This window comes from Pongo pygmaeus, chromosome 4, assembly GCF_028885625.2.
Source record: "Pongo pygmaeus isolate AG05252 chromosome 4, NHGRI_mPonPyg2-v2.0_pri, whole genome shotgun sequence".
NCBI classification, from domain to species: Eukaryota; Metazoa; Chordata; class Mammalia; order Primates; family Hominidae; genus Pongo; species Pongo pygmaeus.
The window spans coordinates 183,381,521-183,442,468 of record NC_072377.2 but is presented as its reverse complement, the minus strand read 5'-3'; the positions used below and the strand labels follow the sequence as shown (position 1 = coordinate 183,442,468).

The 60,948-nt window shown below is 45.4% G+C and overlaps 1 protein-coding gene and 1 long non-coding RNA gene across 2 annotated transcripts; one reads left to right on the top strand and one right to left on the bottom strand.

Moving 5' to 3' along the window:
- The first annotated feature begins 2,392 nt into the window (after positions 1–2,392).
- Positions 2,393–14,830, top strand: MSANTD5 (Myb/SANT DNA binding domain containing 5). The gene is made up of 6 exons (XM_054487606.1): positions 2,393–2,840; positions 3,702–3,935; positions 11,686–11,859; positions 13,242–13,326; positions 13,826–14,137; positions 14,455–14,830. Exons 3-6 carry the CDS (start codon positions 11,854–11,856, stop codon positions 14,691–14,693), a joined length of 642 nt encoding a protein of 213 aa, XP_054343581.1. The 5' UTR covers positions 2,393–2,840; positions 3,702–3,935; positions 11,686–11,853; the 3' UTR covers positions 14,694–14,830.
- A 42,917-nt stretch (positions 14,831–57,747) lies between these two features.
- Positions 57,748–60,729, bottom strand: LOC129036460 (uncharacterized). The gene is made up of 3 exons (XR_008502564.1): positions 60,613–60,729; positions 59,855–60,012; positions 57,748–57,851 (listed from the first exon to the last, which is right to left on the bottom strand). It is a non-coding gene; the product is annotated as an uncharacterized LOC129036460 (long non-coding RNA).
- Positions 60,730–60,948: the final 219 nt, after the last annotated feature.

Genomic DNA, 60,948 nt, shown 5'->3' with positions numbered 1-60,948 from the left:
GCTAACCTCCAAGATGATGGTATTATGAAGTGGGGTGTGTGGAGAGGTGATTGGATCATAAGGGCGGAGCCCTCAGTACCCTTATCAGAGAGCCCCAAGGGAGCTTGTTCTGCCCTTCAGCCATGTGAAGGCACAGTGGTAAGATACCTTCTTTGAATCAAGATGGCCATAACCAGACACCAAACCTGCTAGCACTTTAAATGGGTTTCGCAGCCTCCAGAACTGAGAAATGTTTTATTAGTTACCTAGTATGATGAGGTATTTTGTTACAGCATCCCAAACAAGACATGTGAATTGTTTCATAAACTCCGTGTAGTGTGACAGATCCCCTACCAGGTTACCTAAGGGTTTATATCCACTGCTTGAGCCCTGAAGGCTGGGCAGTAAGCAAAGGCCATGGTGCCCAACCGAGGAGCAAGTGTCCCTGAGAACCCAAACATGCCAGAGTATCTGAGAACACACTAAGCAAACAGTCCAATCACACATGAGGCAAAGAGCCAGAAAACTGGCTTAAAAGCAGCTTAGAGGTGCGAGGTGGTACAGATCTCCAGAGCTGTCCTGCTGCTGTCCAGGAGAGCCCTGTATGGAAGTCATGATAAACTCATCTGCTCATCAAGCTGGACTTGCCTGAGTCATTCTTTGGTCTCTCGGCTCCTTCCCAGTTTGAGGGGGGACATTACAGTCCCAAGTTTTTCTCATAACAGTAAATATTTTTTAACTTTGGAGCAGGTACTATACAAGTTTACAAGTATACAAGTTTTAAAACTACAAGTTTTAAGACAGACACAGGCTTTTCTTCAAGAAGCCGTGAATTGGGAAGGGGATGGAGTTGGACTAGCAAATGAGCAAGCAGATTATATTGCAGTTTTTGTTGTTTCAGTAGGCAAATAACTTATGACAATATGTTCCACTGTGAAAATATTGTAAAGATTTGCACAGGATGAAGAAAGAGACTCATGAAGAGAGCCTGGAGACATCAAAGCTTTCCAGGGGCAATGATGCCTGAGCTATATTTGGGGAGATAATAGGAACTCTGAGGGAGACAGAAGCATTCCGATTAAGAGGAAACTGCATGCGCCAAACCACAAGTGGACAGTAGGACATTTGGAAAACTTAATTTAGAACTAGTGAGCAGGAAAATGACAAATGTTAAAGCTTGAGTAGAAGGCAGAAGCCAAATCACAAAAGGCCTTATTTGTCAAGCTAAGGAGTTTGGATTTTATGGTAAAATCAGTGGAGTCAAAGATGGTAAGCAAGGGAAATTCCATAGAAGATAAGCATAGGGGGTTGAAGAAAGCTGATGACTGATGCCACCCAGGAAATCTGGGCTGTTTAAATTCAAGTAATAGGTAAATAAGGGTTCCAACTCAAACAGGGACAGCATTGATGGAGAACAGGAGGCAGATAATTATGTATTAGAATAAATAAGGCATGGTTTTCATAGGCAAATAGGTGAGAGTGGCGAGTGAGGAGAAAGCTGACTCACAGGTAGGGTTGCCAGACGTCCTGTATTTAATGATTTTGTCCTGAATCCTGTATTAACTTTGTTAGGATGCCTTAAATGTATTCAGGGTTTCTCCCCTCATTAATGAAAAATCAGCACTTCGAGCTACAGTTCTGCTTCAGTAATTGGCACTTAAATCGCTTAAGTGGCAATACAAGCTGGAAATCATACCTCCACAAATAAAGATCTGAACCATCTCATGTTTTCTCCTATGTGTTTGACTGAGGGAAGACAAAAGAGGGAAGTGAGAATAAAAGTACTTGTTTTCCATATTAAAGAAAGGAAAAGACTGTTCTTTTGGCCAAATTCCTAAGTTGTAAAATAATCCCCAATAATTAGATCTTTGGATCAGTACACGTGGTCTGAAAAATCAATGATGGCCTCAATGCCAGTAGCCATGCTTCTGAAATCAACTTAATGACAGCCTCCAGCTACTGAATGCCACTTAGTTCTGCTTCTAGACCACGGTCGGTCAGCAAGTCCCTCCTTCCAGTGACTGTGCTTCTGGAAGTTAGCCAGTCGACAGCCGTCTAATTCCAGTGACCACACTAACACACTTGAAAGTCTAACAATCCATAAACATCCCTGCCTCTGAAAATTCCCAGTCCCGGACACCGAGCTGCTTAAAATTTTGGATAAGATCAGCTCTGGCTTTCTTCAGGGATCCTGTTACTGCAAACACAGTTCTCCCTTGCAGGCATGCATAAAGTTTGAGTTTTCTGTGTCACATATCAAGTTCAAGTTTATTGTTAGTTTGTAAGTTTCCAGCCTTTCAATAGTTCAGCCTCAATTTATTGGTAATTATGCTTCACTCTTGTGAGTGAGATGATCAAAATTAGTATTTTCAATTATTGTGATTATTTTTTATTTTATATTTTGTGTTAAGGATACTTAATATGAGATATACCCTATTGCCTATTTTCATTTATGTATATTTGAATCAAAATGCAAGTATAAGTTTCATGATTAATTTTTAAAACATTTGGTATCTATTAAATTAGAGAAAAGATGTTTTGAAGTTCTTTCTACAGTACACAATTGTTCATTCAGTATTGAACATATTGGAAAGTAAGATATAAGGCAGGATATACTAACAGCTAAGCCTTAGCGATACATGATTTCCTCAAATAGTGCTAAAGAAACGGATAAAGTAACAAATTTTCCGATGAAAGGAAATTCAGGTAAAAATCAAACAACCATAGCAGAAATTGTAATGACTTTCCACACTCAATCTTTTCAGCTCAAATGATCAATTGAACACACCAAAAGTATTTCCTGGTTCTAAAATTGCAAATGAATTTTCAAGTGCCACGATAAAATCTGCAGTAATAAAAATGTAAGCTTTCTGTTTACTATTAGAGACTATATAAAAGATCTAAAATGTCTCTTTTTGCAGTATAACCCCAGATGCAAATAATCACAATGAGAATTTTTTTTTTTTTTTTGCGTCTGCAATGTTTTTCTTTTGAAAACTTGTGCTTATAAAGCTATCTTATCCCTTCTAGATGAGACCTGGGAAATTGAAGCTTTTTGCAGAAACTAAATTGAGTTAATAAGTCAAATTGTATTCCTTTGGTTGATATAATACAAATACAAATTTATGTAGATGTGTAGAAGTGCAAACAATTTTTTTTTTTTTTTTTTTTTTTTGAGACGGAGTCTCGCACTGTCGCCTGGCCTGGAGTGTAATGGTAAGATCTCGGCTCACTGCAACCTCCGCCTCCCGGGTTCAAGCGATTTTCCTGCCTCAGCCACCCAAGTAGCTGGTATTATAGGCACCTGCCACCATGCCTGGCTAATTTTTTTTTTTTTTTTTTTTTGTATTTTTAGTAGAGATGGGGTTTCACCATGTTGGCCAGACTGGTCTCGAACTCCTGACCTCATGATCCACCCGACTTGGCCTCCCAAAGTGCTGGGATTACAGGAGTGAGCCACCACGCCCGGCCAGAAGTGCAAACAATTGTTATTCAAAATTAAAGCAAAGCCTGGAGTACGCTGTAGAAGGTGTCCTATCCATATTCTGCGTTTCTGCATGATGCTACACAGACACCTCTGACAACCATTCTGTTGACACTGAAGTCATCATGAAATTGTTCCCTTCCTTGGCATTTAAACTGTTTGAGCAGTTAAAGGACTTTTGTGATTCTGTTGTCATTCGATATTCTTCTGTTCTTCAATTCTCTCTTTAATTCTCTAGCACTCAGAAACTTGTTGGAACTCCCAGTTTCAACTACAACATGTAAACGGCTTGGAAGTCATCACCCCTATCCTTATAAGAAAAAGCTAGTCAAGCTGAAAATCAGTGACTTTTATCTTTCTGAGAACTGAAGTCACAACTGTGAAATCTGGAGAGACGGGTGTATCCAGAGGCACAGCTGAGATCTGTTTACTTGGAGCCCACTGGAGCCAAAACTGGTCGGAAAACTAACAGGTAATTTTGATGAATTGCTGGAGGTTGAATATGGACTAAACTGAGAATGTGGAACTTCTGAGTCCATAGTCATAACGGGTCCCGCATACTGCCACTGCCATTATCTCCAGGAATTCCAGCAGATTCCCAAGGTGATGATCTGAGAAATATCCCCTGAGGGCTGTGGCAGAAGAAGGGGAATCATTGTGAAATACACCCAGAGTCTTCTCCATAAAAGCCGACACTCTAGGGAAAAGAGCTTGCCAGAGTCTTATGCTAGCTGGAGGAAGGACATTCCCCCACTCTCTCTATCCTTCCTATCTCACCTAAGGGACAGGAAACTGTCAACATGGCTCAACACTTTGAGGATTCCAGTAGATTGGAATCCTCCTGTAAGCAGGAGAGGGAGGACAGGGCAAGGAGGCAAAGTTATACCACTGGAGAACACTTGAGTAGGTCCCAGCCCTTGGACACAGGAGTACTGACAGATTTAACTGGAAGATTATAGAATGCACCCCTCTGCCACCATCCCAACAGAGCCGCAGTGCAACAGCGCTGGGTTATAGCAGACAGAGCCACAGACTGTCCCTGAGGAGGACCATTTGGGGAAACTCAGTCACAAGTGAGATGAAAGCAAGGATACTAGAGGAATTTGAAGCCCCTGGCACCTATGGCTAGGCAATTTCTACCAAAATTAATATAAACAAAGCAGCTAATGAAAATGATTACACATCATGAACTTCTGGGATTTATCCCAGAAGTCCAATATTTGTTCAACATATGAAAGTCAACCACACCACATTTAATAGAATGGGTAGGGGGGAATGTGGTTATTTTCATGCGGAAAAAGCATTTCACAAAGTGCAGCTAACTCTACAGTTACACCAAGGTTGGGATTTCAGCACTTCCTCTTTCACTGGAAACTCAGTGAGGTCGAAAAGAATTCAGAAATCATGGATGTTCATTCGTGCAAAATAAGACAACCTCTTTTTTTTTTTTTTTTTTTTTTTTTGAGACGGAGTCTTGCTCTGTCACCCAGGCTGGAGTGCAGTGGCGTGATCTTGGCTCACTGCAAGCTCTGCCTCCCGGGTTCACGCCTTCCTCCTGCCTCAGCCTCCCTAGTAGCTGGGACTACAGGTGCCCACCACCACACCCAGCTAAGTTTTTGTATTTTTAGTAGAGATGGGGTTTCACTGTGTTAGCCAGGATGGTCTGGATCTCCTGACCTCGTGATCCTCCTGCCTCGGCCTCCCAAAGTGTTGGGGATTACAGGCGTGAGCCACCATGCCCAGCCAAGACAACCTCCTATTTTGCAGTTGGGGATACGGGGCCCAGAATCCTTCCAAATCCTTGTGCAAGTTGAAGGCAGTCACATCCTCACCCAGGTATCCAATCAAACCCTGGATTAGGCGCTGCCCTGAAGGGATTTGGTTGATGCCATCGAAGTCCCAAATCCTTAAGCTAATCGTCAGGGAGTACATCTTGGAGGGTGAGATATAAGTTCTCCTTTTTTGCAAGAGAAGACACGGGGACCCAGAGAGAGCAGAGGATGTGCCTGAGCTCACAGAGCAAGTGAAAGTGCTGAGACTCAGTCTCAGACTGTTTCATTGAAAAGCAAGGTCTTAGGCCGGGTGTGGTGGCTCACGCCTGTAATCCCATCACTTTGGGAGGCCAAGGCGGGCAGATCACGAGGTCAGGAAATCGAGACCATCCTGGCCAACATGGGAAAACCCCATCTCTACTAAAAATACAGAAAGTAGCCAGGATGGCTGGTGCATGCCTGTAATCCAGCTACTGGGGATGCTGAGGAAGGAGAATTACTTGAACTTGGGAGGCAGAGGCTGTAGTGAGCCAAGATTGTGCCACTGCACTCCAGCCTGGGTGACAGAGCAAGATTCCGTCTCAAAAAAAAAAGAAAAAGAAGAAGAAAACCAAGGTCTTGATACCCAGCACCCACTGCAAGTCATGGCCTGTTCCTTGACATTGGGGCTGGCTTCTGCTCCCGGGCCTTGTGCTCGCCTCCGGCACAGCGATGGCCACTGCCTGGAAATGTACCTGTGGCTTCTGTCTCCACTCTCCAGTCTCATCCCCTGTGCCTGCCCCTATTTCCACGGCCGGGTTAAGAGTGTGGAAGTTCTCTCTCTGCTCTCAACTTCTTTCCTGACACTTTGTTGTTATCCCTAAAATACTATATTCTTTTGTCATGAAAACAGTGACTCCTTATCTGCAAAAGCAGCTCTTCTGGTTCTCATCCGTAGCTCAGTGGACACTTCTGACGTTTCCGTAGACATCCACAATTTCTGACGTGCTTCCCAAATCTCTTCTGTTGACAACTATTCCTGCCCAGGAACCCTGATATCACTACATACCCATTTGTTTTAGTCCATTTGGGCTACTACAATGTAATTCCACAAACTGGCTATGTTATAAAAACAGAAATGTATTTCTCACATTGTGGAGGCTGGGAAGTCCAAGAGGAGGCTGTGGTAGGTTTGGTGTCTGGTGAGGGCCCACTTTCTGGCTCACAGAAGGTGCCTTCTAGCTCCTTCTCAGGTGGTGAAGGGGGAATCAAGCTCTCTTTGGACTCCTGTAAGGATCCTAATCCTATGCATGAGGACTCCACCCTCATGACTCAGCTAGTCTTAATCACTTCCCGGGGGCCTCATCCCCTCACACCATCACATTAGGCCATGGGGTTTCAATGCATGAATTTTGGGGGTACACAAGCATTCAGATGTGACACACTTAATTCTCAATTACTTTTGTCCTATGACTTCATTCCTTCCAGATCCCCTTGAATTCCAAAATTGTGGCTGTGTGAATTATTTGGGATTGGTATTGAAATAATTGGTGATTTTCTTTTAAAAATTTTTTGGGGTATATATGTGATAATTTACTACATTCATATATTTGGTAAAAATTAGATCAGTATAATTGGGATATCGATCACCTTAAATATTTGTCTTTTTTTTTTTTTTTGAGACGGAGTCTTGCTCTGTCCCCCAGGCTGGAGTGCAGTGGCGTGATCTCGGCTCACTGCAACGTCTGCCTCCCGGGTTCAAGCAATTCTCCTGCCTCAGCCTCCCGAGTAGCTGGGACTATGGGCGCACACCACCATGCCCAGCTAATTTTTGTATTGTTAGTACAGACTGGGTTTCACCATGTTGGCCAGGATGGTCTCGATCTCCTGACCTCGTGATCCACCTGCCTCAGCCTCCCAAAGTGCTGGAATTACAGGCGTGAGCCACTGCGCCCGGCCAAATATTTGTCTTTTGTTTATGGTCGAGACTGTCAAATTACTCTCTCCTAGCTATTTTGAAATATACAATAGATTATTGTAAACTATAGTCACCCTACTGATCTATCAAACACTAGGTCTTATTTCTTTGTCGAACTGTATATTTGTACCCATTAATCAACCTCTCTTCTCTCATAATGTTGAAAATAGAAGCCGCTCCAAACCATGGTGAAATCCACTCCCTTTATAGGCATATACTGGACCATAGGCTTGAAAGCCGCAGGCTTTGCCCTAGAGAGGGGCCCTAGAAAGAATCCTGGGCTAGAATGGAGGACCAAGTCTCCTCTGGATTTTCTCTCCTGTGTTCCAGCTCACACTTATGAAGGGAGTGACTTATGCAAGCCAAGGGCATCACGCTGTGGAGCAGGCCAAGCCCAAGCACCCTGACACGGGACCCTGCTCGTGGGCGCCCTCCGCACACCTGCGCACAGGGCTTGCCATGGGAGCGTGCCCATGCCTCGCTCCTGCTGCTCCTCAGCAATGGGTGGACAAAGCAGCAGCCCTGAGGACCTGGCCTGGCCTCTCCTGTTCTGAGTGGACGTGGCCTCTCCCTCAAGGCTGAGATCCAGAGAGGAACATGATGTCCTCATGGAATCTGTTCTCTCGGGTGCTCTCTCTTGTGTCTTTGGCGTGGGAAAGGCTGGGCTCTGTCTGCACAGTGGAATCGCCCTGTGTGTTTGTCTGGCCTGTCTCTCACCTACTACTTCAGATCCTCTTCACACCATTTAGGGGAAAATTAACATGGGCCAGGCACAGTGGCTCACGTCTGTAATCCCAGCACTTTGGGAGGCAGACAGATCACGAGGTCAGGAGTTCAAGACCAGCCTGGCCAACATGGTGAAACCCCATCTCTACTAAAAAATACAAAAATTAGCCGGGCGTGGTCGCAAGCACCTGTAATCCCAGCTACTCGGGAGGCTGAGGCAGAAGAATTCCTTGAACCCAAGAGGCAGAGGTTGCAGTGAGCCGAGATGGTGCCACTGCACTCCAGTCTGAGCAACAGAGAGAGAGCCTGTCTTGAAAAAAAAGAAAAATTGGCTGGGTGCAGTGGCTCACACCTGTGTTCCCAGCCCTTTGGGAGGCCGAGGCAGGCGGATCATGAGGTCAGGAGGTCAAGACCAGCCTGGCCAATATGGTGAAAGCCCGTCTCTACTAAAAATACAAAAATTAGCTGGGCGTGGTGGCAGGTGCCTGTAGTCCCAGTTATTTGGGAGGCTGAGGCGGAAGAATCGCCTGAACCCAGGAGGCAGAGGTTGCAGTGATCCAAGACTCCAGCCTGGGCGACAGAGCAAGACTCCATCTCAAACAAAACAAAACAAAACAAACAAAACAAAACAAAACTGAACACCCATGTTTCCTCACCCTTGAAAAGACAAGCAGCCCTGAAATGTGTGAAAACCATTTCTTTTAAAGTCATACTCTCCTGTCTAATAAATCTCAAAGCTCAAGAAGTCTTTCCTAAATCAGGTCCCAATCTCCTGCCCTAGGCCCCAGAGATTCTATGGCACTTACGTCTGTTGTCAGAAATAAAAAGGTTCCTGGCCTTCGGGGCCTCTTCGAGCTCAGCCTCTCAGCCCGGATTGTGCATCAAACCCATCTGGGACCCTCTGAGCTCCTGGTGCTCAGGATCAACCTGGGTGGTCACACTGGAATCTCTGAGAAGGGACTCTCAGGATGGTCACACCCTCTCTTGGGAGTGCTAGCCTGCAGCCTGGGCAGTTCTAATCTAATCTAATCTAATCTCCCACCTTCCAGGGGCCCAGTGAGGTGGGGCAGGACCAAGGTGGCCCCTGGACTCAGTGTAGTTCATGGCAAAGCCCATGATACTCCTTTAAGGCGAAGAGCTCATGCCAGACTAGTGTTAGAATCACCAGAGGACTTTTCTCCACAGTGACCAGCCCAGGATAACTAAATTTGAATGATTGGAATTGGCCTTTGAGAAAGCCTTCCAGCTGATTCCATTGTCGAGTCAGGGCTGGGAAGCTGTCCTATCACGGGATTCACCTGTAGACAAGATCCACAATTTCACTGAACACATAGGCCAGTGGAAGAGCTAGACTTGACCAGGGAGTTGTGTTGAAATGTTCCGTGTCCAAGTTGAGGACAGCATGGCGAGGCAGCACCTGTGAGGAGTGCCAGGGATGCTCAGGGCGACGGGGGCCTGCAGGAGGAGCGGGCCTGATGGGTGACTGGTGATGGGAGCAGAGCAACGAGCAGAAGCAGCAAAGGGCCCGAGGCCACACGGTGCCCAGTGTGTTCAGGAAACGGGAGAAGCCTGGAGCCTGGACAAACAGAGAAAATCAGCTTGATCTGAAGCTGCCCCATGGCCGTGGAATGAAGAATGTCTGTGCTGAAAAGCCACAGACACGGGCTTGGTGCATACACCGAGGACAAGATAAGCAGGGTCCCCATTAGAATGCAGCAGCTGTTGTCCATGGAAATAACCTTGATGCCTGCACTATTTTAATTTCAGCATGAATAAAAAGTCAGTTAATGGTACTTATTTAGAAAATAGGGTATCAGGCTGGTTGCAGTGGCTCAAGCCTGTAATCCCAGCATTTTGGGAGGCCGAGGTGGGTGGATCACCTGAGGCCGGGAGTTCAAGACCAGCCTGGCCAACATGGTGAAACCCTTCTCTACTAGAAATACAAAAGAAGCCAGGTGTGGTGGCACGTGCCTGTCATCCCAGCTACTTGGGAGGCTGAGGCAGGAGAATTGCTTGAAGCCAGGAGGCAGAGGTTGCACCACTGTACTCCAGCTTGGGTGAGAGAGTGAGACTATCAGAAAAAAAAAAAAGAAGGAAAGAAAATAGGCCATCAGGAATTTCTGATTGAGAAGAAGCTGTCACTGAGAAGATAAAGAATTCAGGAATTATTTCTGCATTTCTGTTTTTGAAACAGCCTGGATACAGTTGCCATTTATACCAAGGCAGAAACCTTGAAGATGAGTTGAATGGGAGGTGATGCTGGGGGTGAATACGCTGAGTGGAGGCTCCTGCTAGATGCAGAGCTGAGGTGCCTAAAGTTTCTATTTGCCTCCAGCAAGACAGAGGGCTCAAGCCTGGGGGAAGAAGACAGTGCTGATTAACATTTGGGGGAGAGTTAGGAATAACTTGGTCAGATTTTTGTCTCAGATGGTCCCTGAGGCAGAGTGGGGGTGTATTGGACAGGCCCAAAGTGGGAAGCACAGAGAAGAGTTTCCTGGCCATATGGGCATCAGGAAATGGAGGCCTGAAATCTGTCTGTGGAAATGAAGAGAATGTGGTATTTTTAGATGACACGGAAAGAAGCAAAGATTAGTCTTAAGCCGCATGAAGTTTGTTCTGACTTAACAAGGTGCCACTAGGCCCAGCATGGTGGCTCACACCTGCAGTCTCAGCACTTTGGGAGGCCGAGGCAGGAGGATTGCTTGAAATGAAGAGTTCACAACCAGCCTGAGCAATGTAGTGAGACCCTGTCTCTACAAAAAAAAAAAAAAAAAAAAAAAGGCCAAGCATGGTGGCACAAGCACCTGCAGTAATCCTAGCTACCTGAGAGGCTGAGGCAATAGGATTACTTGAGCCCAGGAGTTTGAGGCTGCAGTGAGCCATGATCATGCCACTGCACCCCAGCCTGGGCAGCAGAGCAAGACCCTCTAAAAATAAAAAATGGGTAGAAATAAAGTACCATTCACTGTAAAGCCCCCTTCCCTGTCTTCTCAGATGCTATCATGAGCTAAAAGCCATGAATCTTAGGATTGTGCCGAGTAGAGTGGAATCAATCCCAAGAGTTAAGATTTATTCTGAGGGGCATCCCTAATCCTGGACTGCATCTGAGGTTCTGAAGCCAAAACACAACCTAGGAGTTGCTTCCCTCACATGCTGGGCACTCAGCACCCTCCTTCTCTGTCCCCACCATCACTTACTTGCCCAAACTATTAACCACCCTCCAATATCCCTCTGCTTCCTCATTTCTGTGTATGCAAATCTCAAGTCTGTCCTCTTGTAAAGAGAAAGCTCTGTTCGCCTCTCTCTTCCCTACCCTAAACTCCTTTTTAATCTAAGCTTCTCATAGAGGGTCCCACATCTGTAACTGCCATCCATGACCATCCATTTACCCTCAACCAGCTGAAGCCTAGTCTCTTCCCCTAATCCTTACATCACAATTAATTCTCAAAGGTCAAACCCTAAGGATAAAGCTGACCATTCAGGACCAACTCAGGGGGAAGGGTAATTTATCTATAGGAATGTAACAACCCATCCCTTTGTATTTGGAGATGCTGGTCTCAGAGACCCTTAGAACCCCTGTGGAGTTGATCTCCAATTTCCCTGTTGCAGTTATTCAATCAAATTCTAGTCTGGATGAAGGGATTTTGTGGATGTGATTAAAGTACTAAATTAGTTTATCTTTAGTTAATCCAAAGTCTCAAGGTTGGGTGGGTCTAACCCAATCACATTTAAGATATTTAAACATGTCCGATCTGCATTGGCTTCAGAGACCTCCAGAAGATGAGAGAAGCAAGCACATTTCCACACTCAGGGTCCTCCTGACTCTCCTAGGTCCCATCAGAGGAGAGTAAGTGCCAGTGTTCTGCCAACTCAGGAACAGACCAGACCCTGCAGGCGCAGTGAGAAGACTCCCGGGAGAAAACTCAGGAGTGAAAATGGAGGTAAGTTGAAGGGAGCCCGCTTGCTGTTTTGCGGGAGGATGGCTGGGGTTGGCTTTCATTTCATTTAACAAGAATTTTTGCAGCCATTGAAATATGTGCTGTTCCTTTTTATTTTTATTTATTTTATTTTTTTTGATGGAGTCTTGCTCTGTCGCCCAGGCTGGAGTGCAGTGGCGCGATCTCAGCTCACTGCAACCTCCGCCTCCCGGGTTCACACCATTCTCCTGCCTCAGCCTCCCAAGTAGCTGGGACTACAGGTGTGTGCCACCATGCCCGGCTAAGTTTTTGTATTTTTAGTAGAGACGGAGTTTCTCCGTGTTAGCCAGGATGGTCTCGATCTCCTGACCTCCTGATCCGCCCACCTCGGCCTCCCAAAGTGCTGGGATTACAGGCATAAGCCATCTTATCCTCTTAGGCACCCGCTTCCTCTGTATGTTCAGCCACAGGCAGCCTTTGGAATTAGATTGTTGCTTTGGGGGATCGTTTTGAATCTTTGTTAGTTGGTATGGGAAGAAACTTCAGTCTGTGGGTAATTTGACCCCACTGCTGAGGCGCTACTTTCCTAGCACTCTCTTCAAAGCCCCTTGGACTAGGCAGACTTTTTACTCCAGCTGTGGAGACTCAGATTCTTCACCGCCCAGAGTGACCCCAGGAACTTTTCAGCCTGCTCCTTTCTTGCGGTGCTTTCCCAGCCCAGGCAGTTTCCTCTCATTCATGCTCTGATCTGCTTGGACAGGGGACTTCCCAGTAGATCCACAGAGCTCTCTCTGCTTCCCTCTCTCCACCATCTCCCCAGTACTGCCACTGTGAGGTCCAGCAGACTCTCCCCCAGTTCTCAACTCAGGAGAACATACGCTCTGCTTGATTTCCCTCTCCCTGCTCCCAGCCTGGAAACTCCGTGCAGGTTTGAGCCGGGTACTTGCAGGAGCCCCAACCCTTGTTTCCTGCCTTCACTCCATTGTCCCATGCGCCCTTGTCCAGTGTCTAAAACCACTGGATTCATATCGTTCATCTGGCAGTTTACTTTTTAAATACAAGGGGGGCCGATTGCAGTGGCTCACGCCTGTAATCCCAGCACTTTGGGAGGCCAAGACAGGCGGATCACTTGAGGTCAGGGGTTTGAGACCAGCCTGAGTAACAAGGTGAAACACTGTCTCTACTAAAAAAACACCAAATATTAGCCAGGTGAGGTGGTGCGTGCCTGTAATCCCAGCTACTTGGGAGGCTGAAGCAGGAGAATCACTTGAACCCAGGAGGCAGAAGTTGCAGTGAGCTGAGATCATGCCACTGCACTCCAGCCTGGCGACAGAACAAGACTGTCTCAAAAAAAAAAAAAGAGAGAGAGAGATTCTAATATGTATTTATCTTTTTTTTTTTATTAGAAAGTAATACTTCCCACTGAAACTACCAGAAACATCCAGAAAATGGAGCAGAAAAACGCAGCCCAGGGATCAGAAAAGCCCTCAGGTACAGTGTCCTCAGAGTCTTACATGTAGTAGAGAAAATTTTCCAGCCCACCTCCATCTTCTCGACTCTGATATGCTCATCCAAGCCCCAAGATGGGGCATCTCAGGGGATTCCAGGGCTGCCCTCAGCATCCCCCAAGCTCCCTGCCCACAGCTCAGGTGACAGTAAAAGGCCCCACAGGGGTGGGATGTGAGTCCCACATCAGGGGAGCACTCCCAGGCAGCAAATATGCCATCACACCCTGTCAGTATCCTCTGAAATATTTTAAGGAACTTGAGCAAGACCCAGGCTCTCAAATGTTTCCTTGCCTGTCCCAGTAACTGGATGTGTCAGGCATCAGGACTCAGGCAGATGCTGAATCTCTCACTTCTCATTTAAGGTCCTATTATCTCCCATAACTGAATAAAGTCAAGTTTGGACCTGTCCATGTACAGGCAGGATCCTGCACATGTGCAGGTGAGTTATGCCAAAGTACGTACATATTCCTCTTTCCTTCTAGTCCAGTCAGCTAAACCTTGGAGTGACCAGGAAATCCAGAGTTTCCTGCAAGAATGGGAATTTCTCGAGCGTGAGGTGTACAGGGTGAAGAAGAAGTATCACATAGTATCAAAAACAATTGCTCAGCGTCTCAAGCAGAGGGGTATAAAGAAGAGCTGGAAGGAATGTCTGCAGATGCTAATAAGCTTACAGGACTTATACTTCACTATTCAGGAGGCCAACCAGAGGCCAGGGTGCCAACCCTTGCCATGTCCTTATGGCGAGGCCCTGCACAGGATTCTGGGGTACAGATGGAAGATCAGCGTCTTCTCAGGTTTGTGTTCGTCTCCATGGTCTAGTGAGTACCATTGTCTTCCCCCACCCCACCCCCACCATCCTTGTGCCCTGAGGAGAGCAGCGAATGACGGGACAGGCCCCTGCCCAGAGTCCCTCAACACACAGCACAGGGGCTCTGATGGGCTACCTGCCTCTATTTTTCCTTTTTGTTCTTCCCCAAAGTAATAATTCTGAGGACTTTGTGGACTTGTTCAGAATGGACATGGCCCCGGGGCTGGGTGAGGTCACAGGCAAGGATTCAGGTACAGGGTGGGTGATGGCTTCATGAGCCCTCAATTGTGTCTTCTCTCTCAGGTCCTCCCTGTGCAGATGTGGTTAACCTCGCACCTCCCGAGCACCAGCCCCAGGCCTATGGCGTTCCCATCGTCTTTCAGGAGCCGATGTGGGCCCCAACACCTGTGATCTATGTGGAAAATCCTCAGGTACCCGGATGGGAGCCCTGGAACATGAATGGTCATGTTCCATATATGTATCCTGCTTTTGCCCCGGCAGCCCCAGGCCCCCTGCCACAGTGGGCCATCTCTACTGACTGATCCAGGTCTTGAAGACATGTATAATCTGGATCCTGATTCGTCAGAAAGACTGAAAAACAGCACGATCTGTGTGTGTTAGTAAATGACTCCTTGCTCCCCTCACCTGGTGCAATGAGAATAAATGTGAAATAAATGAACGACCGTGACCTCATCCCTTTCTGGCTTGTGCTTGTGGCTTGGGTTTAACCTCTAATTGTAGAAAGATGGCGGGACAGGGAGGGAGCTCAGCCCCCCAGTGACCTTGGACCCGTCCTTTCATTCCTGCATCATGCTTCCTGCATGGAAGCTCCTTTGTAGTAAGGGATAACTTTTACCCCAGAGGTAACTGCTCAATCCTGCCTTCATTTCCTGGCTGTGTGATCAGAGAATCTTTTTTTTTTTTTTATTTTTTATTTTTATTTTGAGATGGAGCCTCACTTGGTTGCCCAGGCTGGAGCGCGGTGGCGTGATCTCGGCTCACTGCAACCTCTGCCTCCTGGATTCAAGCAATTCTCTGCCTCAGCCTCCTGAATAGCTGGGATTACAGGCGCCCACCACCATGCCCAGCTAATCTTTGTATTTTTAGTAGAAATGGAGTTTCACCATCTTGGCCAGGCTGGTCTTGAACTCCTGACCTCAGGTGACCCACTCGCCTTGGCCTCCCAAAGTGCTGGGATTACAGGCGTGAGCCACTGCACCCAGCCAGAACTTTTATTTCATGTTTCTGAGCCTCCAGATCCTCGTATTAAAATTAAAGCTGATATCTTACTTCAGGAGATAGTTTTTGGATAAAAACACATAGGTGGCATAATCACTGTGTGTTAAGTTCATTTTTCCACATTTGTGGGTGGTCTCATTGAGAGGTGAAGCCAGCTGGGCTTCTGGGTCGGGTGGGGACTTGGAGAACTTTTCTGACTAGCTAGAGGATTGTAAATGCACCAATCAGCACTCTGTGTCTAGCTAGAGGATTGTAAATGCACCAGTCAGTATTCTGTAAAAATGGACCAATCAGCACTCTGTAAAATAGACCAATCAGCAGGACATGGGCGGGGCCAAATAAGGGAATAAAAGCTGGCCACCAGCGCCAGCAGGTGCAAGGTGCTCAGGTCTTCTTTCATGCTGTGGGAGGTTTGTTCTTTCTTTGCTCTTCACAATAAATTCTGGCTGCTGCTCACCCTTTGGGTCTGCACCACCTTTAAGAGCTGTAACACTCGCGGTGAAGGTACGTGGCTTCATTGTTCAAGTCAGTGAGACCAAGAACCCACTGGAAGGCAGAAACTCTGGACATATCTGAAGGAACAGACTCCGGCCACACCATCTTCAAGAGCTGTGACACTCACTGCGAAGGTACGTGGCTTCATTCTTGAAGTCAGCAAGACCAAGAACCCACCAGAAAGAATAAATTCCAGACACATTATTATATTTTTTTGAGACGGAGTCTCACTATTGTCCCAGTTTGGAGTATGGTGGCACAATCTTGGCTCACCGCAACCTCCGCCACCTGGGTTCAAGCAATTCTCCTGCCTCAGCCTCTCAAGTAGCTGGGATTACAGGCATGCACCACGTCTGGTTAATTTTTTTGTATTTTTTAGTAGAGACGGGGTTTCTCTATGTTGGTCAGGCTGGTCTCTAACTCCCGACCTCAGGTGATCCACCCGCCTCAGCCTCCCAAAGTGCTGGGATTACAGACGTGAGCTACAAGCTCAGCCCGTGGTCTTATTTTTTTAGGAAACATTATTTTGAGATAATTATAGTTCTACATGCTGTTGTAACAAGTAGTACAGAGGGACTCTAGAGAGATCCCTTAGGCCCTATGTCCGGGTACCCCCAGCGGTAACAGCTCAGAAAACACAGTATCATAACCAGGATATTGACACTGATACAGTCAAGAGAGTCACCAGAAGAAACCCTCTCACTGCCCTTTATGAGGGACATGCACGTCTCTCCCGCCCTCAGCCCCTCCTTAACTCCTGGCAACCAGTGAAATACACTTCCTTTTTATAAGTTTGTTATTTCAACAATGTTATATAAATGGAATTGTACGGTATGTAGCCTTTTGGGAATAGTTTTTTCAGTTACTCATTAGAGATTCCTCCAGGTTGTTGCATGGATCAATTGTTAGTTCCTTTTTCTTGCCATGTAGTGTTCCACTGTGTGGATGTACAAGAATTTGTTGAACCATTCGCCAATTGGATGACATCCGGGATGTTTCCAGTTTGGACTATTGTGAATAAAGCTGTTATAAACCTCCAGATACAGGTTTTGTGTAAACACAAGACTTCCTTTGGGATAAATACCCAGGGGTACAATTTCTGGGTGTATAATAATTGCATGCTTAATTTTTTTTTTTTTTTTTTTTGAGATGGAGTCTTGCTCTGTCATCCAGGCTAGAGTGCAGTGGTGCAATCTCAGCTCACTGCAACCTCTGTCCCTGGGTTTCAAGCAACTCTCCTGCCTCAGCCTCCCCAATAGCTGGGATTACAGGCGCTTGCCACCATGCCTAGCTAATTTTTGTATTTTTAGTAGAGAGAGGGTTTCACCATATTGGCCAGGCTTGTCTCAAACTCTTGAGCTCAGGTGATCCACCCACCTCGGCCTCCCAAAGTGCTGGGATTACATGCACAAGCCACCGCGCCTGGCCTATTTTTTTTTTTCTTTTTTTTTTAGAAACTGCCAAACTGTTTACCAGATGGCCGTGTCATTCTACATCCCCACCAGCAATGTGTGAGTGAAATAGTTTCTCCATATCCTCACCAGCATTTTGTTTTGTCGCTATTCATGAAAAGGCAAATAGAATGGCCTTCAGAGTGTCCGTCACAGAGGGCCTGAGCAGAGCTTAGAATGATGGGACTGGCCTCTGCCCAGGACCCCTCTGCACAGCATGACAAAGCAGTGATATCTAATTATGGCTTCCATTTTCAGTTGCCTGGTGGCTGGTGATACGGAACATGTTGTGTGCTTATTTTCCATCTGCGTATCCTCTGCAGTGACGTGGCTCTTCATGGTTTTGGCCATTTTCTAATTGGATTTTTGTTTTTACTGTTATTATTTGAGAGTTTTTTTTACTATATTCTAGATATTCGTTTTATGGGATATGGGTGTTGCAGATACTTTCTCCCTGTTTGTAGCTTGTCTTTTCATGCCCTTCTTATGGGCTTTCACAGAGAAAAGACTTTGTGAGGTACAATTTATCAACATTTTAATGGGTAGTGCTTTGGGTGTCAAATCTAAGAACACTTTGGTTAGTCCTAGATCCTGAAGACTTTTTCCTATATTTTTCTTTTTCTTTTTCTTTTCTTTCTTTCTTTTTTTTTGGGGGGGGGATGGAGTCTCGCTCTGTCACCCAGGCTGGAGTGCAGTGGCATGATCTTGGCTCACTGCAAGCTCCGCCTCCCGGGTTCACGCCATTCTCCTGCCTCGGCCTCCCGAGTAGCTGGGACTACAGGTGCCCGCCACCACGCCTGGCTAATTTTTTGTATTTTTAGTAGAGACGGGGTTTCACCGTGTTAGCCTGGATGGTCTCGACCTCCTGACCTCGTGATCCACCCGCCTCGGCCTCCCAAAGTGCTGGGATTACAGGCTTGAGCCACTGTGCCTGGCTGACTTTTTCCTATATTTTTCTTAAAGTTTTATAGTTTTACATTTTGCATTTTAAGTCCCTGGTACATTTGAGTTAAATTGTGATTAAGGTTTGTGAAGTTTAGGTTAAGGTTCATTTTGTGTGTGTGTGCCTGTGAATGTCTGGTGGCTCTTCTCTGAAGAGGCTATCTTTTCTGCATTGAATTTCTTTTGCATTTTTGTAACAAATTAGATGGGCATATTTGTGTGGTTCTTGTCATGGGTTCTCTACCTTGTTCCATTGGTCTGCACTCTGCTAATATCACACACCCCTGTTTACTATAGCTGTATAAGTTATTAAATCGTATAAATTAATTCTTCCTACTTTGTTCTTTGATAGATTTTTCAAACATTGAGCCAGCCTTATATCTCTGGAGTACATCAATTGTCCATCATATAATTTTTTCATCTATTATTGATGTATTCGTAATGTTTTATTAATGATTTCTGCATCAGTATTCAAGAAAGATGCTGTTTTACAGTTTTGTTGTACTGTCTTTTTTCTGGTTTCGGTATCAGGATAATACTAGCTTCAGAAAGTCCATTTGCAAGTGAAATAAGCTAGTCACGGGAAGAAAAACACTGCATGATCTCACTTACATATGGAATCCAAAATAGACTCATGGAAGAGAGTAGAATGGTAGTTGCCAGGGCTGGAGGGAGGGAGAAATGGGGAAATGGGGGATGCTGGTCATGAGTGTAAAGTTTCGGTTACTCAAGATGAGTAAGTTCTGGAGATGGAATGTACAGCATCGTGACTATAGTTAACACGATTGTATTTTACACCTGAAATTTGTTTAGAGGGTAGATCTTAAGTGTTCTCATCTTACACACACACACAAAGGTTAACTATGTGCGGTGATAAATATGTTAACTGACCTGACTATGGTGCTCATTGCACAATATATACATATATAAAAAATCAAGTTTTAAAATCGATACTTTTTTTTGAGACGGAGTCTCGCTCTGTCACCCAGGCTGGAGTGCAGTGGCACGATCTCGGCTCACTGCAAGCTCTGCCTCCTGGGTTCACACTGTGACATGGGGCTGGAGAGTTGATGTAAACTGAGGGAGGACAGTGAGGGTGTTCCTGGCCAGCTGAAGGCAAACTGCTTCAGGTGGGCCTTCTGGACAGGGATGGAGAAAAAGGTTTTTGTCAGATCAATAGTTACATACCGTGTACCAGGATATGTGTTAATTTGCTCAAGCAATGAAACCACATCTGGTACAGCAACTGCAATTAGAGTCATCACTTGGTTAAGTTTCTGGGAATCCACCATCATTCTCCAGGATTCAACTGTCTTCTGCACAGGCCAGGAGAGTTGGACAAGGATGTGGGGTGGGAATCACCACCCCTCCATACTTCAAGTCTTTGATGATGGCACTCATCTATATAATTCCTCCAGGAAGGCAGTATTGGTGTGTTTTTTGTTTTAGTATTTTTCTAGGTAGAGATGGCTGTAATGCCTTCCATTTGTCCTTTCCCACCACAATTGCCCTCACTTTACAGATCAGGGAACCAGTGTGGAAACTCTGCTAGCTGCTGAACACGTCTGTTCCAACTACACATCTGGACCCGGGAAATGACCAGAAAATGGGTTCCGGGACCCGCTGGGCCCACTGTGAGTTGGACCTGAGTTAAAGCTCCTGAGTTAAAGCTTCCAAGATATGGAAAAACCTCTTTGACTGTCTTATTTCACTGGAAAACAGTATGGAGTTTACTCAAAAAAATTAAAAATAGAACTACCACATAATTCAACAATCCCACTTCTGGGTATATATCCAGGATCTGGAAGACAGATCTGCATCTCACGTTCATTGCAGCACTATTCACAGTAGCAAAGATACGGAAACAATCTAAGTGTCCATTGACAGGTGAATGGATAAAAAGAAAACGTGACGCACATACACACACAGTGGAATATTATTCAGCCGTTTTAAAAAGGGAAGTCCTGCCTATCAACAACATAGGGCACTATACTCAGTGAAGTGTGACAAAGACAGACAAATACTGTATGGTATCACTTATATATGGAATCTAAAAAGAAGAAACATTTTCAATTCATAGAAGCAGAGAGTAGAGCAACCTGGTGGTTGCCGGGACTGGAGGTAGGGGAGGAAATGGAAAGATCTTGATCAAAGTGTACAAACTTTCAGTTGTAAGATGAAGGAATTCTAAAGATCTAATGTACAGCATATGGTGAACATAGTTAATAATACTATATTGTATACTTGGAGCTTGCTAAGAGAGTAGATCTGAAGTGTTCTCATGAAAAAGGGAGGGGATAACTATGGGAAGTGATGGGTAAGTGCTGTGGTTTGGATGTTTGCCTCCAAATCTCATGTGGAAATGCAATCCCCAGTGTTGAAGGTAAGGCCTAGTAGGAGGTGTTTGGGTCATGGGCGTGGATCCCTCATTAATGGCTTGGTGCTGTCCTTGAGGTCATGAGTGAGTTCTTACTCTATTAGTTACCAAGAGATCTGATTGTTTAAAGGGGCCTGGCGTCTGTCTCTGGCCTCCTCTCTTGCCATGTGATATGCCTGCTCCCTTTTTACCTTCCACCAAGAGTAAAGCCTTCCCGAGGCCTCCCCAGACTCCCAGCAGTTGCTGGTGCCGTGTTAGTGCAGGCTGCAGAACTGTGGGCCAAATAACTTCTTTTCTGTATAAATTACCCATCCTCAGGTATTCCTTTACAGCAATGCAAAACAGACTAATGCAGCATGCTAATTAACTTTATCGTGGTAATAATTTTATTTTATTATTTATTTACTTAGAGACAGAGTCTCATTTTGTCACCCACACTGGAGTGCAGTGGCACGATCTCAGCTAACTGCAACTTCCACCTCCCGGGTTCAAGCAATCTCCCACCTCAGCTTCCCGAGTAGTAGCTGGGATTAAAGGCACATGCCACCACACCTGGCTAATTTTTTGTATTTTTTGGAGAGATGGGGTTTCGCCGTGTTGCCCAGGCTAATCTCAAACTCCTGGCCTCAAGTAATCCGCCTGCCGTGGCCTCCCAAAGTGCCGGGATTACAGGTGTGAGCCACCGGGGCTGGCCGGGTAATCATTTTAAAGTGTTAACATATGTGAAATCATCAATTGTACACCTTAAAGATATACAATTTTCTGTCAATTATGCCTCAATAAATTGAAGAAAATAAATTTTTTTCTGGGTATATTTTCTGAAAACTAAAGTGATTTAAGTTACACAAACAGAAAATAGTATCAAACTGAAAATAGACCCAAATTTTAACAGTTTTTATTTTACTAGAGATAATACTCTTTAGTTTTTCATTTTGTTTTTATATAATCGTATATTTCTTTCTTTTCTTTTTTTTTTGAGACAGAGTCTCGCTCTGTCACCAAGGCTGGAGTGCAGTGGCGCGATCTCAGCTCACTGCAAGCTCCTCCCAGGTTCATGCCATTCTCCTGCCTCAGTCTCCCGAGTAGCTGGGACTACAGGCGCCTGCCACCATGCCTGGCTAATTTTTTGTATTTTTAGTAGAGACGGGGTTTCACCATGTTAGCCAGGATGTTCTCAATCTCCTGACCTCATGATCTGCCCACCTCGGCGTCCCAAAGTGCTGGGATTACAGGCTTGAGCCACCATGCCCGGCCATAATCATATATTTCTATCAAAGTAGAGGGAAATCCGGCCAGGCGCAGCGGCTCACACCTGTAATCCAAGCACTTTGGAAGGGCGAGGCAGGCGGATTAACTTGAGCTCAGGAATTCAAGACCAGCCTGGGCAACATGGTGAAACCCCGTCTCTTCTAAAAAATACAAAAATTTAGCCAGGCGTGGTGGCGGGCACCGGTAATCCCAGTTACTCGGGAGGCAGAGGCAGGAGAATCGCTTGAAACCGGGAGGCGGAGGTTGCAGTGAGCTGAGATCACGCCACTGCACTCCAGCCTGGGCGACAGAGAGTGAGAGCTTGTCTCAAAAAAAAAAAAAAAAAAAAAAAGTTGAGGGAAATCAAATATGCTCAAAACCTTCTCTTGTAGCAGAGTTCACGAGAGGAAAAAAAAGAAAAAGGTTTTTTTTTGCAGAGTCTTGCTCTATCACCCAGGCTGGAGTGCAGTGCTGCGATCTCGGCTCACTGCAAGCTCTGCCTCCCGGGTTCACGCCATTCTCCTGCTTCAGCCTCCCGAGTAGCTGGGACTACAGGTGCCCGCCACCACACCTGGCTAATTCTTTGTATTTTTAGTAGAGACGGGGTTTCACCGTGTTAGCCAGGATGGTCTCGATCTCCTGACCTCGTGATCTGCCCACCTCGGCCTCCCAAAGTGCTGGGATTACAGGCGTGAGCCACCGTGCCCAGCCCAGAAAATGAAAAATTTTAAAAATTATCCTAGAAATTGTCAAATAGCTGATTTCAGACCAATTATCTTGCTAAAGAAATGTAGAAAAGTCGGTCAAAACAGAACACATATATATTTTTGAAGGAATTAAGGAGCTATTAAGGCAGCCAAGAAGTGATGGGGCTTCTTTTTTTTTTTTTTTTTTTGAGATGGAGTTTCGAGCCCAGGCTGGAGTGCAATGGCATGATCTCAGCTCACCCCAACCTCCGCCTCCCAGGTTCAAGCGATTCTCCTGCCTCAGCCTCCTGAGTAGCTGGGATTACAGGCATGCACCACCGTGCCCGGCTAATTTTGTATTTTTAGTAGAGACGGGGTTTCTCTATGTTGGTCAGGCTGGTCTCAAACTCCTGACCTCAGGTGATCTGCCCGCCTCGGCCTCCCAAAGTGCTGGGATTACAGGCGTGAGCCACCGCGCCCGGTCACGTGATGGGGCTTCTATCACAGACAGGAGGGAAGCCCTGAGAAGCCAGCCTGGCCTTTGGAGTGACTTCTCCCCTGTGAATATTTGCCGCTTGGAAAGCAGGAGCTGAGAGGCAGAAAATCTGTGCACAGGGGAGACAAAAACCGGAGTTCAGGGACAGATAAACACCTCAGGTATTTAGCTGAGAACCTTGCAGGTTTACACCCTAGAAGCAGGGCTGAACTCGAAATACAATTAAGACCAATTTGGATCCAGCTCAATGAGTGATTGGATTAAGGTGGGCTACCTCTTGCCTATTTAGATAATTAACTAAATGTAAATGGACTGAGTATTCTTGGAAAGAGAGACTTTCAACTACATGCATATAGTAAGAAAATATATATGTGGTCTCTGCCCCAGTTTCCTGACGCACAACTTCTAAAGCCCTCGAAATCTCCAAAGCAATTTTGTATGCTAATGACATGACCGGGGGCTTGGGGCTCCTAGACGGCCTCAGGACGGGGGCTGATTGCCCAGGGAACCAATCTTGTGATTAGAGATTTGGAACTTTTTGGCCCATTCCCCAATCTCCAGGGAGCAGAGTTAATTACCAACAATCAATGATTTAATCAATCCTGCCAATATAATGAAGCCTTCATAGAAATCCTAAATGATAGGGCGTGGAGAGCTTCTGTTGGCTCCCCTCTGTCACCGGCTTGCAGACTCCCAAGGAGGGAGAAGTATGCATCCCTCACCCATTGGCGTTGAGTTTGGCCACGAGACTTGGTTTGCCCAATGACTGGTAAGCAGATGTTATAGTCACTACTTCTGAAGAGAAGCTTTAAGAGCCAACGCCGTTGCTGCTTTCTCTCTGCCAGAGAATGACAGTTTGCTCATACAGCCCAGGTACTGGAATACCTCACACTGGGGTAAAGAAGACATGTGTGTTACACAGGAACGGAGCTGCAGCTCACAAGTAGCAGGTAAGAGAAATAAAACCTTTCTAATGTAAGCTGCTTAGACTCAGTACCCTTTGTGATTGCTGCAAAGCTGACTGATAGAACTTGCATGCAGTAATATGTTCACATAACGCCTTTGGGTCCAGACAGCAGGTGGCTAAGAAACCTATTGGATGATATCAAGTTGACAACCCATGTCGTGTAGTGGGAAACCTTTTTGTAAAACTGTATCCTGCAATATTATAGAAGGCATGGACCTAAAATGTTAGCTTTAAGTAAAGAGGCTGAGAAAGACATGATTACTGGTGTGGTTTATTTATTTGTTTATTTATTTATTTATTTATTTATTTATTTTTGAGACGGAGTCTGGCTTTGTTGCCCAGGCTGGAGTGCAATGGCACCATCTAGGGTCACTGTAACCTCCGCCTCCCAGGTTCAAGTTCAAGTGATTCTCCTGCCTCAGCCTCCCAAGTAGCTGGGACTACATGTGTGCGTCACCATGCCCGGCTAATTTTTTGTATTTTTAGTAGAGATGGGGTTTCACCATGTTGGCCAGGCTGGTCTTGAACTCCTGACTTCAGGTGATCCGCCCGCCTCAGCCTCCCAAAGTGCTAGGATTATAGGCGTGAGCCAAGCCTGGCCTTGTGTGGTTTATTAGTTGGTTCTGCATTTGACAAGGAACTCTGAAGGAAAGATGAATCCAAAAAAATTTAGCAAGCAGGGATTAAAAAGAAATGAGAAGACCCAAATAATCTAGGACTTGCAAATGTGAAAGATTCAAATGCTTCTCATTTGTATAATATGTTTCTCAACTATGTAAGATAAAGCTGAAAATCTTTGCGCAAAAAAAGCCTAAACCACAATCATTTAGATGGACAAAATGATTCACTGGAAAGAAGCTAGGTCTGTAATCCCTCAGAAGTTTCCTAGCCTCAAAGTATTAATACTAGCTGACATGGAAAATGAGCAATGAATCTTAGCTTTGAGATTTGGGGGGGGTCTGATGAGCATAACCTAATAAAGACAACAAAATGGATGAAATCTTTCAACCATTTACTATTCCAGGAGATGATCTTGACGACTTCTTTCTCTTCAGCCCCTCCATACTTCTTTCCTGGATCTGGACTCACTTGATAACAGTGTTTTCTACTTCAGTGAAAAAGGGAAGAAATGAAAAGAGAACAAAACAGAATTTCTACAGCTCTTGTTACCACATGGACACAAGTACCCACATCCTCATCCTTCCTGTTACCACAGATCTGTGCTCTTCTGTACAGTAACCACTAGCTACAAATTTAAATTAATTACATTTCATAAAATTTAAAATTCATGTATTAAGTTGCACTGGCCACATTTCAACTGCTTAATCGCCACAGCTGGCTAGTGGTTGCCATATCAGGCAGCACATATACAAAATATTTTAGTCATCACAGAAAATGTGATGGAGCAGAGCTGCCATTCACTCTCTTATGTAAGTCCACATCCCTCTACCCCACTCAGATACTCTGACCTAGTGAATTTTACCTCTCTCTTCTACCTTGTCCAACTTTTTCCTCTCTATTGATTCATTCCCATTATAAATGTGTTCTAATATTTCCAACTTAAAAATTTTCCCCAGACTTCACTTTACCCTCCAGCTAACACGTCATTTACTCTATTTTGAAAAAAAAGAAAAAAAGTCTTTAAAGAATTTTCTAGATTTTATTTCTTATATTTATGTGCTCTTACCTTCCCTTAGATGAAATCCAACCTGGTGTTACTCCCCCACTCCCTTACCCTTAACTGAATCACAATCTATTATTCACAATGTCAAGGGTAAATTTAAAAAAAATTATTGAAATATAAAACAGAAAAACATGACCTATTCTAAAGAAAAAAAGATCAAAAATTTTAAAATTATCCAGATGATGGAGTAGCAGATAAGAATTTTTAAGTAGGTACGATAACTAGGATTAAGAAAGTAAATAAAAACATGCTTGTAAACAAATGAAAAACTAGAATATCTCAACAGAGAAAAAGAAACCAGTGTGAAAATAAAAAAATGTTTGACTTTAAAAATATACTATCTGGCCGGGCGCGGTGGCCCACACCTGTAATCCCAGCACTTTGAGAGGCCAAGGTGGGTGGATCACCTGAGGTCAGGAGTTCGAGACCAGCCTGGCTAACGTGGTGAAACCCCTCTCTACTAAAAATACAAACATTAGCTGGGCGTGGTGGCACTTGCCTGTAATCCCGCTACTCAGGAGGCTGAGGCAGAAGAATTGCTTGAACCCAAGAGATGGAGGTTGCAGTGAGCTGAGATTGATTGTGCCACTGCACTCCAGCCTGGGTGACAGAGTGAGACTCCATCTCAAAAAAAAAAAAAAAAATGCACTATCTAAAAGAAAACTTCACTGGATGGGCTTCACCACAGATTGGAGATGACAGAAGAAAGAGTCAGTAAATTTGCAGACAGATCCAAGGAAATCCTTGTCTGAAGGATAGTGGGAAAGAAAGAAAGGGTTCTGTGGAAAACATAGAGTTTAAAAATCTGTGTAATTGGTGGGTTAGGAGGAGAGAAGAAAAAAACAATGAAACAGAAAAAAAATTTTAAGAAATAATGCACTCTATTTTTTTTTTTTTTTTGAGGGGGACTCTAACCCTGTCACCCAGGCTGGAGTGCAGTGGCATGATCTTGGCTCACTGCAACCTCCGCTTCCCCAGTTCAAGCAATTCTCGGCCTCAGCCACCCAAGTAGTTGGAATTATACGTGCCCACCACCGTGCCAAGCTAATTTTTGTATTTTTAGTAGAGACGGGGTTTCACCATCTAGGCCAGGCTGGTCTCGAACTCCCAACCTCATGATCCACCCATCTCAGCCTCCCAACATGCTGGGATTACAGGTGTGAGCCACCACACCCAGCTGCACTTGTCTTTTCAGAGGCTGAATACTATTCCATTTTATGTATACACCACATTTTCTTCGTCTGTGGATTTGGGATACTTAGGTTGTTCCATATCTTGGCTGTCGTGAGTAATGCTCCAATAAACATGAGAGTGCAGATATCGCTTCAAGATTCTGATTTCGATTCTTTTGCATATACCCAGAAATAGATTGTTGGATCATATGGTAGTGCTATTTTTAATTTTCTTAGTAAACTCATACTGTTTTCCAGTGAAATAAGACAGTCAAAAAGGACAAATACTGTGGATTCCACTTGTATGATTTATCTAAAATAGTTAAACTCGGCCAGGCATGGTGGCTCACGCCTGTATTCCCAGCACTTTGGGAAGCTGAGGCAGGCAGATCACAAGGTCAGGAGTTTGGGACCAGCCTGGCCAACATGGTGAAACCTCGTCTCTACTAAAAATACAAAAATTAGGCTGGGTGCAGTGGCTTGTACCTGTAATTGTAGCACTCTGGGAGGCCGAGGCAAGTGAATCATTTGAGGTCAGGAGTTCAAGACCGACCTGACCAACATGGTAAGACCCCGTCTCTACTAAAAATACGAAAATTAGCTGGGCGTAATGGCAGGTACATGTAGTCCCAGCTACTCAGGAGGCTGAGGCAGGAGAATCGCTTGAACCCAGGAGATGGAGGTTGCAGTGGGCTGAGATCACGCCACTGCACTCCAGCCTGGGTGACAAAGCGAGACTCCATCTTGGGGAAAAAAAAGTTAAACTCATAGAAACAGAGGGTAGCATGGCGGTTGTCAGGGGCTGGGGGGCGGAGTAAATGGAGGTGTTACTGCTCAGCAGGTGTACAGTTTCAGTTATGCAAGATGAGTATGCTCTAGACAGCTGCTGCACAACATTGTGCCTATATTAACAATACTATGTTGTGCGCTTAAACATTTGTCAAGAAGATAGATTTCATGTTAAATGTTCATACTGCTTTTTTTTTTTTTTTTTTTTTTTTTAAGGGGACAGAGTTTTGCTCTTGTTGCCCAGGCTGGAGTGCAAATGGTGTGATCTGGGCTCACCGAAACCTCCACCTCCCTCCTCCTGTGTTCAAGCGATTCTCCTGCCTCACCCTCCCAAGTAGATGGGATTACAGGCATCCGCCACCATGCCCAGCTAAATTTTGTATTTTTAGTAGAAACGGGGTTTTGCCATGTTGGCCAGGGTGGTCTCAAACTCCTGACCTCAGGTGATCCACCCGCCTTGGCCTCCCAATGTGCTGGGATTACAGGCATGAGCCACGGCACCCAGCTTTTTTATTTATTTATTTATTTATTTTGAGACAGAGTCTTGCTCTGTCCCAGGCTCAAGTGATCCTCCCACCTCAGCCCTTCGGAGTAGCTGAGACCAAAGGTGCATGCTACCAGGCCTGGCTATTTTTTTCTTTCTTCTTTTTCTTTTTTTTTCTTTTTTTTTGGTATTTTTGGTAGAGACGGAGTTTCGCCATATTGCTCAGGCTGGTCTCGAACTTCTGAGCTCAGGCGATCCACCCGCCTCAGCCTCCCAAAGTGCTGGGATTACAGGCATAAGCCCCGTGCCTGGCCTTCTTACTACAATTTTTTAGAAAAGAAATGAAACAATGTCCCTAGATTTTCCAAGGAACGAAAGCCATAAATTTATAGAATCACGTTACAGGATTAAAGGAAACCTCACTTAGGCACATAATAGTCAACCTACTACAAACCAAAGATAAAGACAAAATGTTGAAATCAGCCAGAGGGAAATGGCACATGTCATACAAGGAAACAATAAATGAAAATTACCACTGACAGTTCTTTATCAGAGGGCAGAAGAATTGGGTAGACCTTTTTAAAAGAGCAAAACTGTCAATCAGCATTCCATATCTAGTACAATTATTCTTCCAAACTGAAGAGAAAATAAAAATACTTTCAGGTAAAAGAAAAACAAAGATGATTTCTTGCTGGTAGAGCTGCATTGTAATAAATGCTAAAGGAGGCCGGGCGCAGTGGCTCACGCCTGTAATCCCAGCACTTTAGGAGGCCAAGGCAGGCGGATCACAAGGTGAGGAGATCGAGTCCATCCTGGCTAACGTGGTAAAACCCCGTCTCTACTAAAAATACAAAAAATTAGCCGGGCGTGGTGGCGGGCGCCTGTAGTCCCAGCTACTCGGGAGGCTGAGGCAGGAGAATGGCGTGAACCCGGGAGGCGGAGCTTGCAGTGAGCGGAGATCTCGCCACTGCACTCCAGCCTGGGCGACAGAGCGAGACTCTATCTCAAAAAAATAAAATAAAATAAAATAAAATAAATAAAAAAAGAAGAGAACTTCTTTAACTTAAAAGGGGACATATACCAAAAAACCAACAGCTGATATCATACTGAATGATGAAAGACAATTCTTTCCTCTTAAGGAAAAGTATCTGTTACCACTTTTATGCAACATTGTACTAAAACTTCTAGCCAGTGAATCAAGTGAGAAAAAAAATATTTAAAAAGAAAAGGAAGAAGTAAAACTACCTTTATTTATAGACAACATGATCATGTATATAGAAATCCTAAGGAATCCACCCAAAAACATTAGAACTATAAATGAGTTTAGCAAGTGTTTTGAGTTGAAGTGTGTCCCTACCCCGCACCCCGCCCCGAATGCCCTGCCACCCCAGTACCTCAGAATGTGAACTTACTTGGAAATAATGTCATTAATTAAGACAGGATCATACTGGAGTAGGGCAGGCCCTTAATTCAATATGGCTCCTTATAAGAGGAGAAGAGATCTCAGCTCACTGCAACCTCCGCCTCCCGGGTTCGAGCGATTCTCCTGCCTCAGCTTCCCGAGTAGCTGGGATTACAGGTGCCCACCACGCCTGGCTAATTTTTTGTATTGTTAGTAGAGACAGTTTCACCATGTTGGCCAGGCTGGTCTCAAACTCCTAGCCTCAGGCAATCCTCCCGCCTTGCACCCCAAAGTGCTAGGATTACAGGTGTGAGCCAAGGTGCCCAGCCTCAAGAGATTTCAAAAGATTGAAATCCTACAGAATATGCCTCTGACTAGACAGTATTCAATTAAAATAAAAAGGTGTTATCTAGGAAAACCCCAAATATTTGAAAATTAAAGAATATACTTCAAAATATTCCATGAGTCAAAGAAGAAATCACACAGAAAATTAGAAGCATTTTGTAGAGTGAAGCTAAGACAGAGCTTGGAGGGCAATTTATAGCCATAAATGCTTTGGTTAGAAAAGAATCTTTGAAATTCCTTTCTCCCTTCCCCTTCTTGTATGTCCATTTTTTACATGTTTTCTCATTATCCCACAGTTCTTAGATAGGCTCTGTCTTTTCCATTCCTTCTTCCTCTTTGCATTTCTCCAGGTGCACTGATTGTTTTCTCAGTCACGTCTAATCTTTTGATAAGCCCACACACAAAGGCATTCTCCATTTCAATTATAGTGAGTTTTTTTTTTAATTTCTAGCATTTCCTTTTGATTTTTTCTTAAAGTTTCCATGTCTCTGCTTATATTACATATGTGTTGGGAAAAGCTGAGTATTGGGAGAAGCTGAGGCAGGGCTTGCATGTCTGACATAATGTAAAAGAATCTTGGAACATGTCTGGGGTCCAGGGTCTAAAACCCCTTGTGGACTTTGGAACACCAAGCTCTGTGCTAAAGGGTGGAAGGCTGCCCTGTCACACCATATCCTAAGCCCAGGGCATAAAACCCCTCGTGGCTTGGATAGAGTCCAGGGCTCATGGCTCTGGAATGTGTCTAGACTTTCTGGCTCCTTGCTCCTTGCTCTCCCAGGATCGATTGTGTCTTGAATTAAAAGAACCTGCTCTCCATTATCTCAAGTGGCAGAGCGAATGCTAAACCATCACAGCTGTAAATCATGTAAATCATGTGCTTGATGCAACGCCCCCTTTTGACCTCCACATTCTCACCACCTGTTTCTTTGTTGGATTACCAATAAGTAGCGTGGGCTCCCAGAGCTCAGGGCCTTCGCAGCCTCCGTATACTAGTGATGGCCCTGTGGTCCCACTTCTCTCTCTCAGACTGTCTTTTTCTCAATCCTTTGACTCCGCCGGACTTCGTTACCCCCACGACCTGTTGTTGGGTCTGATCACCCCAACACATATGTGTTCTCGCATCTTGTCTACTTTTTCCATTAGAGCTGTTGGCATATTATAGGTTTGTTTTTTGTTTTTTTGAGATGGAGTCTGTCTCTGTTGCCCAGGCTGGAGTGCAGTGGCGCGATCTCGGCTCACTGCAACCTCTGCCTCCTGGGTTCAAGCGATTCTCCTGCCTCAGCCTCCTGAGTCACTGGGATTACAGGTGCCCACCACCATGCCTGGCTAACTTTTTGTATTTTTTAGTAGAGACGGGGTTTCCCCATGTTGGCCAGGCTGATCTTGAACTCTTGACCTCAGGTGATCGACCCTCCTCGGCCTCCCAAAATGCTGGGATTATAGGTGTGAGCCACTGCACCTGGCCAATTATAATTTTAAGCTGACAATCTAAAGACTCCAACCTCTCTGCCATATCTGAGTCTGGTCTGATGCTTGCTTTGTCTCTTAAAACTGTGCTTTTGTCTTTTAGTATGCTCTGTAATTTTTTGTTAACAGCCAGACATTATGTCCTGGGTTAAAGGAACCGAGGTAAGTAGGCCTTCGGTGTGAGGTTTTGTGTTTATCTGGCTAAGGCCTAGGTTGCATTTACTGTGCTGCAAGCATCAAAGGCTAACATTCCTTCTGGTGTCCTTGCTTTGCCTCCCCTGTTGTCTTTGGGTTTCTCTAGAGACCTCTTCCTACATAATGTCTGAGACACACAGTGTTTTCAGTTGTCCCCTGCTGAGCCCTACTGATGTGATGGTAAACTCTTGGGGTAGGGAAGCCTTCTAAAGTCTTAGGACGGCCGGGCGCGGTGGCTCACGCCTGTAATCCCAGCACTTTGGGAGGCCGAGGCGGGGGATCACGAGGTCAGGAGATCGAGACCATCCTGGCTAACACGGTGAAACCCCGTCTCTACTAAAAATACAAAAAATTAGCCGGGTGAGGTGGCGGATGCCTGTAGTCCCAGCTACTCGGGAGGCTGAGGCAGGAGAATGGTGTGAAGCCCGGGGGGCGGAGCCTGCAGTGAGCCGAGATCGCACCACTGCACTCCAGCCTGGGCAACAGCGAGACTTTGTCTAAAAAAAAATAAATAAAGTCTTAGGATTAGGTCTCAGCCTGCTAATGGGCCCCTGGGCTGTGACCTTCACCACACTTCTCTGTTTTGTTTCATTTTCCCTTTCCATGAGACAGGAAGGCTAGCCTGGGTGGACACTAGGTATTTCCTTTCTTATTGCTCTAGTTACTGCTGCCACCCTTTCCCCGTTCTCCTTGTTTTCTGGAGTTCTAATAACATTTATATTGAACCTTTTGATGGTGTCCCACATTTATCTTACACTCTCCTCTTCATTTTAATTTTTTTCTTTTAGTGTTTCAGTTTGGACCCTTTCTATCATTTTACTCTCTTATTTATTAGTCCCATATTCTTCTCTTTTCAATCTCTGCCATACCCTGTTCTATTTCCAATAAGTTCCTAATTATACATATTGTGTTTTTAGCTTTAAAAATGTCCATTTGACTCATATGTATATATGAGTCATATATATAAACTCTAATTCTCTGTTGAAATTTACTGCCTTTCCATCTATTTTGTCATTCTTTTCTTCTATTCTTCTAAACATATGATTATTTTAAAGTCTCTTTATGACCTGTGTGTCTGCTCCTAAGTCTGCTTTTATTCTCCAAGTCTTTATTCGCAGGTTCTGTCTCTTTGCATTCCCATAATATTCACTAGTGCACTGGGCATTGTACATGAAAAACTGTAATAACCCCAGATGTCTTCATCTTCCACTAGAGAGAGTCCGTCTTTGTTCCAGAAGGTAGACTGGGTGAGATCTCATCATCTGAGTTAAACAACGGAATGGGCTGAGTCAAATCTTTGTTGCAGTTATGGCAAGATTCAGTCAGTGTCTGCTTCATCCTGTTCTTTACATTTGGCCCTCCTGAGCCCAGTGCATTTTTGTCTTCTGGGGCTTAGGGAATATGTGAATTTTTGCTTGGCCTCGGAGAGAATTGTGGCTTAGCTCTTTGTCTTTCCACTCATGCAGCTTCAGAATTCTGCAAATCTCCCTACAGGGGGATCACGTTGCACATCCAACGCTGGGCAGGCTTGTCTGTCTGCTTACAGTGGCCTTCTTCCCAGGCCAGGCTTAGATTCTCGGCCTGTAGCTGGCGCTAGATAACAAATGCTTCCAGGGAAAAAGCATTTTTGTGATCAACAGCCTCAATTCCCCATTCCATCTAGGGCGCTCCACTCTCTCATTTTGTTCTCAGAGACCCTGCCCTTCACAGGCCTTTCTTACCTAAGCACCAAGAGACAGTGAGAAATTCCCCTCTGCTTTTCTGAGAAGAATGAGTTTCTGCTTAGCTCTGAGAATGACAAATTTCCTTTCTCCTACAAAAGAACTAATTTTTCTTTTGCCATAGCAACAGGTTACTATATGAACCAGTGGAAAACCCATTCTAATTTATCAACAACAGGGTTTTTACTTATTTGTCGTTTACCAGTCCACACACTTCTGAAATGCAGCCAATCCATGATAGAAGGGCAGGCATCAGCCACAACCACAGTCTAGGCATCATGCTGAAATTCTGACAATTCCTAAACACTTCTGCCTTTGACGGTCCACAAATCCCTTAACTCCAAGTGAGATAGAAACCATTGTTCATGACAACAGATTCATCTTCACTGCCCGCAGATCACTGAAGCCAGACTCCTCTCCACATGTCCTGTGGGAGAAAATGTGGGAAGCAGCTGTGTAGTGATTGTGAATATTTTTATCTAAGACAGACTGAACTCCAACTCAGTGGGTGTCCCAGAGTGTAGATAAGGCTATACTTTAGCCCAGCCTGGATCCCCAGCTCTGTGGCACGCAGCGATAGAGATGCTTAATCTGAAGTCTAAGGAATGCAGGTGGGTTGAAATTCATAGCCCCCTTGAATCTATCTGCAAATTGTGTGTATATATGTGCAGTTTTCTGGCAAAAGATTTCACAGCTTTTGTCACATTTTTAAGAATTTAGTGCTTCCAATGGCTAAGAATGTCTGCAAATGAATAAATGAATAAGCGTATCCTGTATCTGCATCTTCTAGGGTGCCACAAACATGGTTACTGAGTGTGGAATGCATTCACCCCTTCCCTTATCCGCTCAATCACACCCAGTGGCTCCCGCTGTGAGTTCACAAGGAGAGGAACTTTGGGGTCTGGGCGTGAGTCGGATGCGTGCCCTGTCTCTGGAGAGCGTCAGGGAATCTGAGACGGAGGCTGAGCAGGGGAGCGACTGGGGCAGTCAGAGGAGAGAGGAGAGAGGTGGACGATGCCCACATGAAGAGGAGGCAGCATTTGAAAAGGGCTTCGTCAGAAGGAAGTCGGGATGCGAGGCAGATATTCCTGGCAGAGTGGGAAGATACAGCATCTGTTCAGGGAAAGGGGGCTGTTCTGTTGGATCAAAGAACATCTTATGTGTCAGAAAAAAGCAGGAGATGGATATGGGATCAGAAGAACTGGATTCTAGCCCCAGTCTGTCCTAGCTTGTTGGATGAGCTAGAGCCAGCCCTTCCCTCTCTGTGCCTCAGAGCCCTCCTGTGTACACTGGGGATGGTGGAACATGCCATCACGAGAGCTCTGTGGTCTGTCCACTCAAGACAGCGGACTGGAGCTGTTGTTATTGCTCTTATTACTGTCATTGCTCTGGTTCTTACTGCTGACTATGATGTCAAGTCTCCATTAACTCAGCTCAGAAATTCTTGCTGTGACCTCCAATATGGTGTTGAAAGAAAAGAAATCCCTGCGACACCTGCACTTTGACGTCTAGACATCTAGCTCAGTCCAATCCAGAGCAGAACCGAGGGTCTTCCCCAGCAGACCTGCTTTTCTTGTCCACAGCCTTTCCTGTCCCAGCTGAAGGCAAATCTGCCTTTTCAGTTGCTCAGGCTGTGAACACTCGTGCCCTCTGATATTCCCACAAGCATCCAGTCTGTGAAGGAATGACGGCTGGACCTTCCAGATATTTCTCTTCTCTCCCCATCCACTGCTCCCCATCTGGTTTAACCCATGTCATTTCTCCCTGGCACTCTGTAACAGTCTACTAGTGGGCTTTCCTGTGTCTACCTGTGTCCCTTAGTCTATTCCATGACATGCTCAGAGCTCTGCACATTCTCCCCTAAATCAAGCAGAAACCAAAGCCCTAACATGAATTTGCTCCCAGTGGCCTTTGAATTGCTCCTTGACCACTCTCCCCTTTGTCCACTTTAACCCCACGGGCTGCAACCCCAACATACCAGGGAAAGTTCCTCGCCAAAGCCTTTGCTCTAACAATTCTTTCAACCTGGAATGTGTGTCCTCCAGACAGCGCAGTGGCTGGCTCTGTGGCTCGCTCCGTGTCTTCAATCCTCGCTCAGCTCTTGCCTTCCCACAGACCTTCTCTGACTACCCATTTCCATGCTGTCACTGCACCTGCCTCTCATGTTCTCAGACCCCGTTTGTCACTCTTCTTCTTCTCTAAGCCCTTATCACCTTTTAGCACTATGCATTTTGTTCATGATTTATTTGCACTGTCTGTGTTTGGCCTCTCTTGCTAGGACATTAGCTGGAAGAAGAAGAGACATTTGTGTCAATCACCAGTGAGTCCCGGGCACCTGCAGGCTGCGTGGAATAAAGTAGATATTCAGCAAATATTTGTTGGAAGAGTGAATCAGTGAATGAGAAAGAGGAAACTGTTTAACAAGTGAATAATAGAATTAGAATTTGATAAATCCCTACACTTTACGAAGCTCTCCAGGAACAGCCAAGTTGAGAGCAGAAGTGAGTGGGAAGAGGCATTTTCATGTCGGGATGATGCTTTACATGTTTCTTATGTTGCTGTGGCACTCCATAAGACAAGGGCGCTCCTGTAGCTGCAGGAGTTACATTCCCAAAGGCCAGAAGACAGCAGTGCTTGGTGCACTGAGGGATGAGCAAGGAAGTAAGCGTGGCTGCCCTGCAGTGGAGGGGAGAATGCTAAGAAATGAGGCCACAGGCTGTCAGCGCTCACGTTTTGCAGAGCCACGGTGTTACGGGTTGAATTGTATCTTCCCAAAATCCATATGTCAAAGTCCTAACCTTCAATACCTCAGAATGGGATCTTATTTGAAGATACAATCTTTACAGGGGTAATCAGATTAAAAGGAGTCTATGACAAAACAAACAAAAATGAGGCCATTAGGGTTGGCCCCTCATCCACTATGACTGTGTCCTCATAAAAAGGGGAAGTTTGGAGATAGGGAGAATACCACGTGAAGATGAGGGTGGAGATTGGGGTGATGCCTCTAGAAGCTGAGGAATGCCAAAGCTTGCCAGCAAACCACCAGAAGCCAGGCAGGAGGCGTGGAGCAAATCCCCTCTCACAGAAGGAACCAGCCGGCTATCACCTTGATCTCGAACTTCCAGCCTCCAGGACCATGAGACAATACATATCTGCTGTGTAAGCCACACGGTTTGTGGAACTCGGTGACAGCGGCTCTTGGAAACAAACACACATGGCAAGAAGTTTTAGATTTCCTAGGCATGGGAAGGAGCCTCTGGAGGGATTAGGGGTGTGATATTTTATTATTATTATTATTAATTTGTATTGTGGTCAAAAATGCAGACTATAAGCTTTATCATCTTCACCATTTCTCAGTGTACATGCAGTGCAGCAGTAAATATATTCACACTGTTGCACAACCATCAGCACCATCCATCTCCAGAACGTTTTCCTCTTGAAAACTGCAACTCTGTACTTGTTAAACAACTCCCTGCTCCCCCTACCCCCAGCCCCTGGCCACCACCATTCTGCTTTCTATAGAATGCTCTACGTTAGAATGCTCTAGGTATCTCATATAAGTGGAATCCTACAGTATTTGTCCTTTTGTGACTGGTTCTTTTCACTTAGCATCATGTCCTCAAGGTTCCTTGATGTTGTAGCATGCATCAGAATTTCCTTCCTTTTGAAGGCTGATATGTTAAAAGATTGCACTGACTGCAGTGTGAGAACTGGTGGGAGGTAGGTAGAGCGGTTGGGCGGCCTGTCGGAACAATCGTCTCTGTCTCTCCCTCTTCCCAGAGCCCGTTGAATGTGGCTGTGGATGGTGAGTAGGGATGACAGCTCATCACTGCCCCTGCAGCTCCTTCCACCAGCTCCCTCTCTGGCGATGGGGGATATTCACGCAGGGTGAATTCTAACTCCCTCCTCAGACCAGCAGCTGCAAGTCGACCTGGAGTTTCCTAACCTGTGCCTGAGCTGCTGCAGGTCTCTGCGTTGCTGGCACGTGCCAGCTTTCTTTCTGGGGCTTGAATTGCTCACTGCCTTTAGCCTCCTGTGAGGTATGTGATCACATCTCCACGTGGCAGGTCCTCATGGCATGAGTGTCACTGCGTCTGCAGCTCCTTGGTCCCAGTGGGATCTGGAACATGGCACTTTGTCCCCTGAGGCCCAGCTTTCCTCATTCAGGCAGTGGGCCTGTATCAGCACTGATTCCATGTCAAAGAAGAATTTTTCTTGCTCGAGTGTAATTACTGCTTTGCTGAAGCTGGTAGACTTATTCACTAAAAACAGCCTCAAGAAAAGAAGACCTTGAGCATAGATGAGAGAGAAATGTGCTAACAATCCCGGGAGCAGGCTGCCTGGCAGTTTTCGACCACCAGATAAGAAGAGTCTGGCTGTGCCTGCAAAAGGTCACAAGACGCTCACCAAGACAGCAGTGATGAACTGCCTGCCTGGGGCTGTGCACATAGCTGCTGTTGCAAAGAATGCTTTGATCATCATTTGCGCTTCCCCTAACTTCTCTTAAAAACCACTGATCTAGAGACACAGTTCAAAGGAGTTTTTGAACACACATCACTGCCTCCTCCTGGATTGCCCACTTATCAAATAAAGCTAACTTTCTTTTACGGAAGCTTGTCTCTTGAGTTTTGCCTTCAAGTGATGCGTAGCCCAGATGTGAGTTCACTTACAGCTCCCTCCTCCTAGCTGGTGTCTTGTAAAGTTTTTTTTTTTTCCCCCCCCCCCAGGGTATTCTTTTTTTTTTAATTTTATTATTATTATACTTTAAGTTTTAGGGTACATGTGCACAATGTGCAGGTTTGTTACATATGTATACATGTGCCATGTTGGTATGCTGCACCCATTAACTCATCATTTACATTAGATATATCTCCTAATGCTATCCCTCCCCAGCCCTTCACCCCACAACAGTCCCCGGTGTGTGATGCTCTCCTTCCTGTGTCCAAGTGTTCTCAGTGTTCAGTTCCCACCTATGAGTGAGAACATGCGGTGTTTGGTTTTTTGTCCTTGCGATAGTTTGCTGAGAATGATGGTTTCCAGCTTCATCCATGTCCCTACAAAGGACACGAACTCATCATTTTTTATGGCTGCATAGTATTCCATGGTGTATATGTGCCACATTTTCTTAATACAGTCTATCATTGTTGGACATTTGGGTTGGTTCCAAGTCTTTGCTATTGTGAATAGTGCCGCAATAAACATACGTGTGCATATGTCTTTATAGCAGCATGATTTATAATCCTTTGGGTATATACCCAGTAACGGGATGGCTGGGTCAAATGGTATTTCTAGTTCTAGATCCCTGAAGAATCGCCACACTGACTTCCACAATGGTTGAACTAGTTTACAGTCCCACCAACAGTGTAAAAGTGTTCCTATTTCTCTACATCCTCTCCAGCACCTGTTGTTTCCTGAATTTTTAATGATCGCCATTCTAACTGGTGTGAGATGGTATCTCATTGTGGTTTTGATTTGCATTTCTCTGATGGCCAGTGATGATGAGCATTTTTTCATGTGTTTTTTGGCTGCATAAATGTCTTCTTTTGAGAAGTGTCTGTTCATATCCTTTGCCCACTTCTTGATGGGGTTGTTTTTTTCTTGTAAATTTGTTGGAGTTCACTGTAGATTCTGGATATTAGCCCTTTGTCAGATGAGTAGGTTGCAAATATTTTCTCCCATTCTGTAGGTTGCCTGTTCACTCTGATGGTGGTTTCTCTTGCTGTGCAGAAGCTCTTTAGTTTAATTAGATCCCATTTGTCAATTTTGGCTTTTGTTGCCATTGCTTTTGGTGTTTTAGACATGAAGTCCTTGCCCATGCCTATGTCCTGAATGGTATTGCCTAGGTTTTCTTCTAGGGTTTTTAGGTTTTAGGTCTAACATGTAAGTCTTTAATCCATCTTGAATTAATTTTTGTATAAGGTGTAAGGAAGGGATCCAGTTTCAGCTTTCTACATATGGCTAGCCAGTTTTCCCAGCACCATTTATTAAATAGGGAATCCTTTTCCCATTGCTTGTTTTTGTCAGGTTTGTCAAAGATCAGATAGTTGTAGATAAGCGGCATTATTTCTGAGGGCTCTGTTCTGTTCCATTGGTCTATATCTCTGTTTTGGTACCAGTACCATGCTGTTTTGGTTACTGTAGTCTTGTAGTATAGTTTGAAGTCAGGTAGTGTAATGCCTCCAGCTTTGTTCTTTTGGCTTAGGATTGACTTGGCAATGCGGGCTCTTTTTTGGTTCCATATGAACTTTAAAGTAGTTTTTTCCAATTTTGTGAAGAAAGTCAAAGGGAGTCTTGCTCTGTCACCAGGTTGGAGTGCAGTGGCATGATTTCAGCTCACTGCAACCTCTCCCTCCTGAGTTCAAGTGATTCCCCTGCCTCAGCCTCCCAGGTAGCTGGGACTACAGGCATGCACCATCACGTCTGGCTAATTTTTTGTATTTTAGTAGAGATGGGGTTTCACCATGTTGGCCAGGATGGTCTTGATCTCCTGACCTTGTGATCCGCCCACCTCAGTCTCCCAAAGTGCTGGGATTCTAGGCGTGAGCCACCGCCCTCAGCCTTGGAAAGTTTTTATCTAGTGTCTGGCATATACGAAACCCTCAATAAGAATAAACAGTGACTATCACTGTTAATATTGTTCTCCCTATATTGTGTCTGGATATCAGAAGGTGAGGCCATTATGTGTGTTCCCACAGTGGAGTCACATGGATGGTGAATAGGGATGACAGTCAAGAGGGGTGCCCAGTGAGGGCTTCTCTCTCTCATTCTATGGGGTCAGGAGTCATCGTGGAAGGAGCCCTGGAGATGCTTGAACTTCCTCGTGTTAGTGATCATGGCCGTCACTCAGCCGCTATCTAAAATGGTCAGTAGGATCAGCCTGAAACCTACAAGGGCTGAGAAGTCATCTTTGAAGTTAGAAACAAAGAAGGGTTAGCGATGGTGGAGGACCTTGAAGTCAGCAGTGGGGAGAGTGAATGGGGGTAGACGCTGGGGAGGAAAAGCAGACTGCCCAGTGACTGCAACAGGAAAAGAGAACATGGGGACCAGGTCTGGGGCCAAGAAGAGGACCTTGAATGGAGCAGTGGACTCAAGTGGCAGCTGTAGGAGGCTTCTAGGTGCCAGGGCCTTTCTGGCTCCTGTGCTCAGCATTCTGCTCCTCGAGAACAGTCAGGACTGCCTGGGGTGCCTGGGCCACTCCCAGCAAAGCTGAATTCCTCGGCCTCTCAGCCCCTCAGCTTAACCCCTGTGGCATCTGAGTGACCCACTTATCTCCAGCCTCATCCAGTCCTAACCAGGCCCCTCTCTCCCTGTTGACTGGCCACTATCAGCTGAGGTTGACTCCCACATGAGCAGGCACAGGCTAATGCAGTAAGAGGTCTCAGTAAAGAATGAAGCATTTCACAAATGTGAGGAATGAGGCCAGGTGCAGTGGCCCATGCCTGTAATCCCAGCACTTTGGGAAGTGAGGTGGGTAGATCCCTTGAGCCCAGAAGTTTGAGACCAGGCAACATGGGGAGACTTGGTCTCTACAAAAATATACAAAAATTAGCCAGGTGCAGTGATGTGTGCCTGTAGTCCCAGCTACTACAGAGGCCGAGGTGGGAAGATCGCTTGAGCCCAGGAGGTCAAGGCTGTGGTCAGCCAAGATTGCACCACTGCACTGCAGCCTCGGTGATGGAATGAGACTGTCTCAAGAAAAAAAAAATGCGAGAAACGGTTATTGGGATAATATATGTTCAATTCTGTCTACTATCAGTCTGCATCCTAAGACTTCAACCTCATCATGCCCATTTAGATGACACCAGGCAAAGATAATCAATGCTCACCAAATATCAAGGAACGTATTTTGACACACATGAGCCCATTTCATCTTCGGAACAGTGCTACACGTTGACTATTATTACCTCCATTTGGCAAATGAGACAAAATGAGGTTCAGAAGTGTTTTGTGAACTGACCAAGGACATGGACTAAAGTAAATCAAAGAATGCATATGTTGGCACCACCATCTGCCCAGCTCCAAAGCGTGGCCTGAACTGTTAGGGTGACCAGCCATCCTGGTTTGCCTGGGACAGTTCCATCTTTAGCACTGAAAGAATCTGTGTCCTGGGAAACCCCTCAGTCCCATGCAAGCTGGGATGGTTGGTCACCCTAACAGTGTGCTGTTTCCAGGCTGATGACGGGATATGAAGGGGTACAGAAAAGAGTCTACTAAGTTCAATGCACAGTGAAAAGTACTGAAGCTTGGCGGGGCATGGGGGCTTACACCTGTAATCCCAGCACTTTGGGAGGCTGAGGCGGGCGGATCATGAGGTCAGGAGTTCGAGACTAGCCTGGCCAACACGGTGAAACCTCGTCTCTACTAAAAATACAAAAATTAGCTGGGCGTGGTGGAGGGCGCCTGTAATCCCAGCTACTTGGAAGGTTGAGGCAGGATAATTGCTTGAACTCAGGAGGCGGAGGTCGCAGTGAGCCGAGATTGCGCCACTGCACTCCAGCCTGGGCAACAGACCAAGACTCTGTCTCAAAAAAAAAAAAAAGAAAAGTATTGAAGCGCCGAAGGAACGCATGGCTCAGGTATTAACAACATATTCTCTAGTGGGCTCTAGAGACAACAAGCAGAAGCAATTAGAGAAATGTGTTTCAGGACTCTAGGCAACCAGACTGTTGTCTAAAGATACGGAGGGAAATTAGCAGCTCCCACAAAAGAACAAGGCAAAGAAATGATAAGACTATCCACGGCCTGATACTTGGTGCACCAACAAGTCTCAAATGTTTTTGTTCTGAGGTGAGCCTCATGAGCATTGGGGTGTCCTGGATGGTTATAACAGGAGAATTCTCTTGTCCTGAGAGAATGTAGATAAATCTTAAATAGAAACAAGATGTACAAGTATAGCAATGCTCCTTTTTTCTCCAAGATGCTCACGATTTGTGCAAACATAGTCAAAGCTCCTGAAAATATGCTGTTCCTCAAACCTTCCTTCTTTATAACCAAATTTTGGTCTGGTCTCAGCAGGGTTATGTAGCATTTAGGAGCAAATACACATCCCAGCAACCCTAGGCTGGAGGCCAATGTGGAGACCTCCCTGACCCCCATGGCCTTGCCCCAGTGCACGGGTTGGTGAGCAGGAAGGATGCCTGGACACTGTGGGACCACGGGCATGCAGAACATGAGGAACTTGGCCTCACAGAAGGTATCACAGAGGTTTCCAGCTGCAAAAGTGACAGAAAAGCTGACCACAGCCAGGAAGCAGCCCAGGACAGAGTAGGAGGCAGTGACTGGCCCCTCACTGCCCTCCAGGCTGATGTGTCCAGGCTCAGATAAGGGCCTGCATCTGGGGAGAGAGGAGGGTTCACTAGCCACCCCCATAGAGCATCATGTGGACGAGGGAGCAGATGAAAATGCAGGAGTTAGAAGCTCTGGGTGCTATGAGCTGCCAGATGCTGCTCCCTGGCCTTTCGGTTTTACAGGCCAGGACCACAGTGATCATCTTCTGGCACAGTGGAAACAGCTTCTGGGAATAACGATTCCAAGGGTGGATGGTCTGGAGAGGCAGGTCGCTGTGGTAGGACTGTCAGTGGCGTCTGAGCCAAAGCAACTCCATGTTGAATGGGGCTGGGTAAAATAAGGCTGAGGCCTACGGGGCTGCATCCCCAGATGGTTAGGTGTTCTAAGACACAGGATGAGATAGGAGGTCGGCACAAGATACAGGTCAGAAAGACCTTGTTGATAAAACAGGCTGCAGTAAAGAAGCCGCTAAAACCCACCAAAACCAAGATGGCGACGAGAGTGACCTCTGGGCATCCTCGCTGCTACACTCCCCCCAGCGCCAGGACAGTCTACAAATGCCATGGCCACGTCAGGAAGTTCCCCTCTATCGTCTAAAAAGGGGAGGCATGAATGATGTACCCCGTGTTTAGCATATCATCGAGAAATAATTATAAAAATGGGCAACCAACAGCCCTCAGGGCTGCTCTGCCTATTAGAGTGACATTCTTTTAATTCCTTTACTTCCTTTTTTTTTTTTTTTTTTGAGATGGAGTCTTACTCTGTCGCCCAGGCTGGAGTGCAGTGGCACGATCTCGGCTCACTGCAAGCTCCGCCTCCCGGGTTCACACCATTCTCCTGCCTCAGCCTCCCGAGTAGCTGGGACTACAGGTGCCCGCCACCACACCCGGCTAATTTTTTGTATTTTCAGTAGAGACGGGGTTTCACCGTGTTAGCCAGGATGATCTCAATCTCCTGACCTCGTGACCCGCCCGCCTCGGCCTCCCAAAGTGCTGGGATTACAGGCGTGAGCCACTGCTCCAGGCCTAATTCCTTTACTTTCTTAATAACCTTGCTTTCACTTTACAGTATGGATCCACCTCAAATTCTTTCTTGTGTGAGATCTAAGAACCCTCTCTTAGGGTCTGGATTGGGACCCCTTTCAGGTAACAGGACCCCCAGTGAAGAGCAGGGAGCAGAGGACACAAAGGGAATGAGGTGAGGAGAATGGATTTAGGTTGGTGCAAAAGTCATTGAGGTTTTGCCATTAAAAGTAATGGCACCAATCTAATAGCTGAGAGACCAGCTGTGGCCTTTGACAATGGGAGTGTCTCAATGCTTCACAAAGACCCTCAGAACCAGGGCTGTGAGGAGAGAGAAGGACAGAGTCGCACAGGCTAGGTCTTCCCAAGGGTTCTAAGTCCAGGAAGGTGGTGGCCATGGGCAGGCAGCGATCCCTTGGCCTGTGGTGCTGGGCACTTCTCACACCTCCCCAAACCTGGAAAGGACAACAGGGATGAGTTCAGAAATAGCATCTGGAGTCTGGGCATGGTGGCTCATGCCTGTAATCCCAGCACTGTGGGAGGCCGAAGCAGGCAGATCACCTGAGGTCAGAAGTTTGAGACAAGCCTGGCCAACTTGGGGAAACCCCATCTCTATTAAAAATACAAAAATTAGCTGGGCGTCGTGGCAGGCGCCTGTAGTCCCAGCTACTCGGGAGGCTGAGGCAGGAGAATGGCGTGAACCTGGGAGATGGAGCTTGCAGTGAGCCGAGATTGCACCACTGCACTCCAGCCTGAGCAACAGAGTGAGACTCGGTCTCAAAAAAATAAAATAAAAGAGAAGAAAAAAGAAATAGCATTTGGACCGTAGCTAAAGCAGCCCAACTTAAACCGAGTGTCTGCTCAGCTTCTCCTAATGCCTGCTGTTTCCTGTCTCCTCCTCTGGGCCTACAACCCACTTCTGTGGGCTCACGCCCTTGAATCCTAGTCTGCCTGTAACTCATCCCTTCAGACCAAAGACATCTATTTCTTTTTATCTTTATTTACAGGAATATGATTTGATTATTTTGGATTTCCGTTCTTTAAACATCTCAGTTTCTATATAAAGTTAGAGAAATCAATCCAAGGCAGGCACTGTGCTGAGCTTTCAAGTTAACTCTCTCACCAAATACTCATGGGAAGCCTGTGAAGGAGGCCTCAGGTGTCCCAATTTACAGACAAGAAGGCTGAGGCTCTAAAAAATGAAGGACCTTGGCCGGGCGCGGTGGCTCACGCCTGTAATCCCAGCACTTTGGGAGGCCGAGGCCGGCGGATCATGAGGTCAGGAGATCAAGACCATCCTGGCTAACATGGTGAAACCCCGTCTCTACTAAAAATACAAAAAAATTAGCCGGGCGTGGTGGCGGGCGCCCGTAGTCCAAGCTACTCGGGAGGCTGAGGCAGGACAATGGCGTGAACCCAGGAGGTGGAGCTTGCCGTGAGCTGAGATCGCGCCACTGCACTCCAGCCTGGGCGACAGAGCAAGACTCCATCTCAAAAAAAAAAATAAAATAAAAATAAAAATAAAGGACCTCGTCCAGTCCAGCCAATGGACTGCCCTTTGCTCTTTGAAGAAAGGCCCGGGTCCTAAGATGCCCAGAGGATCCAAAATGAACTGGCCTGTCCAGCCTCACCCTGTACTTTTCTCTTCTCCCTCTTTATCCCAGCCTCAGGGGTTTTCTTCCAGTAGCTCAGATGCAGCACATCCTTCCCTCTGCCTGGAATGCTCTACCCCAACCCATCCTTCATCCCATAACCCACACTCTCCCCATTTTCAATGCGGCTTCCTCTGAGAAGCCTCCTAAAGAGCCTGATCAGGTGCCCTGGGCCACGCCCTCAACACCCACCGTCCTATTCTCTTTCTCACCCTTAGCAGCAGGTTTTGACTAGACACATATTTTATTCATGTTTGCCTCCATGCCCCCGGGAGAAAAAAGTCCACGCAAGCAGGAATTATGCCTTTTTTCCCTCACTGTATTTTCCCTAGCACTGAGCACAATGCCTGGCCTGCTAGTAGGTAATAGTTATGATGTAAGTAATGAAGGGGTGAATGGATTAATTCTGTAGTCAGAAACGGCTTTTATTTCCAATTTTGACATTTAATGTACAAGTGAACTCACACAAGGGACATTTTCATTCTAAAGTTCAGTTTTATTATCTAAAATGGGGATCATAATACTGACCGTATAACATCAGCATGAGTAATATATGTGACAGTGCATGTAGAAGACCCAGCAGAAGCTCTGGCAGGTATTAAACACCAGCAGCTGGCGGCCGCCATCATTGCCACTTCCATCATCATCTCCACCGTTACCATCGTCACAAAGGCTGCCTACAGATGGGTGCGGTGGCTCTCACCTGTAATCCCGGCACTTTGGGAGGCCGAGGCAGGTGGATCACGAGGTCAGGAGTTCAAGATCATCCTGACCAACATAATGAAACCCCATCTCTACTAAAAATACAAAAATTAGCCGGGCATGGTGGTGCACACCTGTAATCCCAGCTACTCAGGAGGCTGGGGCAGGAGAATTGCTTGAACCCAGGAGGTGGAGGTTGCAGTGAGCCAAGATTGTGCCATTGTACTCCAGCCTGGGCGACAGCGAGACTCCATCTCAAAAACAAACAAACAAACAAAATCAAAGGCTTCCCTGTGATTCACCAGTCAGGTCCTTCTCTCTCCCTATCCTGGCTAAATTCTGGATCCAGTGCCTTCCCAAGTCTTCTGCCTATCAGATCCTTTTCCACCTGAGATTCATCAGTCTCAGTTTGTGTTACTCTGACAACCTCAAATCACCTGTCCTGAAGATCACATTAATTAGGCACCAGCCCCATCTTCCCTGTGTGCACACAGGACCAGGAGGAAGACATGGACTCCCTAGAGCTTCCCTCCCTCGCCAGGCTGCCCACAGGAGGAGCCGACAGTCAGACATAGGCTTGGCCTCATAAAAATGAAACAATAAGGGGAGTTGGTCTTTGATATGCCAGGCTCTGTGGTTAAGTGTGGGGTACTTTCTCAGCATTAGTCATGATCCCACCTTCAGTTCCCAGGTGAATAGGACCTCAAATTCTCTTCCTAATCCCACATCCAAACCTGCTCTCGAGTCTCCTGTTTCATTTGAAGTCCTCCGGATTCTGTAACAACCTACAGGGACACTTTCACAAGAGTTTTATAAACTCTATAGTGAACAGATGGACATTCAGACAGACAGATGTTTGGACCCATTGACATTCAGGAAGGCAGGCAGGGGGACATTAGGACAGAAGAACATACATTCATATCGACAAATGTTTTGAGAGATGAACAGACATTTTGGTAAACTGATGTTCCAACAGATGGGTGTGCCAACATGAAGATGTTCAGACTTAAGGATGGTCAGACATGTGGATGGGTTCTCATACAAACACATTCAGACAGATGGATGTTATCACAGATGGGAATTCCAACATACAGCAATTCCAACACATGCACATTCAGACACATGGATGCCCAGACGGACAGGCAGATGTTCAGGCAGACAGGTGTTTAGGCGGATGGACAGAGTTGCAGACAGACATACAGAGAGACAGACACTGGAACATACAGAAAGTCGGCTTGTCAGACAGACATTCCCACGTATGAGCATCTGACACACAGGATATCTTCTGTAGGCACCTATCTGCTGGAATGGCCTCTGTCTGCCCAAACTTCCATTGTCCTCACTGTCCTGTCATAATGTCTGTCTGTCAGAATGCATATCATCTGTCTGAACATCAGTCTACAGGAACAAGCATTTGAGCATCCATCTGTCAGAACTGCTGTACATTGGCACACCCTTCTCCCAAAACACCTGTTTGTCTGAACATCTGTCCACCTGCAGACCTTCAGATGGATCCAGTCTATCAGATACTCAGTCTATCTGCTTGAAAAACCATCTATGTGAATGTCTGTCCCTATGTCCACAAGTCCATCAGTCTGAATGTCTGTCTGTTCATTTGTCTGAATGTTGTTCTGTCTCAACAGCCATCTGTCTGTCAGGGCATCTGGGCATCTGTCCAAATATCTATCTGTTTGTACATCTGGCCATGTGTCTGAATGTCCAGCTCTCTGACACTCTCTCTGTCTGATGCCCATCATTCTGAACACCCCTCCATCCTCCAATAACGTCTGAATTTCTGTTTGTCAGAACATCCACCTGTAAGAACATGTGTGTGTCTGAACATCTTTGTGACTGAGCGAACATCTGTTTGAGCATCCACCTATCTGAATGTTTCCTCCTGTCCATCCGTCCACCATCTGTCCATTCGAATGTCTTCTCAGAATGCCTGTCTGCCAAAACACCCACCTGCCAGAACATCTGTTCACGTGTCTGAATGTCCATCAGTCAGTATGCCCATCTGTCACAATGTGTGTGTGTATGTGAATCTTTCCACCTGTCCCAAGATCTGTCTGTCCAAATGTCCATCTGTCTGAATGTCTGTCCATCTGTCTGAAAGTGATCTGTTGGCCTACCCAAACGACCTCCTGTCTGAATGTCTATCTGTCCAAATATCTATCTGTTTAAGCATCTATTGGACATCTATTGGTGTCCATCAGTATGATCTATCCAATGATCTGTGTGTCTGCATTTTTGTGTGTGAAAACACCCATTGGTAGGAACATCTGTCTGTCTGAAAGTCTCTCCTTTGGGAACATCCATTTACATCTTTCTGAACATGAATCTGTCGGAATATCCATACGTTGGAAAGTCCATCTCTGACCATCTGTGTGTCATAATGCCCGTCTGTCAGAATGCTCATTTGACAGTCTGAATGTCTGTCCATCTGTTTCAACATCCATTTGTTGGAATGTCCGTCTGTCTGAACTTCTGTCCATCTGTCTAAATGTCAGTCCGTCCAAACATCTGTATGAACATCTTCTGTTGGAACTTCTTGTGTGTCAGAATGCCCATCTGCTGGAACGTCTGTCTGTCTAAACTTCTGTCCATCTGTCAGAATATCTGTCTCTCTGAATGGAACATCTGTCCATGTGTCTAATCATCTGTGTCTGAACATGCATATTTCTGATTCATGTGTCTGAACACCTGTCTGTCAGAATGTCCATCTGTCAGAACGCACTTGTCTGTTTTTTATTTTTTATTTTTTGAGACAGAGTCTCACTCTGTCACCCAGGCTGGAGTGCAATGGAACGATCTTGGCTCACTGCAACCTCCGCCTCCTGGGTTCAAGCGATTCTCCTGCCTCAGCCTCCTGAGTACCTGGGATTATAGGCGTCCAGCACCATACCCAGCTAATTTCTGTATTTTTAGTAGAGACGGGTTTCACTGTGTTAGCCAGGCTGGTCTCCAACTCCTGGCCTCAGGTGATCTGCCTGCCTCAGCCTCCCAAAGTGCTGGGATTACAGGCGTGAGCCACCCACCCAGCCAGAATGCACTTGTCTGAACATCTCTGTGTCTCTCTGAATGTCTACGTGTCTGAACATCTATCTGTCAGTACGCCCGTCTGCAGGAAAGTCTGCTGAGGGAGGCGTGTCTCAATGGGGCCGTGTTTGAAGAGCACAGCCCTCCTTAGTGCTCCGCAGCTCTGCAGCTCCTTTGTTTATTGTTCTGGGACGGAGGGCTACCTCCCTTCTCTCCCACATCTGGCTGCTGCGGGATTTCCATTTTTGCTATAGTGTGGGGGGTATGTGACCACAAGGTGGTAATAAGTACTTTTTAGATTTAAGACCTGTTTTAATTTTTGTATGAATCATCGGTATTCTGATTCAGGATTCTGTTTTACTGGTTTCCTTATATCACTTAAACAAGCTGACCACTGGCAAACAGTTCTGGCTGCCAAATCAGTTTGGAACGTGTCATTATTGGAATGCAAAGCCATACGTCACACTGGTCTCAAGTGGGCGAAAGCACCCTGGGTTAGTGCAGGAGGGAGCAGGCCTTCCTCAGAACTGAGAGTGCACACACCACGCCCACATGCTGCTCTCATTGGACTTTTCCCGGCAGGCACACAAGCGATTAGGCACCAAAATAGCCAACAAAAATTGCCTTTATTGGAAGGGCAAGGTTTACAGTTCCCAGATTCTTTTTTTTTTTTTTTTTTTTTTCAGACAGTCTCACTCTGTTGCCCAGGCTGGAGTGCAGGGTAACTATCTTAGCTCATTGCAACCTCCGCCTCCAGGGTTCAAGCAATTCTCCTGCCTCAGCCTGCCAAGTAGCTGGGACTGCAGGTGTGTACCACCATACTCAGCTAAGTTTTGTATTTTTAGTAGAGGTAGGGTTTCACCATGTTGGCCAGGCTGGTGTTGAGCTCCTGACCTCAGATGATCCACCCACCTTGGCCTCCCAAAGTGCTGGGATTACAGGTATGAGCCACTGCGCCCGACCAACGGTTCCCAGATTCTTAATCTAACAAGAGTATGACAGGCTTGTAGTTGTCGCCCGTTTCTTCCTGCTCACCTTTCTCATGGAAGGAATTTCAAAAGAAACCGCGAGGTGTTTGTATGTGTTTATTTTTTGGAAGAACAGAAGTATGGGAAATGTATAAATTGAAATGGTTTCTAAACTAAATAGTTTTTAAAAAAAGACAGTTATATTTTAGCATAAGAAACAGTATTAGATTGAAGAGATTCTCTACATAACACTTTGTTTAGTATAAACAGAAATTAATCTGTTCATGGTCCTAAATTGGGCTCAGAGTTTCTGTTAGTGAGAAACCCATCAGTTTATACTTTCCCATATGCCATTTTTGAAGGATTCTACCCTAGTAAACTAAAATTTTACGGTTTATGAATAATACTGTTAAGCTTCCTTTCAGTGAAGAAAGCTACTACTTTAGCTGCAGTAATCAAAACGGTATGGTACTAGCCTAAAAATGGACACCTAGACCAATGGAGCTGAGTAGAGAAGCCAGGAATAACCCTCTTCCCCATACACACGATCAACTTACCTTCAACAAGGCACCAAGAAAACAAAACAGGATGGTGTGGAAAACTGGATATCCACAGGCAAAAGAATGAGACTGAACTCCTTTCTTACATCATACACAAAAATCAACTAAAAATGTATGAAGGATTTAAACCTAAGACCTGAAACTGTAAAACTTCTGGAAGAAAACATAGAAGAAAAACTCCTTGACATTGGTCTTGGTGATGACTGTTTGGACATGACAACAAAAGCACAGACAACAAAAGTAAAAACAAACAAGTGGGATTATATCAAACTAAAAGGTCTGCAGAGCAAAGGAAACAATTGAAAAGACAACCTACAGAATGGGAGAAACTGTCTGCAACCCACATACCTGATAAAAGGTTAACATCCACAACATACCTGATAAAAGGTTAACATCCACAACATACCTGATAAAAGGTCAACATCCACAGTATACAAGGAACTCAAACAGTTCAATAGCAAAGAAACCTCCAAATAACCCAATTTAAAAATGGGTACTGGCTGGGCATGGTGGCTCACGCCTGTAATCCCAGCACTTTGGGAGGTCGAGGCGGGCAGATTACTTGAGGTCAGGAGATTGAGACCAGCCTGGCCAACATGGTGAAAGCCTGTCTCTACTAAAAACACAAAAATTAGCTGGGCGTGGTGGCACATGCCTGTAACCCCAGCTACTCGGGAGGCTGAGGCAGGAGAATCACTGGAACCTGGGAGGTGGAGGTTGCAGTGAGCTGAGATTGCGCCATTGCACTCCAGCTTGGGTGACAAGAGCAAGACTCCGTCTCAAAAAAAAAAAAAAAAAATCATAAGGAGAAATCACCTCACTGGGAGGATGGCTATTATATTAAAAACAAAACAGCCGGGCGTGGTGGCTCACGCCTGTAATCTCAGCACTTTGGGAGGCCGAGGCGGGTGGATCACCTGAGGTCAGGAGTTCAAGACCAGCCTGACCAACATGGAGAAACCCTGTCTCTACTGAAAATACAAATTAGCTAGGCATGGTGGTGCATGCCTGTAATCCCAGCTACTCGGGAGGCTGAGGCAGGAGAATCGCTTGAACCCGGGAGGTGGAGGTCGTCATGAGCTGAGATTGCACCATTGCACTCCAGCCTGGGCAACAAGAGCAAAACTCTGTCTCAAAAAATAATAATAATAAATAAATAAAGATAAGTGTTGGCAAATATGTGGGAAAACAGAAACCCTGATACGCTATTGGCGTGAATGTAAATTGTGTGGAGGTTACTCAAACAATTAAAAATAGTACGATCATATGATCCAGCAATCCTACTTTTGGGTATTTATCCAAAGGAACTGAAATCAGGATCTCAAAGAGACATCTGCCCTCCCATGCTCGCTGCAGCGTTATTCACGATAGCCAAGATATGGAAACAACCGACGTGTCCATTGACGGAGGAATGGATGAAGAAACATGGTATGTACATGCAATGGAATGGGGTTCAGTCATAAAAAACAGAAGTGACATTCTGCCACTTGTGACAATTTGGCTGAGCCTGGAGGACATCATGCTAACAGAAATAGGCCACATATAGAAAGACAAATACTGCCTGGTTTTAGTGTGATGAGGAATCTGAAATGGTCGAACTCACAGAAGTAGAGAGCAGGATGGTGGTTGCCAAGGGCTGGAGGAGGGGAAATGGAAAGTGATGGTCAAAGGTACCAAATTTTAGTTATGCAAGATAAATAAATTCTAGAGACCTACTACAGCATAGTACCTATAGCTAACAATACTGTCTTGGATACTTGAAATTCGCTAAGAGGGCAGATCGTCTGTTAAGTGCTCTTACCGCAGAATAATAATAATAATAATAAAGGGGGTGGGAGGAAGCTTGGGAAAGTGATGGGCATGTCTATGGCCTTGGTGGTGGTGATGGTTTCACAGGGGTATACTTATGCCTAAATTCATCCAGTTGGATACATTAAATATGTACAGCTCTTTATATGTCAATCATACCTCAATAAAATGGTCTTAAAGGAACAAATACTTTTTATACTCTGTCTTTAAAATAATAAAAGGGAAAGTCTTATTCTTTTCATAATTGTGTGGCTCTCGGGAAAGATACAGTAAGCAGGTGTACCCTGCATGGCTGAGAAACTGAGTGGAAGTGTGCTTTACTTTTATTTACTTATTTTTTCTAAGATGGAGTCTCACTCTGTTGCCCAGGGTGGAGTGCAGTGGCACAATCTTGGCTCACTGCAACCTCCGCCTTCTGGGTTCAAGCGATTCTCTTGCCTCAGCCTCCAGAGAGCTGGGATTACAGGCGCCCGCCACCATGCCCAGCTAGTTTTTTGTATTTGTAGCGGAGACGGGGTTTCACCATGTTGGACAGGCTGCTCTCAAACTCCTGACCTCAAGTGATCCACCCACCTCAGCCTCCCAAAGTGATGGGATTACAGGCGTGAGCCACCCACCTCAGCTTCCCAAAGTGATGGGATTACAGGCGTGAGCCACTCACCTCAGCCTCCCAAAGTGCTAGGATTACAGGCATGAGCCACCGCCCGGCTGGAAGTGTGATTTATGTGTGTGATTTACTTCCATTGTTCTGGAAATGAGCTTAATAATTTGTAACAATTGTCCTAAGGCTGAGTGTTGACTTCTATAGAACTCATTTCCTTTAAGTACCTTGAAAAAGAATAGATGGAATTTGTAAGACTTTTATGACTCTAAATTAGACAATGTTCAATGACTTATTGTATTCCTTAATGGCACATTTTTGAAAAAATGTTTGTTTTGTTTGTTTGCAAACATTACTCTTATAGTAGCCTCAAATTAATGTATATTACTTTGTATATGAAAAGCTTCCCATCAAAACACTAAAATGCCATCATGACGGTACAGAGGCCCTTATGATTACCTCTCACCTCAACGGTATTCATGCTGATGACTCATTAACACAGCATTAATGCTATTCTCTGTGTAAAGCTCATATTTTCATATAATCTGTTCCCAGAGAATCATCACTGTTAGCAAACAACAACGGTGCCAACAATAATAATAAATAAGACTAGTGGGGCTGCCAAAAAGGGCCGAAGATTTATGAGACTGGGACGCCATGGGACTTACAGCATGATGGCAACAGACACAGAAGATGAACTTTATTTATGATGTAAAAATCAAAAGGGATGGTTGTAGAAAGCAGGAATTATGACTGATGTCCCCAGAAGTGCCCCATGGGTACACAGGGGTTGGATGAAGCCCAGCAAGTGGAGTGAGGACTCTGCCAGGCACAGGACGCTCCCTTTGACTCTTGCTGGAGTTTTGATTTATTTCCTCCCCTACTAGCTCCCCTCCAACCACCCCCAGGATGACTGTGTGTTCACTCACTCACCAGATGCAACTAAATGGCACATGGTCAAAACACCGATTAACAAAATGTTTGAACATATCTCATTTTTAAGCTGACAGATACCAATAAGGGTACCTGGGGAGGAGTGGATGGTCACAAATCTGTGGGCACACATGTGTGGTGGACACATGTACATGAGTATACATATGTGCAAGTCTGTTACATCTGCATGTGTGTATTACTCCAGTGAGATACACTTTTGTCAAAAATGTCATTACCAGGGGCACAGGGATGCCCTCTAGGACCTTGCTACTAAAATTGTGACCCTTGAACCTGGAGCAGCAGCAGCACACCACCTAGGAGCTTTTCATTTTTTAATTTTTTTACTTCTTAAAATTTTTTTTATAGAAACAGAGTCTCAGGATGTTGCTCAGGCCAGTCTCAAACTCCTAGACCCAAAGTGCTGGGATGATGGACGTGAACCACTGCACCCTGCCTTTGGAGATTTTTAGAATGCAGACTCTCAGGCCCCAACTCATACCTACTGAGCCAGAACCTGTATTAACAAGATCCCTTACGATTCAGGTGCAGATTAAGTGTTGTGTTATCACAACACTTAATCAGGTGCAGATTAAGATTAAGTGTTGATCTAGAACAATATTTTTCAAAGAGCTTATTAGTGACTCATGAAATCATTTAGCCTGTTGTGACCAGCACTTAAAAGAAAGACAGAAAGAAATGGAAGAGGAGATAGAGAGGAGAATCAAAGCAAATCAAGAGGCGAGAACACGTTGCACACAGAAAGGATCCCTATTGCTTCATGGACATGTGGTTTCCAAGGTCACCATAGCAGAAGAGGAGAAAAGGAGGCCAAACACTGGCTCTTTATTGCCCCAACCTGAAAGTGATGCACCCACAGGCCATTGGCCAGAACTAGTCATGTGGTTTCAGCCTCACTGCAAGGAGAGCCGGGAAACAGAGGCACTCATGGACATTTGGTGAATGCTAACAACTCTTCCACAGCCTGTGTGCTGTTTCACCCCCTTGAACTAGAATGGAGGTTTTGTCTGTGAGGGCCGCTGTGGGATCACTAGCCAGGAAAGTAGTGCCTGGCACAGTCTGCCCTCATTAAATATTTAGTGAATGAATAAATGTATATTTCCCATTAATTGAGCTAGATGTGGAGATTACAAAAACAAATCTGATGTGGTTCCTGTTTTCAGTGAGCTCTCAGGATTCTTCTTTCTTTCCCTCGTGTTTTAGGGGGAAACTGGTCTCTCTGCTCTTCAAAGGCTCCACTTGCCACCTGTGCCTCCCCTGAGAATGTCCTTTGGCCCTGTCTCCATCAACTGTCAATGTCTCCCCTTCCTCTCCACTGACAGGTCACCTCCTCTTGCTCTCCAAGCAGCCTCACATCTTCTCAAACCTTAAATAACCTCTCAGCATTGCTTCCCCTTCATCACTTTGCAACTCCCAATCACCCTCAACATACCACACCCGGTCTCCTGGCCTCATCACTCGTACTTGATTAAAAATGCTTCCTCAAAGCTACTGGTGACTTCCTAATATTTTAAACAGCTTCACTGAGCTTTATGTTTCGTATACCATACACTTCACCAATGTGAAGTTCACAATTCGATGGTCTCTAGCATGTTTCTCTCACCACAAAAAGGAACCCCACACCCTTTAGCTTTCACTCCCCATACTCCCGTCCTCCTCCCCTGACCCTAAACAACCACTAATCTGCTTTCCTTCACTGTAGATTTCCCTGCTCTGTACTTTCATATGAATGGAATCATACCACGTATGGCCTTTCGTGACTGGCTTCACTCACTCGGCTTAATGTTTTCCAAGTCCATCCATGCTGTGGCATGTGTCAGCACTTCATTCCTTTTTACGGCTGAGTCATATTCCACTGTGTGGAAAGACCACATTTTGTTTATCCATTCATCCATTGATGCACATTTGGCTTGTTACACTTTTGGACTATCATGAATAGTGCTGTTACGAACATTCATGTATATGTTTTTTGTGAACATGTTTTCAGTTATCTTGGGTATATAACAGGAGTAGAATTCAGTTCCCTCCCTTATACAGGTCCTGAGGTCTGCTCCTCTCCAGCATTCCCTTCCTGACTTTCTGGCCTCCTTCACGGACTCTTATTCCCACCCCACAAATTCTGTTGCTCCCAGGGCTTCGTCCTCAGCCCTGTTCTTGCTCTGCTGTAACCCTGCTAACCCTGTTCAGCCCTGTGCCTCTCACCAGCACCCACATGGAAGACTCTTGAATGTATACACTTCCCAGGTCTTAGTCCCCGTTCTACTTCACACTATCCTTAATAGAAACCCAATGAAACGTTCAATCCAATATCAATAAAGTGTCTATGACTAAGATGCACAGAAAATATTGTATACTATAATTAGTGATAATGATTCCTTCTTTCAAGTATCAGTTAAAAATAAGCAGATGGGCCAGGTGCAGTGGCTCACGCCTGAAATCCCAGCACTTTGGGAGGTGAGGCGGGCAGATCACTTGAGGTCAGCAGTTTGAGACCAGCCTGACCAACATGGTGAAACTTCGTCTCTACTAAAAATACAAAAATTAGCCAAGCATGGTGGCGGGTGCCTGTAATCCCACCTACTCGGGAGGCTGAGGCAGGAGAATCGCTTGAACCCAGGAGGCAGAGGGTGCAGTGAGCTGAGATCGTGCCATTGCACTCCAGCTGGGTGACAAGAGCAAAACTCCATCTCAAAAAATAAATAAATAAATAAATAAATAAAAAAAATAAAAAATAAGTAGATGACTTGAGCCCAGAATCCCAGCTACTTGGGAGACTGAAGCGAGAAGATTGCTTGAGGACAGGCGTTCAAGATCAGCCTGGTCAACATAGCGAGACCCTGTCTCTACGAAACTTTTTTTTTAAAAATTAGCCCAGCATGGTGGCACATACCTGTAGTTCCAGCTGCTCAGGAGGCTGAGGCAGGAGGGTTGCTTGAACCCAGGAATTTCAGACTGTAATGAGCTATGATCACGCCAATACACTCCACCCTGGGAAACAGAGTGAGATCCCATCTCTGAAAAATATTAAAAGGTAGATGGACACTAGTAAATATTGAAAGAAATTCCCAGGGAAAAAGTATTGTATTATAGCATATTGTTTTCTCAGGTTCTTTATGGTATAAGGAGGCAGTTCACATTCCAGGCCAGCGGTGAGTAAACTCATGCTCAAAGAGCCAGAGACTAAATATTGTAGGCTTTGCTGGCCACAAAGTCTCTGTCATAACTAATCAGTTCCACCTTTGTAATACAAAAGCAGCAGATGATGTACAAATGAATATGCATGACGATATATTTTTATCTTTTTTACTTTTTGCAAATCTTCAATACAGATAGGGTCTCACTATGTTGCCCAGGCTGGTCTCGAACTCCTGGGCACAAGTGATCCTCCCACCTCGGCCTCCCAAAGTGCTGGAATTACAGATGTGAGCCACTGTGCCCAGCCATCATGACTATATTCTAATAAAACTTTAAAAACATCTGGCCTGCCAGTAGGCAGCACTTTATGGATCCCTGATGTAGCCATCACACCTGCGCTATACCCACGGGAGGAGGGCAAAGAACAGAAATGTACACCCTCTCCATTTAGGAACATTTCTACTTACTTGTTATTCCCTGGAACTACTTACAAGGCCTTACCAATCTGCAAGAGTCAGAGACATACAATCTTTCAGCTAAGTGACTAGCAGCAGCTAACTACTGGGTAGGAGAACTACTACTGAGGAAAAAGGGGAGATTAGACATTAGGACTTTAGAAGTCTCCCTATCAGTTAGCTAATTTTACAAGAGTGTGTATAACACCCCAAAACTCAGTTGCCCACAGTAAGCCTTTATTTCTCACTCACATGTCTGCAGTCTGGCTGCGTTTGGCTGATCTTGGAGAGGCCCAGCTGGGTTTGAGTCCAAGCTGGGTTTTGGGTCTACGCCGGCTTCATGAGTGTCTCCTCCTCCCTGGGCCAGTACGTATCCAAGGCATATTTCGGTTGAGGTGAAAGGCAGGAGTGTAACAGGGGCAAGAGAAACACGCAAAACACTGTAAGGCTTAGGCAGCGGCCCACCGTCACTCCTACCTACATTTCATTGGCCAAGTGACATGGTTGAGGCCTGTACCAATAGAGCAGGGCATTATCCTCTTCCCATGGACATTGATAGAGAAGGAGTGAATATTTAGTAAACAATAATGTAATCCACCATACTCTTCCTCAACTAACAAAGGTGATTAAACATACTTATATCCACAGGATAACACTGGTTTTTCCTGAATCCCTACGGCGTGCATGCACACAACATAAGTGCACATGCACACACACACACACACACACGCAAACAATAACAGAAAGCAGAAGATTACATATTCTAAAATTAAAAATATTAGATTACCATCACAACACTCCTCTATAGCTCCTACATAACTAGTAATACTTTTCCTAGATTCATTTTACATTGAAATAAAGTGAGAACAGGTACTTTTATTAAATAATCAAACCCACTTATGTTGATTTAGTTTCTTTCTTTTCTTTTTTTGAGATGGAATTTCGCTCTTGTTGCCCAGGCTGGAGTGCAATGGCACAATCTTGGCTCACTGCAACCTCCGCCTCCTGGGTTCAAGTAATTCTCCTGCCTCAGCCTCCCAAGTAGCTGGGATTACAGGCATGCGCCACCACACCCGGCTAATTTTGTGCTTTCAGTAGAGACGGGGTTTCTCCATTTTGGTCAGGCTGGTATCAAACTCCCAACCTTAGGTGATCTGCCCACCTTGGCCTCCCAAAGTGCTGGGATTACAGGCATGAGCCATCGCACCCGGCCCAATATAGTTTCTTTTCTTAAGTCTCTCCAGTCACCTTTCCCTAGGCTTGAGGATTGGCATAGCAGGACAGAAGTTACGAGAACAACGCAGGCCCTGAAGAGAGGGCTCCTCTCCTTCAAGCTGTGGGGCATGTAAGGACATGGAGACGAGGACCCGCAGTAACAGAGTTCTTGGCTGAATTTCTTAAATAAGAAAGCATTTCTTATTTAGGGAAAATAAGATGAAGGTGCACAATACTGCTTCATATCAAGGGTGGTGATGGAGCAGGGCCCACCCTGCACTAGATCCAGCCAGCTCTCCACTTGTTCTAATTGGAAGCCTGTGCCCCATGGTAGCAGATGTTTCCCAGCTCTTCCAGCCACATTCCCCACAAAGTACTCTCTACCCTACAGGAAGGAGAACAGAAAGGACGGGAAGTGAGCTATTGGCTGTCAGAACACAAAGGCAGCTGCAACCTAGTTGAGGAGATCAGAAAGACCTATGTGATCCCCACCCAGCTAGAAAATGCTTGGTAGAGCAGGAGCTACCAAGCTCCCTTTCACTGAGCTTCCTCCACTATCCCCTGAAATATCCTCTTCCTACCTCTCAGATTGCCACCCTTTCCCCATATGTGTCTGACAGCCTAAGTTTCCTGTGACTCAGCTCACAACATGACACTACCCCCGCCCTCCTTCTCAGCTACTTAAAAAGGCAAAGATTTTAAGAGTCAGGTGGAAAAATATGCATCAACCCCAGCTGTAAGGATGAAGAAGCAAGCCAATGCTCCCATCACCCTTGCAATATCATGCATTACCATGATCCCTTCCCCTTCATTCACCATCACACACACACACATACACACACACACGCTGGGAGGGGCTGCAACCACTACCCCCTTGTCAGTCCCCAAAGGACCCACAAACCACCCCTGTCTTAGGCTCTGGCACACTGTCACTCCTACCCACATGTCTGATTATAGGCACATCATCACAGCTGCTCTCAGTGAACAAGTTCATGTACACACACGTCTCCATCGCCTCCTGTCTGGGAGTAAAGCTCTCTAGGGATCCTTCTGCTCATCTACATGCCTTATAACTGACCCCCAGGGTTGCTGTTCCAAATGTACTACGCCCCCAAATAGTAAACATGTTCTCTTCCCTGCTCTCACCTTTTCTCCCAGCAAGTCACCTCTGGTACCCTTCCTGATATTAGAGATGTTGTCCCTGTTCCAACGTCATGTCTCCAGTGCAGAAAAGGGCTTTTCAGGTCACCTTTGATGACCCCCAGACAGCCACCTGGTGTTCCTCCTTGAATCGAGGAATTTGCCTGCAGCAGCATGAAGGGGAATGAAAGAGTGAGGTGAGATTGGCAGGCTGCAGGTTTCCCACGTATGACTCAACTAATCCCCAACCCTAAATTACAGGCTGGTGTGTAAAGCCTTCACCATGAAGGCCCGTGGCAAATATTTAGATTGGTTTTAAGTAATCAAAGAATTGTTCATAGGAAGGCATAATAATTATATATATGTTCTCAGGATGAGTGGATAGCTGCTAGATTTTCTTTCTTTTTTTAGATTGAGAGATATAATACATATACAAAAAGAGCAAATTAAAATATATGATAGAAAGCAGGGCTCAACAAACTTCTTCTGTAACTAGCTAGATAATAAATACTTTCATCTTTGGCGGGCCATACATTCTGTCATAACTATTCGCTTCTGCCACTGTAGTGGGAAGCAGCTATAGACAATAGGTAAGTGAATGGGTATGGCTGTACTCCAGTAAGACTTCACTTACAAAAACAGTCAGCAGGCCAGATTTGGCCTGTCTGGCCATAGCTTTCCCATAGTGTCTTAGTCCATTTGTGATGCTATAAGAAAATACCACAGACTAGGTAATTTACAAATAACAGAAATTTATTTCTCACCATTCTGGAGGTTGGAAAGTCCAAGATCAAAGTACTGGCAGGTTGGGTATGCCTGGTGTGGACCTGGTCTCTGCTTTCAAGATGGCGGCATGGACACTGTTCTTTTCAGAAGTGAGAAAAGCTGCATCTTCACATGATACAACAGGTAGAAGGGGTGAACTCATCCCCTCAAGCCCTTTAATAAGGCACTAATCTATTCATGAGAGCACAGCCCTCTTGCCTAATCACCTCCTAAAGGCTCCACCTTTTCATACTGTTGCATTGGGGATTAAGTTTCAACATGAACTTTGAAGGAGACAAAAACTTTCAAACCATAGCACATAGAGTTGAAAACTC

Excerpts from the sequence above, each read along its gene's own strand:
- MSANTD5 (XM_054487606.1), top strand. Across the intron at positions 13,327-13,825 it reads GGGATCAGAAAAGCCCTCAG|TCCAGTCAGCTAAACCTTGG; the intron begins GTACAGTGTCCT and ends CTTTCCTTCTAG. Across the intron at positions 14,138-14,454 it reads GAAGATCAGCGTCTTCTCAG|GTCCTCCCTGTGCAGATGTG; the intron begins GTTTGTGTTCGT and ends CTTCTCTCTCAG.